The 72,089-nt window shown below is 32.5% G+C and overlaps 7 protein-coding genes across 13 annotated transcripts; 6 read left to right on the forward strand and 1 right to left on the reverse strand.

Annotated features, from left to right (window-relative positions):
• The first annotated feature begins 7,833 nt into the window (after nucleotides 1-7,833).
• Nucleotides 7,834-10,862, forward strand: LOC100791994 (glucan endo-1,3-beta-glucosidase 14). Of its 2 annotated transcripts, none has more exons than XM_006605436.4 (3): nucleotides 7,834-8,260; nucleotides 8,489-9,543; nucleotides 10,082-10,862. In XM_006605436.4, exons 1-3 carry the CDS (start codon nucleotides 8,197-8,199, stop codon nucleotides 10,163-10,165), a joined length of 1,203 nt encoding a protein of 400 aa, XP_006605499.1. In that variant the 5' UTR covers nucleotides 7,834-8,196; the 3' UTR covers nucleotides 10,166-10,862. The 2 variants fall into 2 exon arrangements, with proteins under 2 accessions (XP_006605499.1, XP_006605500.1); XM_006605437.4 differs by having other exon boundaries at nucleotides 10,304-10,862.
• Nucleotides 10,863-14,880: 4,018 nt separating this feature from the next.
• Nucleotides 14,881-18,924, reverse strand: LOC100777981 (uncharacterized). 5 transcript variants are annotated; one of them, XM_006605265.2, is made up of 4 exons: nucleotides 18,722-18,924; nucleotides 18,074-18,316; nucleotides 15,457-15,559; nucleotides 14,881-15,209 (listed from the first exon to the last, which is right to left on the reverse strand). In XM_006605265.2, the coding sequence occupies exons 2-4, from the start codon at nucleotides 18,242-18,244 to the stop codon at nucleotides 15,058-15,060; spliced, it is 426 nt and encodes a 141-aa protein (XP_006605328.1). In that variant the 5' UTR covers nucleotides 18,245-18,316; nucleotides 18,722-18,924; the 3' UTR covers nucleotides 14,881-15,057. The 5 variants fall into 5 exon arrangements, with proteins under 5 accessions (XP_006605328.1, XP_006605327.1, XP_006605329.1 ...); XM_006605264.2 differs by having other exon boundaries at nucleotides 18,074-18,273; nucleotides 18,722-18,887; XM_006605266.4 differs by having other exon boundaries at nucleotides 18,727-18,871.
• A 2,676-nt stretch (nucleotides 18,925-21,600) lies between these two features.
• LOC100782086 (uncharacterized) lies at nucleotides 21,601-23,220 on the forward strand. Its single transcript, XM_041013133.1, has 5 exons — nucleotides 21,601-21,736; nucleotides 21,869-22,056; nucleotides 22,149-22,311; nucleotides 22,403-22,659; nucleotides 22,801-23,220. The coding sequence occupies exons 1-4, from the start codon at nucleotides 21,659-21,661 to the stop codon at nucleotides 22,475-22,477; spliced, it is 504 nt and encodes a 167-aa protein (XP_040869067.1). The 5' UTR covers nucleotides 21,601-21,658; the 3' UTR covers nucleotides 22,478-22,659; nucleotides 22,801-23,220.
• Nucleotides 23,221-25,970: 2,750 nt separating this feature from the next.
• On the forward strand, nucleotides 25,971-28,165 carry LOC100527228 (uncharacterized). Its single transcript, NM_001249758.2, is given in 5 exon segments — nucleotides 25,971-26,120; nucleotides 26,228-26,359; nucleotides 27,403-27,642; nucleotides 27,740-27,799; nucleotides 27,916-28,165. Coding segments are annotated over 5 exon segments (648 nt in total). The 5' UTR covers nucleotides 25,971-26,009; the 3' UTR covers nucleotides 28,021-28,165.
• Nucleotides 28,166-43,988: 15,823 nt separating this feature from the next.
• On the forward strand, nucleotides 43,989-45,696 carry LOC100788826 (cytochrome P450 89A2). Its single transcript, XM_003556135.5, has one exon. It carries the CDS (start codon nucleotides 44,057-44,059, stop codon nucleotides 45,557-45,559), a length of 1,503 nt encoding a protein of 500 aa, XP_003556183.1. The 5' UTR covers nucleotides 43,989-44,056; the 3' UTR covers nucleotides 45,560-45,696.
• An 8,110-nt stretch (nucleotides 45,697-53,806) lies between these two features.
• On the forward strand, nucleotides 53,807-58,487 carry LOC102661642 (V-type proton ATPase 16 kDa proteolipid subunit). Of its 2 annotated transcripts, none has more exons than XM_041013130.1 (4): nucleotides 53,807-54,109; nucleotides 55,114-55,221; nucleotides 55,318-55,403; nucleotides 58,059-58,487. In XM_041013130.1, the coding sequence occupies exons 1-4, from the start codon at nucleotides 53,876-53,878 to the stop codon at nucleotides 58,117-58,119; spliced, it is 489 nt and encodes a 162-aa protein (XP_040869064.1). In that variant the 5' UTR covers nucleotides 53,807-53,875; the 3' UTR covers nucleotides 58,120-58,487. The 2 variants fall into 2 exon arrangements, with proteins under 2 accessions (XP_040869064.1, XP_040869063.1); XM_041013129.1 differs by having other exon boundaries at nucleotides 58,063-58,487.
• Nucleotides 58,488-58,620: 133 nt separating this feature from the next.
• LOC100795683 (cytochrome P450 89A2) lies at nucleotides 58,621-60,769 on the forward strand. Its single transcript, XM_003556148.5, has one exon. The coding sequence runs from the start codon at nucleotides 58,915-58,917 to the stop codon at nucleotides 60,451-60,453; it is 1,539 nt and encodes a 512-aa protein (XP_003556196.1). The 5' UTR covers nucleotides 58,621-58,914; the 3' UTR covers nucleotides 60,454-60,769.
• The last annotated feature ends 11,320 nt before the right edge of the window (nucleotides 60,770-72,089 follow it).

Below are 72,089 nucleotides of genomic sequence, written 5' to 3' on the forward strand. Positions count from 1 at the left end.
TATAATTGAAAAAATAAGTTAGACTAATCTTTTGTAAGAATTGATAAATAACATTTTAAAAAAATAATATGATCGTAATTTGTATATAATGGACTAAAATTTTCACATCATAAAAAAATAATATAGTCAAAATTTGAAAAAACTAAATATAAGAGCTTTCTGCAAGATGATAATATATAGTAGTACGTTTTACACGTATATATGAGTTAGCGCTGCGAAGAAAAGCCCCCATTACACATCACGGCTGAAAATTTTCTTAAGAAAAAGATCGCCAAAGTCAAAAAGGGTCAGTTCCGAGGGCCCTACACAAAAGCTCTATGTCTGCACACGGCTCTTCAGTGTATTTATTGTTGTAATTTTAATATTTATTTTAATTTTTTTTTTAAAAAAGATATAATTAAATGAAATAGAAAAGTTATGACATTTAAGAATTTAAAATTTAAGTCTCCCACCCTCAAGCAATCAGTTACATTTCCTAATAATTTCCTAATAATGTCAATAAAAATGGGAATCAAAAGAAGAAGAAGGATAATTATAGACTCATAATTAGTGATAAAAAAAGATTCTATTAAGCTTATGGTATTTGAACATGATTTTAAAAGGTAATGAGTCAATTGTTTTGTTCATTCTTTTTGCTTCTATTAAACTTTCTCTCTTTTTATTTTTGGGTCAATTATTTTTTTTTATGAGTTTTATAACCTTAACTCTGCTACGATGTTCCTATTGTATCCTGGGAGGTTTGTGTGGGACAACACGGATAAACCTTTTAGGTCAGTGACTTTCACACCTCAGAAAGTTTAATCGCATTCGTGATTTTCGATATCAACAACAACAATCTAAAATGTTTGTATCATGGTTAAAGTTGAAAAACCAGTCAACAATGTCGACGCTTCCAACCCCACGCCGCCGACTGCAACCTTTGCCAAGCTGCTATCTAATATCTCATAAATTGAGGTCTTCATTGGCCAAAATTTCTATCGTTGGCAAGAACGCGTTCATACTTTACTAGACATGCATGGAGTTGTCTTCGCTCTTTCCACTCCCAAACCTGATGTTGTTGATAATGGCAGTCAACTTTAACAATGAGTTCAAGCCAATAAGGTATGTCATCACACTTTGTTAAGTGTCTTGTCTAATGATCTTTTCGATGTCTACTGCTCCTACAAGGAATTCAAAGAGATATGATACTCTCTCATACTCAAATACACTGTTGAGGACGTGGTCAGATAGAGATTCATCATCACCAACTACTACTGTTTGACCATGAACGAAGAAAAAGACATCAAGGTACAAATCAATGAATACCACAAGCTGTTGGAAGACCTAAAGATTGAAAACATCTCTCTACTTGATGAGTTCATTTCTAAACTCCTAATTGAGAAGCTACCAGAGTCCTGGACAGACTATAAACAACAGTTAAAGCACAGACACAAACAGATGTCACTTCCAGATCTTATCACTCACATTATCATTGAAGATACGAATATGAAGGAAAGTGTTGCAGCAAGGACCAAAGCAATGTCTGCCAAGGAAAACACAGTACAAGACAAACCATTTCATAAGAGGTATGCCAACAAAACTGATCACAATAACAAAAATAAGTACAAATATAATAACCCACGTGTTGCTTCTTCTAATTCCATCCCACGTACTCCTGCTTCTAATCCTTCTTTCAAGAAAAAGGGAGCATGTTTTATTTGTGAGAAGCCAAGACATTTTGTTCCCCGGTGCAGGTACAAAGTTGTGAGAAATGACAATCCTCCTAAGCCTAAGGCTAACCTAGTTGAAGGAGATGACATTATTGATGCAGTCATTTCTCAAGTGAATGTTGTCACCAACGTGAATAAATGAGTGGTAGACTCTAGGGCTACCAGGCACATCTGTGCTAATAAGAGTATGTTTACCTCCTACGCTGCTGGGGGGATAGAGAAGAACAAGGTTGGGCTAACATTGTTGGGAAAGGTTGGGGTAAAGATATCCTTTGAGTTCGATAAGATAGTTATGACTAAGAATAATGTATTTGTGGGGAAGGGTTATTATGATCAGGGTTTCTTTGTACTTAATGTTTCTAAAGTGATTAATGAGAATGTATCTTCTTCTGCTTACTTGATTAATTCTTATGGTATATGGCATGCTAGATTAGGACATGTTAATCCAACGTATGTTATGAAATTGCAACGACTAGGTTTAATTAATATGCATGATAAACAAAGTAAGAAATATGAAATATGTGTTGAATCAAAAATTAACTAAGAAATCATGTCCTTTTGTACAACGTGAAACTGAACTGCTAGGCTTAATTTATTCTGATCTTATTGATTTTAAACAAACTGTGACAAGAGGAGGTAAAAGTTACTTTGTAACCTTTATAGATGATTACTCTAGATATACTAAAGTTTATCTAATTAGACACAAAGATGAAGCATTTGATATGCTCTTATCTTATAAAGCCAAAGTTTAAAATCAATTGAATTGAAAAATCAAGAGGCTAAGATCTGATAGAGGTAGTGAGTACACTTTGTTTAATGACCTTTGTGAAAAAGAAGGTATAATTCATGAAGTAACCCCACCATATTCACCCGAGTCAAATGGAGTAGCTGAAAGGAAAAATAGAACCCTTAAGGAAATGATGAATGCTTTACTTGTTAGTTCCTTTGCTCCTAACAACCTTTGGGGAGAAGCCCTCTTGACTGCTTGTTTTTTACAAAATAGAATTCCACATAAGAAAATAGGTTTGAGCCCTTATGAGTTATGGAAAGGATATAAATCAAACCTCAGATATATGAGAGTGTGGGGGTGCCTAGCCAAAGTGATGTTACTTGAACCAAAGAAAAGGAAAATAGGATCTAAGACTTCTAATTGCCTATTTATTGGTTATACTGAACATAGTGCTTCCTATAGATTTCTAGTTCTTAAGAGTGATATGATTGAGTGCGACACCATCATGGAGACTAAGAATGTCGAATTCTTTGAGGACGTTTTTCCTTTGAGGTCTAGGGCTAGTTCCAATACCATTTCTAGTCTTGAACAACTAGTTGAAACCTATAGCAAACCTATAAGCGAGGATTTGAGGAGAAGTAAAAGACATAGGACAGAGAAATGTTTTGGAGATGACTTGTATACATATCTTATTAATGATGATCCCTTAAGTTTTTCAGAAGTTGTTAGTTCTTCAAATGCAAACCTTTGGGAGCAAGCCATTAGGACTGAAATTGACTCTATTGAAAAGAATAATACATGGATTTTAGTAGATCTACCTGAGGGTGCAAATCCTATTGGATGTAAATGGATCTTTAAGAGGAAGTATAATCGTGATGGATCTATAGATAAGTACAAGGAAAGGTTGGTTGCTAAAGGGTTTACTCATAAACTTAATATAGATTTTTTTTATACCTTTGAACCTGTTACAAGGATTTTGATAGCCTTAGCTGCAATCCATAAATTAGTGATTCATCAAATAGATGTTAAGACAATTTTCTTGAATGGTGATTTAAAGGAAGAGATATATATGACTCAACCTGAGGGGTGTGTGGTGGATGGTCAAGAGAATAAAGTGTGCAAACTTTTAAAATCCCTATATGGTTTAAAACAAGTACCTAAACAATGGCATGAAAAATTTAATGAGACTTTACTTGTTGATGGTTTTTCTAATAGTGATGCTGATATATGCGTATATAGAAAGCCTGTGAATGATGATCATGTTATTATATGCTTTTATGTGGATGACATGTTTATTTTTGATACATGCAATGATATAGTTTTTAAAACTAAATCTTTCTTAGCATCTGAATTTGATATGAAAGACATGGGTGAAGCAAGTATTATTTTGGGAGTTAAAATTATAAGGAAAGAAGATACTTATGATGCTAACTCTCAATTAAAGAAGAATAAAGGATAACCAATTGCTCAAACTTAATATGCCCAAATCATTGGGAGCTTACTGTATTTGATGAACTTTTTTAGACCTGATATTGCATATGCAGTAGGCAGATTGAGTAGATATACCCATAGTCCTAATTAGGACCATCAGGATGCACTTGTTAGACTCATTAGATATCTGAGAGCTACTATGGATTATGGTATTGAATACAATGGATTTCCCGCAGCACTTGAAGGGTATAGTGATGCTAATTGGATCTTTGATTTAGATGAGACAAAATCCACTAGTGATTATGTGTTTACTCTTAGTGGTGGTGCGATAGCTTGGAGATCAACCAGACAAACTATTATTGCTAGATTAATAATAGAGTTAAAGTTTGTTGCTCTAGAAATGGTTGGTAGTGAGGCTGAGTGGTTGAAAAACTTCTTAGCTAACATTCCTTTGGGAATGAAATTGACCCCATCAATATATATGCATTGTGATTCCCAGTCAGCATAGTGGTGGCTTAGAATAAAACATTCAATGGGAAAAATAAACATATACAACTGAAACATAATGTGGTTAAGCAACTGCTAAAAGATGGAACAATTTCCATAGATTATGTGAAGTCGGAAGGAAACATCGAGGGGAATGGGACTTAAGCCACTTGAAAGCAAACAAGTGACGGTAACTCAACCTTTGTGATTGGAGATCCCATGAAAAAGGTTTATATGGATAAAAACAAGTCACTTGTCAGTTCTGCTAACACTCAACATGATTTCTATCAATTTGCTTTTAGTCCTTTCCTATGGTATGAGAAAGTGTTAGAGCTGCATTAATGAGAGGATAAACTTTATAGTAAACTTTACATGTTTGAGAAAGCTTTACATCTTATAAAGTTTTTAATGATTCTCATATCCCTTATGGGTGGTGTATGATTTGTAGCATGCACTTGATGAAATCAGCTATATGAGTGTAAAGTGGGGCCACTTGCATGAGATCTTGGGGAGATCTCTAGAGCACTCATGAATATCAGGCACGCGCCTGGCCTAGTAACGCAATGTTAGTCGTCATTTACGACTAACTTTGTTATTGAATAGTTTCATGAAATTAGCATCTTTCCTCCAATTTATGGTTCTTTTTGTAGGAATTGTACATATTTCATGTTTAGTTTGATTTTACCTAATAGATATTCCCATTTTGTGAATTAATGTTGATATCACTTCAGTTTCAGGTCAAACGAAGAGAAGGTCTAGCAGTTGGTGTCTCGCTAAGCGAGGCCTATGCACTTAACGAGTGACATCCGCTAAGCGAGGCACTCAGCTCGCTTAGCGCATTGGGAAACCCTAAAAGAGGATCAGTCACAGATGCCCGCGCCCAACGTGCCACCAGCTCGCCCAGCGAGTCATTTGTCCCTTCTCGCGCTTAGCGCGCCTAGCTCGCTAAGCCAAATTTCACTAACTCGCGCTTAGCAAGCCTTTAGAATCTGAAAGGTCAATGAGCCTTTAAAACACTAAAGTGGGTGTAAAATCAAAGGGAAGAGTCGAAAAACAGAGCAATAGAAGAAGCTAGAATGACAGAGCCTCAGCCTCCAAGAGAGTTTAGGTTAAAGGAGTGATTTTAGGATTCTAGAGGTTGGAGGAGACATCCTCAACCATTTGTAGCCTTAGTTTTTCCTTAAAATCTATCCTTTGTGCTGAAAGTTGCTAACTTGTAATGGAAAGCTAAATCTCTTGTTGGGGAGTTCTGTTGAACCTTTGATGTAATATTCTCTTACTATCTATTTAAAGTTGTTTTTATGTGTTCATTGCTTCTATTTATGCTTATTTCTGTATGCTTGTGGCTTGATCACCCATTTGTATGCATAGTTAGGATTTTTAGTACTGGGAAGTGCTTTAAAATCTTAGAACTTGATAGAGCAAGCTAGAAAACTGTATGTCTGGGGACAGAGTGCACCAATCTAGTCCTTATTATGTTGTAATCGTAATGCAATTCTTATAGACTAAGTTTGTTGAGGGATCAAGGACGAGCTTTAAATAAAGTTAGGCCCATTCACTCGAGGGATCTTGGTTTGGGTAGTTTTTTAGCATAAGAACACTAAAACAATGTTAAATAGAGAAAAACATTTAGCAACATCAAAGTAAGTTCAGTAGAATGACCCAACGCTTGTTACTTGACTGTTTTACTTCTCAACTTTTAGATATTTTAATTTGTAGTTATTTAGACTTTTAGATAAAACCATTTTCAACATTTACTTGCTTCATACAAATGTTTGCTCATTGAACATATATTTTCTTAATGAAACAAGTTCCATGTGATTCGATACTTGGTTCTTACCGTTTTATATTACTTGTGCGACTCAATACACTTGCTGATTAGCATTGCAGAATATTATCGAACAAGTTTTGCTGCGAAACACGTAACACAATGATAACAACAAAGACTGTGGGGGTGTCTTATGATTGATAGACCGCTATCACGCGCCAAGTGTTTTTGGTTCATATAACTTGCTACACCAACTACACATGTGTTAAGTCCTATTATTTTAGGTCTGGTTCATATAGCTTGCTATACCAAGTTCGATGCATTACACCTCATGTTGACCCAGGAATTTTCTTTTATTTATTAAATGTAGTTTATTATTTTGAAATATGTAGGGGATGGTTGTAATTTTAATGTTTATTTCAAAAGAATTTTTTTAAAAAAGATTTAATTAAATAGACAAGGAAAGTTATGACATTTAAATTCAAGAATTTGAAATTCAAATCTCCTACCATTAATCAATCAGTTACATTTCCTATTAATGTCAATAAAAGTGGGAATCAAGAGAGGAACAATGACAATTACATGCTCATAATTATTGGTGATAAAAAAGGTTGATTGATGGTATTTGAAAATGATTTTAAAAGGTGATGAACCAACTGTTTTGTTCCTCCTATTTGCTTCTATTAAGCTTTCTCCAATAAAAATATACTACGTACATAAATGAAGATATATTTGACTCCAATCAAAGAATAATCTATATGTAATTTTAGTTGTTTTTTTCTTGAAAAAATTAGTAATTGATAGTGTTTGAATATAACTTTGATATGTGAAGGGGTTATGTATGTGTACGTAATATTATTGATAGTTTTGCTCTCATTAATGATTGATTAAAGTAAATGTTTACCTGGATTTTGTTATCATATAGCTGGATACAGTAGTATTTATGATTTTGTAATATTATTGATAGTTTTGATCTCATTGATGGTTGATTAAAGTAAATGTTTACCTGTTTTTTGTTATCATATAGCAACATAGTATTTACGATTATGTGAATGACCGATTTTTTTGTAGAAAACTTAGCTGGACTATGTTAAGTGAGATCTCCTTTTTTAAGTATTTTTTTATATTCATAAAATTCAAACTCAAAATTTAGAGTGGTGAACCGATGATGCACATAGTTTGTCAGAAAATTTTGTTTCTAGGACAATAAGTCTACCAGGTAGGTACAGTTCTTAAGATAAATCTGCCCGTCTCTGAATGCCATATCAAACGAGAAAAAAATCATAAGTATTTTGTGTTTGAAACTGTGCGTCTAAATACAGAATGGATGAGAGTTTATATTGAGTTACTGAATTAATTAGGCATAAATAAAAGATATTCAATTTTCTCTGAATCAAATATTATATGAATAGTAAATTACATTTATTACAATAAATTCGGAATATCATATTTATATATTTATTTTTTTAAGAAATCTTAATTCAATTCTTTTCGGGTTAACATAAATATATTTTTAATGATTTGATTATAATTAGTTGACATGCACATAGACATCTATTTAACATTTATACTAATTCATTCAAGACAAGCATTCGTTAAATTTAAGGTGATGTATTTCAGGAAGATGCACGGAAGCATGATTAGTGATACGGAATCACAATAATGGTCAACTAACTTTCACCTAACCTCAATTTTTTTATCTTGTGGCGATGACTAGCTAGCTAGCTAGCCTCTAGTATTTTACCAAGTTGTGTGGAGTTCCTCTTTGCTTTTGAATGGTATTTTAGAGAATGCGCATCTTTGGAAGTTGGCGTGGGTTGGAAAGAGACAACCTGTCCAAAACAATATAAATATAAGGACAAACGGTGCCAATTAAAAAGCCCTTACCACTAAGGAACCATACATAAATCCTCTCTTTTTTTTTCCTTGTATTCTGCCTCCAAAATTTTTCAAACAAGGAAATACAGGAATTCCCTTGCTGAAGATAGCTCTATAAGACTATTATCTATATCATATCTGAGTAATTTTGAAACTCTTCAATCTCATTGTGTCACCCTCAGTCTCAAGTCACAATGGCAACATTTATCCGAAGAATAGCAATCAGCTATATTCTCGTGACATTGTTTTTCTCTTCAGGTGTCTTGCTTGTTTTGTTTTGTTTCTTTTTTTTTTCTGTTCATTATGCATGTTTTTGTTGTTGCATTTTTGCTTTACTTTTTCCCCTGGAGGCAATCCTGTTTGAGCTGACATTTTTGTTTTACTAACTTGATACCATTGATATGGAAAAAAAGTAGAATAATAAGTTTGGTTCCCTTGAAACTTTTTTAAGTACTAACGAATTTTCACTGATTTTGCAAACCACAGATATTGGATTTTTTGGACGTGTTGCATCATTTGGAATCAACTATGGCCAAGTAGCTAACAATTTGCCCCCTCCAGACAAAGTCCTTGAACTCTTCAGCAACTTAAAGGTCACAAAAACAAGAATTTATGACACCAACCCTCAGATTTTGACAGCTTTTGCTAAATCAAACGTTGAGGTCATTGTTACGGTTGAAAACAACATGCTAAGCCAGTTAAATGATCCACAACAAGCCCTTCAATGGGTGAGTGGCCATATCAAACCATACCTCCCAGACACAAAGATCACAGGAATTCAAGTAGGGAATGAGTTATACACAAATGGTGACAAAACTCTAATTCAGTATCTTGTTCCAGCAGTGGTGAACATCCACAATGCTCTAGTTCAGCTAGGCCTAGACTCCAACATCCACGTTTCGACGCCGAGTTCCTTAGAAGTGCTTCAGGAATCATACCCTCCTTCAGCTGGTAGTTTCAAGAGTGAGATCTCAGGGATCATGTCCCAGTTTTTGAACTTCTTGGCCACCACTAAGGCACCCTTTTGGATCAATGCATACCCTTACTTTGCATACAAGGATGACCCTAATAGGATTCCATTGGACTATGTTTTATTCAATCCTAATGAAGGAATGGTTGACCCTTACACCAACCTACACTATGATAACATGCTCTATGCTCAGGTGGATGCAGTCTCATTTGCCATTGCTAAATTGGGTTTTAGTGGGATTGAGGTTAGGGTATCTGAGACTGGTTGGCCATCCCAAGGAGACCCTAATGAGATTGGTGCGTCAGTGCAGAATGCTCAAACTTATAACAGGAATTTGCTGAGAAGGCAAATGGCTAATGAAGGGACACCTTTTAGTCCTAGAATGAGGTTGGAAGCATACATTTTTGCATTGTTCAATGAGGACATGAAGAGTGGAGCAACCTCGGAAAGGAACTATGGTCTCTTTCAACCTGATGAAACTATGGCTTACAATGTAGGGTTGGCTGCTTTTGCAGACTCATCCACTTCATCCACTTCAATTTCTCTTACCTCCTCTGCCACTAAAATAAAGGTAAAAATAAAAACCAGTCTTTTATTTCCCACCCCAACTCTACAAAAGTTATTTAGCTTATAGCAAAACTTATGACAGAACCAACATGATGTGGTAAATAACCTTGTCTTTTTTAAGCATATGGTCATGGGTTAGATCCATGTCTCGTGCATATGAAAAAATATCTGCTGGAAGATGTTAACCTCTTAAATGAATCTCAATATCTTGAGAGATTAGTCATTGGCTTTTGGTCGAGATACCTTGGTTCACACAAAAAATAAAATTGTATGACAAAAAAAAAATGTAATCTAAACAATTGGGAGAAGAAGTTTATCAATTTAAAAGGGGTTTGTATTTGTATGTAATGTAATTTACAGATAGTCAAATTCATAATTATATATTTTAGCAAAATACTTTCAAGTTTCAAGTATGCTATCTTGGTATTTTTAAGTAGGTAGTTAGTAGTTGGTGCATTCTCAGCAGTGTCAATCTAATTATCTTCTGTTATCTTTCTTTTTTTTTTCTTCTTATTTTTAAATCAAATTTTACTTTGAAGCAGGCAGCATCAAATGGATTTCAAAGCTTGTTCTTCTTCTGGATGTTTGTGTGTTTGCTGACTTCAGCCCTTTGTGGCTTTGTTTGAGAAGAATATTATTATATTCTTGTGGAGTGAATCATGTGTATATGTATCAAAATAACGAAAATTTGGGATAATACATCCTTCAAGTTGCAAAATGGAGTATCTCTAGTATGATCTATATTAAAGGTACCTATTTTGCAGAAATCAGGACCAACACACACTTTCTAAATGATGAGGGCAACAAACAAAATCTGCAATACGGCGAAGAGGCAAGGCAATTCAATTCAATTCAATTCATTTGGAAGATCAACTTTCACAGAGTGGCTACACTTTCATTCACTTACCCCGCCATTAGTCACATTCCAGCATCAACCATGTGGCAATGACGTTAGATTGAGCTTATTTTAGGAAGATAAGATCCAAAAAGCCACTTCATTCATTTATTAGCTGAATTGTCAAATAGGAAATATGTTTGTATATTGCTGATTTTTGTAGAATTGATTTCATTCATCAGAAGAAGAGAAAAATATATGTTTCTGATTGAGGAAAAGGTTTTAAGGCTAGGCTTGTCTTCCTTATGCCTCACCTTATTGGATGCTAAGAAAAGCCCCTTATTATGGGACGTGGAATCCACAACTGTTCTCTTTGTATATAAATAATTATAAAAGTACATTCTGGTATTAGTAATACCATTCTTTGATCTGTCATTTGCCCCTTTTATCAACTTGTGTATTTTTTTTTTACAATAACTTTAAAACTGTGGAGGGAAGCTTCACAGTCCTGAAGGATGGAGCGATATGGGTATTCTCCCTCTTGAAGGGGATATTTTTTGCAGGATTCAAGCTAGAGACCTCCTTGTGGAGTATTCCTGTACATATTTTCAAGCCTTAACGCGCTTCCATTGGGCCAAACTACTTTGGGTATCAACTTGTGTATTTTATCATAGTACAAAGTTCAAAAAAATATGATATTAATGAAAATCTAATTAAAGTGCTCAAAGTTAAGGCTTTGTTTGCCTCTTTTATTATCCTCAAGCAGACAATAGGACGGTTCTGCTTTATTCCCTGGCCAAATAACCGTCAGCATAGGGTCATTGCTGACCCCTTTAGCAAAGGTGCCTTTATCAAAAAAAAAAATCTATTTTATTTCTATTTTGAAGTGGACAATCAAATTTCAGCCTTATCAGAAGATGATGGGGATTGATCTAGCTCTTTGACATCAATGAAGGTGGTTGTGGTTGTGCACATGTACTCCTCAAATCCTCAAGCTGACCCACCCTGAAAAAATAGAAAGAAGAAGAAAACAATTCTTTTTCTTTAGGGGGCATAACATAATACAAAGGCAATTTGCAAACAAATCCCACTAAGTGTTTTTGCATCGTCATCATCTTGAGGAACTGAACATTCTGATTTAAAATTGCTTCCTGCATACAACTGTTAATATGACAACATTTTGGCCTTTTTAAAACTTTGATTACAAGTTTAACGTGACACATTCTCAAGTAGGGACCATCCCATAATAATCTCAACAAGTGCTTGACTAAGATAGAATTGGAAAGATTGTTGTCCTTGTATTCTAAGATGCCATTGCATATTCTTTTATAATGCGTTTGGATAGAGAATTTTAACTGATGGAAAAAATTTATCAGAGAATTTAATTTTTTTTTATCTAAAATTTATTGTTTGGATTTTTTTTATAAAGAATTTAAATTTTTGAAATTTTAAAACAGAATTTTAGTGAAATTTTAATTTCTTTTTAAAAGGTAAGAAATTGAAATTATCTTCTTGACAGAAGAATTTTCTAAAAGCGTTTGCGATTTCCCTTGATTTTCTCTTCCACTTGAAAGTTTCCAAAATCTCATTTTCAAACTCGCAACTCTTACGCCGATCTTCAAGAAACACTGTGTGAGCTCGCGAAGCATCGATCAGGTGTGGGCGTAGGGGGACACGTAGAACTGCACCCGCCAATCAGGAGAGCAGTCGTAGCTGCCCATCACGCGGCGGAGGTACTCGCCAACGCGGAGGGCCTGGGTCATGCCTTGCCTTGTTGACTAAATATTGTAGTCGAATGTGATGGTGTATACCGTCGTGTTCTGATTTCCTGCGACCCCCCATGCCCCATCAATATTCTTTTCTTTAAAAGCACACAATCATATCTTCTCTTCCCTTTGCATTCATTTTCTTTGATCTCATAATTTTAATTTTTTTATCCAAATATAAAATTTTGAAAATAAAAAAATTTCAATTGAAATATTTAAAATTCTTAAAATTTAAATTTTTTTATAATTTTAAATTCTCTCATCCAAACACGATCTTATGTCATTTACTACGTTGAATTATAATGTTGTATCCTAAGTAAAATTGTCAATTTCTTATTGTTTGTGTTGTCTCTCTTGAACTGTAGTAAGAGCATTAAGTCAGAATCTATCGCTCGGCACGAACTTCTACATGGCCCTGCTGAATTTTAGGGGGCAGTGGCGAAAAAAAATGCCCTGATAATTAAAAGGTTGCGTATAGAATTACTTTAAAACTAGTATGATTCAACTGCTGCATAAGTTGTGGCATTTTTCTTTCTTTTTCTTATCTTGGAATGCAAACATGTTTTCAATATTTCAATACGTTTCTCTTAGGTGGCTCAACAGGGGGTCTCCACGTGTCAAATTTGCCTTAACTTTGGCATTATCATCTGAAACCTTAGACAAACACCAAAAGCCTCGAATGTAGTTTGGAACCAGACAACCCCAAGTAACGGCTTATTGTTCCTACATCATATGTAGAGCTCAATAGCTACTCCACTTCTTTTATTCCTTCATCATAATCATACTTTTTATATGCTATACTATTGTTCACATTCCCTAGAACCATAATAATACATTAAAATACTATAAGAAAATCACGTAACGGCTGATTGTCTCCTCTTTTTGGTTGGTAATGAAGCAGTAGCCACCAAAAAGAATACATGAAAATGAAAATCTCGCAATCACTCAATATATTCCAAATAATGCTTAAAACAATAGTGACAAATAGTTGAGCAGCACTACAACCATCGATATTAGGAGAGCACAATCTCAATTGTTTCTCCTATATTAAAAAAATGTTCACCGGCTCTGGCTAATCACAGTGCAATTCTACCTGTCGAAATGGCAATTAAAATAGTCAAAAGAAACACTAGTCTGAATAATTTATCGAATTAACTTTTGAAACAAATTACAATCCCATAATGACCTCCTGAAGATTTAAAGAGAAATGAAGCTTGAAGAGAATGTCAAAACTTTAGCCCTGACCTCCATGATCTTCTCAATTAAAATCTGAATTGCAGCAAAAAGATTGAGGAAACAATTACCTTACAGATTACTTACACATAGAATCGCTTGATGAATATATATTCATATTTTGGAGATAAGCAAAGAGCAGATGGGAGTACATATTTTGACTTCAGTAGCCTCACCCATGAACATAAAAAGAAAAAACAGAAATGAGGCACCGATTTAAGGTGACACTGTTATGGGAAACCTCTTTTGGAGGACGTGCTTTACTTCGAATGTGTACATAGATTGCTCTAGACTTGGTTATATATACTTGAATTTAATTCCCATAATGTGAAAACCAAGGTTATCAAACTCAGAGTTTATGCAGATTCGTGAGAGTTTCATAGACTCGACTCGTAGACTCAACTTGTAGACTCAACTTGTAGACTGTAAGAGTCTACTTCATATAAAAATAATAATAAAATATCTATAAATAACATACTAATTAAACATTTCAACAATAAGATAAAGCAAAACAAAACAATAAATAATAAAGTTCAGGATATTTAAATAACAAGTCTAGTAATAATACATCACTAGTAGATAGAGATAATAGGGTTTGATGTTATTAAAGAACAAAAATTTGATATTATTAAAGGTGAGAATTTTATATTTAAAAATAACATGCTAAATGAAGATATGTTGAATATTAAACACATAAAACAATAAAAAATGACTTACATTTTGATCTAATTTTTTTAACTTACTTGTTGACTCGGTGGTAAACTCGAGAGTCTATCGAGTTTACTTAAAAATTACCCGGAGTCTCTAAAAAAAGAGTTTACTCAAGAGTCAACTACTCGTAAACTCATAAGAGTTAGCGAGTTAACTCAAGAGTTTGATAATAGTGAAAATCACATTTTTATATATACTTGAATTTAATTCCCATAATGTGAAAACCACATTTTTTGTTCATTCTAAATTTAATAAAATCTCATTTTTATGTATATACAAAAAGATTATTTTTATTTGACAAAATATTCCTATTATATCTTCCCTAAAATTGTATATCCCAAAGCATTTTGCATCAACACTATCTAAACATTTACCATGCAAAAAATCACTTCCCTCCAATAATTTCCAAACATAAACCAATTCACTCAAATTCATTTTTGCTAAAATCAAAATTTTACTCCGACTAGCGTGTATGAAGACTCTAATCCAAAGTGACGCTTAACAAACACGTACTTCTGAATAAGTCGTGATAGGAAATGAGAAGATAACGAAAAAACCAATGAGGAAACAGTACGAATCTTATGTGAAACTTGGTTTTTACTCTGACTAGCGTGCATAATTTTTAGTGTCCTGATTAGTCATAAAAAAATTACTCGTATTTTTACTTATGACTAATGCAAGCAGAAAAAGTATGTTGTCTCGATTGTATTAGCGGTGGAACAATATGAAAATGCCAGCACTTATGACCTCTCTCAACCATTGGTCCCAGACTAATAAACAACAGCACAACAATACAGAGAAAAAATGGCACAAGTCACCATTTGTTTTGCGATGATGCATTAGTTTTAAAACATAACCTAATTCACAACATACTTATTCAGTGAGCATAAATCGCACTGCCAACACCAAAAATTATTCTTCATTTTTCAGAAACGATAACAAATGTAGCATTAATTCCCATAAGCCAACAGTTTTAATACCCTCCAGTCTTCTTATTCCACCAGTCCAGAAACTTGGCCTCAGCAGCCAATGTGTCTACCCTGTAAAGTTGAAGTGTGTGATTTGCGATTTCATGCCCAAAAGTCCACCCAAATATACCTCCAGCTAAAAATGACAGTCCAGCGCCTGTTTAATACGGTAGGGAAAAGTAAAAGATTAACAATGTATATTAATCAGTTTTTCATACTACTTTTATGACAACACTATATACAAAATATTATAAAACCAATTTAGAGTCTAAAACATCTTCAAGAGTCAAAAGGAGCAAGAATGATGTCTGTTTTTGCTTACTATATGATAATCAACTTGAGAGCTATCAAAAAGCACAGTGCTGTAGAAAAAGATTTCAGTAGTATGAGAAGTGGTAGATTACCATGTAAACTCTTTGAATATTTCCAGGCATAGCCTGCAGTAAATAATGCTCCCAAAGCACTTCCTGTGAGGCCAAATTGCACTGCTTCTCTAGCACTTTTCAGCTGAAATGGGAAAAGGGAAATTACCCACACAGCACTTCAGATCATAGTATTTTGATGGAAAACTTCAATATAAATTTAATATTCCAGCAGGTGAAATACAGAAAATGATAACAGCCACAAACAGTTAGTGATATAGGATGTAGTTGGCAACATAGATTTTCTGTCATTTGCCACTTATTAAGAGAATGAGCTAAAACATAAACAATACCATATGAAACAGAAAAACATAATTTGTCCATTATATTTTTGTTTCATACAACATCTATTTTTCCTCTTTTGGAGGCAGTCACGGGATGATTCAAGGTAATCACCTTTGAGTCCTTTGGATTATAAACATCACAACCACCAAATTGTAGATAAAATGCTGTCATGTCTAGTGAGTGATGACATTATGACAACAATGCATATTGGCAAAATCATGAATGATGAGAAGTGATAAGCACCATAATGATGTTGAAAGGGCATTCACTTGATGGACAAACTCTATTATGATGAAAGGACAAAACTTTTGAAAAAGACATAGTTAATACCCAGCTCAAGATTGAATACACTAGAATGGAGCATCCTAATAACTTCAAGGGAAATAAGATTTCCTTAACTTTGCTCCATACAATAGAAACTATTAAATCTGTGTATGCCTAAAAGTGCCACTGCCATTGATTGTAAGTGATTCCACTTAACAAGTCATCAAAGATTATTTGTCTAAGCTGGTGACTTTAAGCAATTAGACAGTTGTGCAAAAAACTACTGAAGATTGCAAAGTGAATTATGCAGTGGCGGCACAGCCAACCTGACATAACATGGCTGAGAATGCAAAATAGACAGGTATTGGTGCAATAGCACCTTGTTGTAGTTTGTTTCAAGGAGATCACCTCACCAGAGGTGTTGGAAACATAAAAAACTTCGTACCCCATTGCCCAGAGGCTCTTCGCTATGCGAAGGTATGAGGGACATTATAGAGACAAATGTTATGTCTAGTGTGTAATGACATTATAAAAATAATGCATATTAGCAAAACCAATGAATGATGGAAAGAGTTCAAAGAGATAAGAACCATAGTTCAAAGAAAAAGAGTCCCAAGGATGTTCTATTTACGGAAGAGCTCTATTATGTTGAAAGGACAAAACTTTTGAAAACACATGGTTAATGCCTAACTCAAGATTGAGTATATTACAAATGGAGTATCCTAATAACTTAAAGGAAATGAAAAAAAAATATTTTTTTCAGTTTCCAAATAAGTGATTATTTCCTCAAAGTAAGCCAAACCAAACAGGCAAACACACACTAACTTAGCTTCATACAGTATAACAGTATTAAATCTGTCAACGCCTAATAGTCAGTGCTACTATCATTGATTGTGAGCTGGGTTTTGAATTCCTCCAAAACGGCAATTGCAGCCACATTATAACTGTATGGGAAGCATCTGCAACCACATCACAAACACAATTTTAATATCCACAGATGCAATTTAAAACCATGACTGTGAGGGATTCCACGTAATAAGTCATCTAACGTTATTTGTCTAAATCAGTGACTTTAAATGCTTAAAATTCACAAAAAAGTACTAGAGATTACAGAGTGATTAATGCAAGACCAACAGAAGAGGTATGCAGACATGCAGTGAGGTCAACCTGGCATAACAGGGCCAGGAATTGAAAATATACAGATATATGGTTGGTTCCACATTTGAGTTACTGGCACAATAGCACCTTGTTTTAGGTGAGTCCAATGGTCTATTCCATCTGGATCAGGTGGAACACTGCCCGAGAAACAACGCTTTCCATTTCTTAATGTGGCTGCAATCTTAGTGTAAACAAACTAAAAAAATGCACCAACATTTGGAATGAACCAGGAATAATGAATGGAAAACAATGCAGAAATTTCCAACTAATTGTGCAAAGTGCAAACATGTATCATAAACTACTTAATGCTTTAGTGCCTTAACAAGTCTCACTAATTTTTTTGTCAAAGTCTTATGCCATGTTTATACTAGATAAATAGATTAAAAGCTTTTACATTTTTACATTTAACAAGTTTTCTTTATCAATGAAAGGCCTAGTACTGCAAAATCTACACCACCTTCTCATGGACTTTCATATACAAGTAAAGGACAACCTGTGTCTTCTACTTCTGTCTTGGTGAGCAAAGAAGGAGTCCATTGGCAGATGTAATCTCCACAAACAGTTTGTAAAATAACAGTCTTCGAAGTCCAAATAAATTTCCGTAGAGGAAATACCAACTACCATTTTACGGAAACAGACAATACCCAACCGAACATCAAGAAATATAACATAAGGAACCAGATTTAAACATGCAGAGCACCGGATAGTAAAATTCCAAAATAAAACTAACGAAGCACACTTGAGAGAAAACACGCAAACAACAATAATAATAGCAATAGCAAGCTCAGGATACAATGTAATCATTCAAAAAAACAAGGCAAAGAGCATCAATAAATAAGCTTAAACAACATCATCAAAGGCATAAATGTAGATAAAGTGAGAGAATTATTACGACGGGTCCATGAACAGGATCAGAAGCAATGAACTCCTCGACATCAGAGCTTGACCAGGAAGGGATGGGTTTATCACGGTTGATGAACCTCGAATAGTTGCTCAAAAAGGAAAACCTCTCTGACCAAAACGCTTTGTAGCCTTCCCAGTAAGACTGTGTGTTGTCTGCCATCAGTCCCTTTCCCTCTCAATTGAATCCCTCTGCAGTAACCAGCCAAATTCAATCACCCACAAAGATTAATCACTGAATCAAGTAAAATTTCAGTGCATGTTAGAATTAAAGCAGGGAAAGCCTAAAAACTAAAGCAACAATTTCTTCCTTCTTCATTTGGTGCATTAGAATTCATTATTATGCATTGAAATCCGTAAAAGTACTCTCCAAACTTTAATCATTAATCATTCGCGTGAAAGTCAAAATCCTGATCGAAATCGAAATTAATATATCCATTTTCATATTTGTCAAAAAAAATGGAATCTGAATCATCCAGCTAACATATAGAAAAATATCTTCCTTCAAATTAAAGAAACAAATGGTAATGATTTGGATGAAATCGTTCAGATTCATGGATCAGAGGTTCAATTAAGCAAACACAGAATCCAAGTACCAATTTGAAGAAGAAGAAGAAGAAGAAGAAGAAGCGTGTGTTACCGTACGAGGTGGAAAAGTAACGTTGACGAAGATTAAAGGGTGGCTAGAAGCTAGGCGCAGTCGTTTTCTGAAGGCAGTGATGTATTTATTTAGGTTTTACGATTTGAAAACTCTCGAGTCTCGACACTCAGACAACAATGCCCATTTAAGACTTCCGAAAAACAAAAAACAAAGCCCATTTAATTTATGCTTTCAGATCCATCATTTGGGTCATGGATTTTCTTTTTGGCATATATGCTATGAATTAACCAGCTATTTTCTAGTTTTACTTTTACTATTTAATTATTTTTAAAAAAAGATATTTAATTATAAATTTAATTCTACTGTAATATTTCAAGCAGTGCTTTAGCCACCGCTAAGTACATGTCCAAATTTTCTTTGAAAAAAAAATATCTGAAGTTTGATGAGTTATATATGTTACTAAGATTTTATTTGGATATCTAGGAGTAATGAAGCGGAGCAAAATAATATAAAGTGAAACAGAATATATTAATATGAAATATAATAAAAATATCATTTTCTTACTTAGATATTTTAGTTAATAGCAATAAATGTTTTTTTAAACTGTCATTATATTTAATATTTTATTTCTTTCTTCTGATCATTTGCGATTATAATTTCTTATTTAATTAGAAATATTTTAGCCTAAAAATAAAAAAAAATGCATTTGAATCATATAAAGGATGAAGCATCACTTTTAATTTCAACCTTATAAACAAGGAGTATTTTACCCATTACGTGGGGTAAGTAATACTCATTAAATTAAGCTTTTTAACATATGTATACCTTTTCTTAAAATAAAATATATACACCTGGCAAGAGTTGGTGGAACTCAGCTGCATGAAATAGCAAGAGTTCTACAGTGCTTGTTAGACAACTTAATTCTAATGTACATATATCTCAATTGTTTATGGAGAGTATATAAGTCATTATAATTTTTTTAGTATTTATTTTTAATTTTTTGGATAAAAAAAAGATAAACTAATTATATTGCTCCTTCAATTCCAAAATTATTGGTTTTTATTTTTTTTATTTAAAAAACATTGATGTTTCATCTTAAGTATTAATAATATTTTTTTGCACATATATTCTTATTTAAAATAATTATAATTAACTTTCATATGAACACTATATTTGTAGCCTATTTAAAAATACTTTAATCAACAACAAATCACATTTATAACTTATATTAAATAAAGATATTTTAGACTAAATACGTTACTATATAATACTTATTAAAAGTTCATGGGTATACTCTAATCTTAAATATCTACAATTTTGAAACTGTTAATCCATCTCATTTCAGATAATCAGTTCAAACAAAGCCTAATAATAATGTATTTAGTTTGAAGAATGTTAGGAAATTGGTAATGGGACAGAAGAGAGGAAATTAAAAAAAAAAAAAAAAAGTCACCTTATTTAGTTCACAGAAGCATGATAGAGACAATATGAATAATATATTATTATATCCTTATAAATAGTAATAGAAGAGATGACAAATAAAATAAAATTAAATTTGAAGACAATTTAATATTTGTAATTAAAAAAACATAACTTTTTTCTTTCCCTTCCAAATTTTCCTATTATTGAAAAAGAGGTAAATGTAGAAGAGGAATTTTTTTCCCTTCATTTCTCTTCTACTTCTCTCTAATTCTTTTAAAGAATCTAAGGTAAAACTAAAAAAAATCCCTCCCTTTCACCTTTTTTCAAACTAAACACACCATAAAATATACTCCTACAATATTATATATTTCTAATTCAAATAAATACATAAATTTAATTACAATTTATGTGTCCAAAGTTTGACTTTGTTATAAATTTTACACCCACTTATTTTTTTACATTGCTTCCAAATTTAAAAATGTGGCGAATTTGACCTTTTTTCAATTTTCTACTAAATTTGTTTATTTTGTTCTCATATTTTAATGATGTTGCATATTTTGTCCCATATTTTTAGGGTCAACTAACAAAATTAATAGACAATTGAAGGAAAATACAAATTTATCACTTTTCAAAATTTTGGGGCAAAATTTGTGGGAAAAAAATATGTGAGAGCAAAATTCGTAACAAAATCAAACTTTAGGGTGAGAAATGTGACTAAGCCAAATATATAATCTTAGACAAAATGACATTCAACGAATAGAAGGGTGATGATTTTTTTTTTTGAGAGGGTAGAAGGGTGATAATTTACTAGTTAGGAAAATAATATTTCGCTACATTTCTAGTATTGTATTGTAAATGTTTATGTTTTTAGTTTTAAGTATCTTTATTTAGTTTGGATTTCTACCTTATTAAATAATATGTAATTATTCCTCATGATTAAGAAAAAGATGAGAAATGTCACAAAATAGTAGAAGGGTGTTAGACTATTTTTTTTTGTTGGTAATTCCACTGCGAGCTTATCAGACGTAAGGATCATCATGTTTCTTTAAAATTGGTTTCACCAAAAAAAAGAAAAAAGTAAAAGCACATTTTCTAATGATAATAGTATTATGTTGTTCCATTACATTTTGTTGAAGAAATTTAAATCCCTTCAATTGGGTCACATATAACATCAAACTAGTCCATTTATTTCTTTAAAAATAAGAGCACATATCATACTTCCTCCATTCCTTTTATCACATCCTTTATTTATCTATAATCACCTCTTATTTTCAATTAATTTCTCTCTTTTTTGTTCATGTAATACTCCTTCCACTATTACAATCAATGTTATACCAAGATTGAAAAAAATCATTTCAAAGTTCTAAAATAACATATAAGCATTCTTTTTTTTTTTAATCTAAAACGATAAATTAAAAGAAATGAAAAGAGTAATTATTTTTTTCTTTAAATTTGCCATTACTCGTTTTCCTCTAATAATAATAATAATAATTCCCCCTAAATAAGCAAATAAGATTTCGTTGTATTCATTTCTTCGTCACCAGTGCAGCAGCAATGGCGCTTTCCTCCGCATTCCACGAACGGCTCCACCACATGGACCGCACGCGAATTCAACGTCTCTCTCTTCTCCAGGTTCAATTCAAATTCAATTAACCTACCAAACAATTCAACATTTCAATTTTTCCAAACGACATTAAATTCCGAGCTTGCAAGATCAAGATCCGTATTCCGAACCCTAATTTTCTCTATGTCACAACTTTGCAGGCAGAGAAAGAGTTGCAAGGGAACAAGTACCGCGTTTTGGCTTCAATGCTCGCAAACATCAGAGCCACGGAACAGAGGTGCTCGTGGCTCGATCAGAAAATCGCGTCGCAGCATTTCAAGCTTCTTGCTCTCAAGTCTCAAATCGAGAACCTCGAAGCCAATCACGAATCGCTTTCACTAGAACTGAGGTATAAGTATAGCCACGTGCGTGCGTGTTGAACTTGAATTGAATTTCTCTGTTATTCAGTGAAATTAGTTGATTAATTTGGCTCAAATTTAGGTCGATGCAGAACGAGGTGGAGGAGCTTGAGGAATTGCGCGTGAAAAGAGATTGCTTTTACGATGCAAAATGGATCGAAATGAAGGAGTTCAAGGAAATCGCGGATAGGTTTGTGGTGAAATGTAAAGTGGAAGTTCAGAGTTTGAGGAATAGAGTCAACGAGGTAACAATGTCATAATTGAAAGTAAAACAGTTTCACTTGCTATCAATGGTTGAACAGAATACCTGAAGTTGTTGTAAATCACTCGTTCAAGGTTTTAAATATCGGTCACGGACAGATGCGGTCCCACTTCCGGTTGTTGGTAGCATTGCGGTTTGCGGGCAGTTAAAATAGCTTGATATTGCGGATCTACGAAGCACCGACATGGACACCGGACACAACATGAACGCAGACACGTGAACACCTAAAATGTTCAAAATATAGAATGTAGTACAGGTGTCGTATCGGTGTCAGATACTGACACGCTAAGTGTTGGATACTGACACGGACGCGTGTCGGACATCGGACACGGTAAGGGACTGGGGTGTCCGTCCTTCTTAGTTGCGGATCCCTTATTAAAACCTTGCACTTGTTATGTGTTTTCAATTCTGACATAAAATGTAATTTTGGTGTTGTTAAGGTTTTGAATTGAAATGTGGTTTTGGTTTTCAGCTGAGGTCCTCTTTTGTGGAACTTAGAAGCAGCAGTGGTGACTCTTGCAATTTGGAGATAGCTGCTGCTGAAATGAGAAGGTTGGAACTCCTGGCTGAAAAGGAGAGTGTGTGTAGAAACATTGATTATAACCAACAAGTAAAAGCACAGTTGCAAAAGCAGCTTCGGAGTATTCTGATTACGCAAACGCAAGATAAGGGATTGGAGGTGAAGAGTAATGGCTAACTATTCTTGAACTTGAATTTGTTCCTTAGAGGCTTAGCCCTTTGTTTATATTGACCAAAAAGAAAAGGACTATTCTGATGACACATGATCAAAACTCAAGAGAGAAGCAATAAGTCGAGTAACTAAACTTTGATCAAGGATTGCTAAGATTGTTAATTGTACCAAAATATTTAGAAATAGATAATTCCTTCTTAACCCGTGAGAGGTACATAATATAGTTTGTTAGAGATCTATGTCAGACTTAGGCATACCTCTTAATGATTTGCAATTAACAAGAACAAATTAATCACTCCTTTTCAAATCATATGGATAACATATGACAATGAAGTTTTTGCAGACCTTATTTTTAAGAGGAAGGATTAAGTTACACCAAGAGTAATTTTTAGAAAGTTATTCTTCATTCTCATGATCCTAGACATTACATAAAAAAAACAAAAACTTATAGGAAACTAATTATAGACAAATATGCTCTCGAGGCATTACAAACAAAATTCAGAACTATATAAAAAATGTGGAAAAAAAATTCATTAATTTGCAACTCATACTAGTGTTTGGTCCAACTTTTATAGAAGCTCTTAAAAAATCATTGAGGAGAAGCTAAGCCAAATATCTTCTTATTAAGGCTCTTAAAAAAAAATAAAAGAGCTTATTTTAAAGAAAGAAAACAACAAAAACGAGTTTAAAGAAAAGCTTCCTTGGATAGCTTTTCTCCAGCTATTTGGTGACTTATTAACATAGACACCTCTTCAAGTCTCACATTGTGCAATGATTACCTTAAGCTATAACTTTTTTTTTTCTTTACCTTATGCTTTTAGTCGTGCCTGAAATATATAAAAGAGGTTAGATAACGCTTCATAGTATTTTTAATCAAGCTACTAAAACCTTTACTTGTACCATGACAATTTCAAACGATTACATTCATATGAACTTTCAGAAAATATTGGAAACTTACTGCGACTTGAGTCCTTGGCCAAAAATGCCTCCATACCTCCACTAGTTGATTTTATATGAATTTGCTATAATGCACATGTCACTAGTTTTCCTAACTATCTCATATTACTAACCTAAAGAAATCTCCTTATTTTTAACAACTAGACCTACCTCAATCATACCAGAATTATCCTCTTTAAGTGGAATCTTTTCAAAGATTACTCTTCCTGAAATTGGCTCCAATGAATGAGTCGAATTAGTTTCTTGATTTAAAATCACAAATCATGTCCTTTAATTTTATTACCATTTGTTACCATAATCTTTGAAACCTTCTTTCCAGCATCCAATACAACATCTTCTATAATATTTTCGTTATTACCTTTTTTCTTCCTGACATTATGATGTGCTATCATGCATGGATCATAACAACTATCATCGCCTTTTGCAGTTTGATTGGTTTTCTAAATTGAATCATGGTTTTTGATTTGTAGGACTTACGTAAGCCCTAACTACATTCATCGAAGTTTCAATTCAATCATCATCTTTTCACTATTGCCAACTTGCTTCACCTCCTGCACATTCCCTACGCCACCTAAAAACTCCATTCATTGTTCCTTATGTTCAAATTGATCATATCTAGAGCAAATAGCATGTAAACCTTCATATTCAAGGTTAAGCAAAAAACCTCGAACCATAATGAGTTTGCAAAGGTTTCTCTAAATCCAATTTACCACAGATACGTACAAATTTTTCTCGAGAGTGAATAGATGATAAGTGATCAACTTTAAGGAATGTGCCGAACTAGTATCATACACACGTCCTCGATCATAAACATAAAAATCAATAGGAAGAAACTTAATTTAGATCCGTAGTGCAACTTTGTGTGACTCTTTAGCATGCATCAAGAAAAAAAAACTTCCAATGTTGCACTATAAGATAGTGATCAATCACCATCGATGGCCCTTCAAACAATAATGCAAACTTGTTGTAATCCTCTTCCCTACTAAACACCACTTGGTAATAGTTGTCTTGCAAATTAATGATTTGAATCTTGCCATTCAGTCCAACTTCTTTGGAGTTTCGCCTTCAAGATTATAAAATCAACCTTCTTCATTCCCTAATACATTTAACACATTTTTTAGGAACCACTGGCCATCAAGATTCTTTAAACCTCAATTAAAGACATTTTTTAGGAATGTCATCAAGCAGACCATCATCCACATCCATCATCAAATCTCTAGACACAACCCTACTGCCCCAACAGGTTTCAAAAGCTTCTCCTTATACACACTCGTGACACCCACTTAAATATCTCTAAACTTATTTTTTGGGCTACGAAGAAGCATATCTTTTTCTTGAATAGAAAAGTTCCTACTTGCCTCCTTCCTCTTCTCTAAAACCCTACTTGCCAACCTATTTTTATTACAATTTTTATGTTAGTCTTATCAAATTGTAGGATAACACACTTTAAAGAATAACTCGTAAGGATAGTAGCTATCAGTCAAAGGAATTACTAAACATTGTTACACAAGTAACAAATTATGTAATAATTAGTATTTCTCTAATTTCCTGGATTTAAATTTTCTAAAATTACGGTTCATATATTGAGAATCAACTATTCGACTCCTTTAAAACAAAAAATCTATGCAAAAGTTAGAATCTGTCATTCAAGTAGTCCTAAATACTTTATTCTTAATGGATACAGAAATGTAAGTAGGTAAATATTTTTCTTACCTTCTGGAAAGTACAAAAAGAGAGTGCAGGAAGCAATAACCATTTTTCAATATACGAAACAAGCCCAATGTAAAATGAGGCCCAGCGTAGATCTCTCGAAAACTAAAGCCAGGTCTGCAGGATCCTAGTTTTCTCTAGAATCTTCCTTGCTAAGTGGGAAAGTAATAACCCTAATGAAAACAATTTAGGACAACCCCAAATTGCCCCTAATACAATGTTTTTCTTAGTATTCTAGCATTTTCCAAACCTCAATATAAAACAACAAACTTGTAAGAAACTAAGAATAGTTATTTATTATCTGAAGTTGCGAGAGTGAAGAAATGGCGCAAGACTTGGCATTGGATTTGGAGGAGCTTCGCCGCCTCCACAGCATCGCCAAAAGACCTCGAACCCTCTCTCTTCTCTCCTCCGAAATTCGTAACCTCGAAAAGGTTCTCATTTATAGCAAACTTACAAATTTCTTCGCATTTTTGTTAATTATTTCCGTTTATCGCTCCCTGATTCCTTCGTGTGAAAAAATTGTGAGACGATTTTGCAGTTATCGTCAGAGGAAGCTTCTGCGCAGATTCCGGCGCCGATTTCGACCGGAACTAAAGTGGCGCCTTCACCTGCGCTGAAGTATGCGGCACTCGCGTCGTTCAGTTGGGACCAGGATAGTGACAAAGTTAAGGTAAAGAGTCTTATAATTTGTGGATATAATTGGCATCATGATTTGAAAGTATACATCTGAATGTTAATCAATTGAATGAGAAATTATTACATGGTCTGAGACCACCATGTGTTTAAGAATGTTGTTAAATAACCTGTTATAGCGCCGCAATAAGGCAATTTGTGAAGGTAGGCCTGCTATGGCAGTGCCATAGGCCACAATGGCGTGTTTATATGGCGGAATTTTGGCCTTCTGCCATCCGTCATTGATAAACTCGTCTTAGTTAATCCTACATGACACCTAGTAGAGGTGTGCTAATTCTTTTTCATAAAGTGAAAATCTTGATTGCATAAGGATCATGGATACATGGTGGCCTGAGATTGCCTAATAATTTCTTGTTAATGGATAGGGATGCATTTTCCGTTGAATAATTATCTAACTGAATTGCTTGTTTATTTACTTACAAATGATCATAAGTTTAACTTTTCTTTTGTCAATATGATGTAATGATGTAATTAATCACCTGTAGAATGAACTAATTTCGCATATTACATCATTTGGGGGTGTTCTGTGATGGTATGGTAGAGTTTCCCTTGTGTTTGAGACAAATGGAATGCAGTAGAATTGAGTAGTTGAATGAAATAAAATTAACATACAATTCGGAATTTTGCCATGGACAAGATTTTATTTTTATTGTTTGAGAAGTGAAAGGAATGGAAAATATATTAGGAGATAAGTAAATTATAAGTTCATTTTATTTTGTAATTCCAAAAATTAGAGGAAGAATAATACAGGTGTTGAACAAAATTGGATGAAGTGTATTTATCAAGTTCCATTTTAGTCTAAAAGAATAGCTTAATAGCATGTCTGGATACACATTTTCTCCCCTTGTGCATGTGTAAGATAGAGGCAAGAACCCACAGCTTCTGCGTCTTTTTATGAAACTGATGTAGTTTACACATTAATAGTATGCCCAAACACACTGTAAGTTAACAGTAACATTATTGGTCAACAGTATCAAATTCCTCCCGATGATTATGCTTCTTGTATTCGTTCTTTGACAGATATATGTGTTAATGGAGGGAATCGATGAGAATAAGGTTGAATCCGAGTTTAAGTCGATGTCATTCGATGTTAAGTTCCATGATGTTCAAGGGAAGAACTACCGATGTGCAATATCAAAATTGCACAATGAGATAGTACCGGAGAAATGCAAGGTTGTGGTCAAGCCTAAAAGGGCAATCATCACATTGGTGAAGGCTTCCAAAGGAAACTGGCTAGATTTGCACTTCAAAGAAGACAAGGTAGTACTATGCGAAGATTAAAATGACATCTCCCCCCCCCCCCCCAACCCTTGTTAATCAGCGTGATAAAGTAGTAACTTTTGTGTTGGTGTTACAGCTTAAGCCAAATCTGGACAAAGAGAAAGACCCAATGGCGGGAATTATGGACATGATGAAGGTCAGATTCTTTTTTTTCTTTAGTTGGCTGAAGCTACTTTGTTTTAATTTTATGCATGTAACTATGTACCCTTGGGAACATTCAACTTGACTTTTACTATGCATGTAATATTGCAGAATATGTATGAGGATGGGGACGATGAGATGAAGAAAACCATTGCAAAAGCATGGACTGATGCTAGAACTGGGAAAACTGCTGACCCTTTAAGTAGCTACCGTTGAGCGACCAAAAGAGGTTCAGATGCTTAGTTCCTGTTTCTAGAGAATGATTTGCTCTATTTAATTACATTATCTTGTTTTAAAATGAATGTTTGGCCTGTGTTCATGGTACTTGTAGAAGATTAGATGTGCAGTTATTGTTACCAAAGTTATACTTTGATATAATGATGCGATTTTCGTCTGTGGTTGCTCGAATATTTGCCTTGTGTGACTCGCCCTTGTTGCATGGTTTTTCATTGTTGCTTTGAATTGAATTTATGTAGCAGATCCGCACTAGGCTAAATAAGTCAGGACATTACAAATAATTATTAAACAGAAATATGGGGTCGATGCTAACATTCCCCATGATGTGAACCGACTAATTTGTTAAGTTTCTTGTATAATGTTTTGGTAAGAAATCTAATACCAAAAAAGTGAATGTCTCTGTTCTGATGCTCCAAGGATTTGGACTCATCTTACATCTTAGATAGACTTTAAATTCATGAAGATTTATTTCTCTCACTCGTGTTAGAGATCTGTAAATTATCTCTAAACAGTCGACAAACAAAAAATAACCCTCTCGCCTTTTAGACCTTCTCTGTCTTAGGAGAAGTCTCCATCAGACTACAATCATCCAAAAAGCCTTTATTGTAATTTGTAAATCATGAACCAAGAAAGAAGCATTAAGTGCGTATCATTTAAGTGATTCACAAAAGATAATCATATGCTGGTGTGTTTGGATTTTTGGTGGAAAGATTTAAAAGTATGTTTAAGAGTAAAATTAGTTCAAGATCATGTTTGGAAAGTTTTCAAAAGAATGTTTGAGTGTAAAATTTTGTTCGAAAATTAAGTTTTAGAGAATGAAGACTTGAGATATTTTTGTAAATTTTAATTCAAACATGTCTTAAATGAGATGTAAGCGTGTTGAGTTCAGCAGATGATTAAGTTTAGGTTTGGCTTGTAAAAATATTGAAGTTTAGTTCATTTATGTGAGCGAAAGTTTGAGATTGAGTGTGTTTGGTTTATTGATTTCATGACTTTTAAAGCATGTTTTCAATAATTGAACTCAACCGACGTTTGAAGTGTCAAAACAAACACATCCTAATTTGTTAAAAAAAAATTGAGTATGGTTTATGGAGTTTATTACTCCAGGTTGTCAAAAAAAAATTATCAACTTTTTTTTTTACAATTTAGTATGTAAAAAATGTCTTTGCTTTTATAAATTTGGAAAAGGGATAAATTTGGCATATTACATTATTTGGAACTTAGGGATTAAAAAGGATAAATTTGAAAATGATAAGAATTAAATGGATAATTAAATCTATAAATTTTTATTAAAATTTCTTTTTATCAATTCAGTATCTAATAATTATTTTAACTATTCAGATAGGCATATACACTTAAATTGTAATACGTAGAACTAAAACTATATAATTTTAGTTGATAAAAAAATCATCACAGTTTTTTATTAATATAGATTATGACTGAAAGACCATATAGGCAAGTATTTTCTTGAATTGTGAGTTTATGTAATTTTAATTATTTTGTATTTAACGTATTAAATAATTGAGCTTAATGTACCTGAATTCATTTATTTGAGTATGTAATAAATCGGATTTTGTTTGATTTATTATAATATTAATGTGAAATATTGATGTTGATAATTAATTTTTGCTAAGAAATTTAATCGATCATTTTTAATAGAATTTTTTCTTTCAATTATATTTTCATTTAAAATGTTCGAACCCTTTATCTTACTTAAAATGGTGGAGCTCAATTCATACTAACAACTTATTTGTTGAGTATATAACAAATTAGATTTGAACAAATTTACATATGGCTCAATTTATTTAAGCTGTAGTTAAAGTTAGTAAACCTCACATACAAACTAGCCTTTTAATATGGTACTTAATTAGTTATCTTAATGGTTATTTAGACTTGATCAAATTAACATAATCAATCGTATTGGCACTTTACAATCTGATTCAAATTCCAGATATTTCAAACCACACAATCCATTAACCACTTAAGAGCTCCCCTTCTAACACTACCAGACAAGGCTGATCCCAATCTCACGTAGCCAACGCTCGTCTCTGAAGCCCCAACTCGTGACATTTGCCGGGCTATGAAACACAATTGGATTAGTCACGGTCGTGAATGAGGTTTCAAATAAATTTTATGAGATTTTTTTTATTTTAAATAAAAATTTATATATTAATTGTTTTTTGTTAATACATGTGATATTTTTTATATAAAAATAAATAAAAAATATTATTTTTTTTGTGAACTTAAAACTTAAGTTTTACTTGTTTTATTTTTGGTTTAGTTTTGACGCAACATCTAAGTAGAGATGCACATACAAGTCACAAGATAAATTTTTATACTTAAATATGTTTAATAATTATGTACTGAACATTAGTGTCGCCTCCATAAAATAATTTTTTAAAATGAACTATGTAAAAAGTTCTAACAGATAAAATAAAAAATAAATTAATTCTAATATTATCACTTATGTTTTTAATTTTTTTTATAGTATTAAAAATGAAAAATCATACAACATTTTTAAAATAGAAACATACAGAGAAGTCAATTGCAACAAGTAGAAGGTTAAATATTATTAGTTTTTTAATTATAACATTATGTATTTTGTAAAAATTTATGATATTTGTTATAAATATATTATATCTTTTTTGTCCCATTAAAAAAAAAATTCTGGTTGCGTGGCTCCATGTAATTTACATTTCACACAGGCCTTCCACACAAAATATTGATAAAAAAAAACTTCGTACCCCATTGTCCGGAGGCTCTTCGCTATGCGAAGGTATGGGGGAGGGATGTTGTACGGAGCCTTACCCTTGCATATGCAAAGAGACTGTTTCCGGATTCGAACCCACACAAAATATTGATCATGCTTAATAAATTGTAGAGAGGAGTTTTCAGAATCTCATTGGCTAATTGGTCCTCCATAAGCATTTGAATCAGATTTCTGTTCCACGCCTTTTCTCCTGCGTTTATAAGATCTTTCATGGTGAGATGGTTGCTGCCAGTAATTATATTAGTTAAGGTGTGAGGCTCATTATCCAACTGCAAGCATATATCTTTATTAGACAGTTCATAAAATTATTCTTGGTTGAGTTGGTCCGATTGGTCGAACCAATTAGTCCAGTCCAATTTTTAAAACTGTGGTTTTAAAACAACTATATTATAATAAATAAGTTGAAGTTTCAATAATATACATTAATATTTACTAATGATATAAAGTCTAGATTTATAATAAAGGAAGACAACATTGTTGGATAAAAAATGTAATTTATTACTTGTGACTTCAAATAAAATAATTGTTTTAAAGGAATAAAAGTTAGGCAGATTACATCATTAAAAAGGAGGATAAAAACTCAAATATTACAATGGATAATTTTGTCTTCTTCATAAAATAAACTTACATTGATAAAGGCACTATGCTTTGATAATATAGTTGTTCATTCTCTCTCTCAATATGTATATAGGGAGATATCAACTTACTCTACCTCATAATTCATTTTGTTTTTGTTGTAGATGATAAGTGGGATAATAATTGACGTTAATTCTAGAAAGAGTTGAACGAAGGCTATTGATTTGAACGAATGCTAATAAGACATTTCTTTCATTGAATATGAGAAACTATCGTTTAATCATAAATCACTATAACCTTAATATGAATTTTAAGATATTTATTATAGAAGTCAATAAAATTATCATATATAATATATTGTGATTAAATAATAATATAAAATTATTTTATATTAATGCATAATTCTTTTTCTCATTAAAAAATGACCATTACTACTTGTAGCTTCAAATGGGGGAATTGGTTTAGTGGAATAAAAGTTAGGAATATTACATTAATAACAATTATCAACAAGATAGAAAGTCAAACATTATATGTAATGGATAATTTTTTAATTTAAATAAACTAAAATTAAATTAATAACAAGTTATCAACTCTTTCTGGAATTTGTTGAATGTTCCTCACGGTTTTTTTTTTTTATCAAAATTGAGTTTTTAGTCTAATTCAATCCTTTAAAATTAACTTATAAAGTAAAAAATATTTTTTATTTATATAATTTATTTTGACATTATCTTTTAGTCAATGTAAGACATAAATATGTCTTTCTTTTATCTATGACTATCCATTATGTGAACTTTCAACACATCCCTATGTCAAGGGATAATTATAATTTAGGTGATTTTTTCTAACAATATAATTTTGATAGACATTTAATTAGATATATTTGTATGATTTTTAAGATATTATGGTAAAAGTCATCCAATTTGTTATATATAGTGATTTATAATTGAATAACGACATAACATTATTTTATTTTTAGGTTGTGTTTGACAAAACTAGCTGAAAACTAGTAAGTTAAATGAAAGTTAGAAAGCTATCTAGAAGTTGAAAGATTAGTTGAAAGTTGAAAACTGATAACTGATTGATAAAAAATTAACTTATTAAATTATAAACATTTGATAAAACTAGTTGTTGAATTAACTTAAAAGTATAAAATAACGGAAAAAAATAAAATAATTATTTATTTAAAAAAAGATAAACAAAAAAATTGATAAAGATATTAAGGATAAAAAAATACATAAAAGTTAGAAGTTAAAAATTAAAGTTTTTTTAACGTTATTTTATATAGTGTTTAAAAAAAATACTAGAAATTATTAAAAAAATTATTTACAAAATACTGAATGATTTCATTTAATTGAAATGTCTTGTCGAAGATAGTCTTAATTTTTCTTTATATATTCCAATCCAAGATCATTCTCAACTTTCTTCTTTTCTAACTCTGATATGAATTACTGATCCACAAAACAAAGCAAGTTGAGGGTGCATCAGAAATACTGAGCCATTACTGAACCAACCAAAAGAAACAAATATCACCAAAAAAGGAAAACAAGAGTTCAATATACAAGAGAACAAAGAGAATAGTATCAATTGAATTAAAGCTCTTTGTAGATACCTGAATTTCAAGTTCAAGTGATGTTATTGTTTCTACAAGCAGAGTACTCGCAATAGTACACTTCATGGCGGGATCAATGTCATTACAGCTACGTGAAAACTAGGTGATTTTACTCCTATCAAACGGAGCATGGAACTGAAATAGATGAAGTTGATACCTTAGATCAGTTTTTTTATGTCTACCCAGCATTGGGTCGTAGAGGTTCCTCTTAGCAGAGTCCCTCCAAAAGGAAGCATCAAAACTGAATAAAGTGAATGATAATATGACAATCTTAATATTAACAAAATAATTAAATGTTTTAGATAGTCCAACTTGAAATAATAAAAAGATTGTGCTCAAAGATGATTTTGTCAAGTAGTGGTAACATGATTCAATCCTTTAAATTTAATTAAATATGACTACTTGACGGTTTTAATATTGTATAGTAGTCACTCTTATAATTAGTTTCTTGTTGAATTATCAAATTATTACAAGGAATGCATGCCAACAAAGTGGCGGACATTTTTATTTCTTTTGAAAACAAGAGACTTAGAGAATTTCATTCAAGATAATGGGAGCAATATATGAAGGAATCAAATCAAAAGTGTGGAAACTAGCATAAGATCTTGACGCTCTAGCTAAAGTGTTAACAATAAGATTTGCTTGTCTCCGAGTGAAACTGATCCTATAGTTGTTGTGTGTTTGAGGTAATCTCTACATTTTGTGATGATGTTTCCAAACTCAGTCTGCTGACTAGAGTCACTGTGAATGGAATCTAAAACCTATTGACTGTCTAGTTCAATAATCACATACCAATCCCAAAACAACCTTGCTGGTTGAAAAGAGTAGCGTCAATATTACATTAATTCAGAAGGGTTTGCTTTGGCTGACATGTTGTTGGTTGCCACTTTTTTGTACAGTATATTTGATGTTGATGTATAGAGGGGGTTGGCAGGGGCCCAAGGAATCCAAAATTGAATCTGCAGTATGGAAGGACACCTCCAAATGAGGTCCTTGTTGAGGAGTTGTGCAGGAATTATATTGCATGTCCTGGCCTAGCCTTTAGCTTTTTAGTTCTTTTTGTTTTGCTTTTCATTTCACTCATGTTAATGTACCAAAATAATCAAATTATCTTTCAATAGTCTTCGAACTTATTGATTGCAAAGCAATAATTGAATCCTCTGCAAGTCCGCAAAACCATCATTATTTTTTTTATCAATAAATATTAATTTTTTTAAGTAAACAAAACCATCACCACCTTAGCCTAAACAGAGAAAGTAAACTCCAATTTTGCATGCGATGAAGTCAAAACGCACATCATGATCAACCATTGTCTTGCCCCACTCCTTCATCCCAAACATTTGTATAAATATCTAGGAGTAGAACTGAAAAGACTAAACTGGTGAGCTGACTGGACACCTATCTTAGCCAAAAAATCAGCTTATTAATTTAGGTTTATATGAGTGATCATATCAAAGAAAGGAGCTTAAGTTTCAGATTTTAATTTTCATGAATTTTACTACCGGTATAAAAGATTCTATAAATGTAAATCAATCGATTTATATAAAAAAAAATGCAAATTAATGAGAGAAGTGCTCCCTTTAATGCATAAATATGCTTCTATGTATCATTCAAGCAACAAAGGACAAACTGCAGCTCAATTGGAACTTGTTTCTGACTCATACTCAGAGGGGAAGGAAATCAATGTGTTAACTTCGCTAAGTTACATGCAGGTGTCCTTTTTAAGGACGTGATTTTCCCTTTACACTTCACGTGCCAAAAAAAGAAATGTAAATTAATCAGACATTACTTTTGAGATATATTAATTACTATTATAGATTGGGCTTTATGGCTGAGATGCATGCATGACCCACCATTCTTTCTTCCTTATTATTAGGTTGCATGTCAAATCATATTACCTATAAATTATCATTCTCTTATTTTTATCTTTTTTTCATCAAAATATCTTTTCAACGTGTATCACCAGTTTGTATGTTAGTTTTTTATTTTCTATTAATTATTTAACCAAGTTTTTTGGATTAGTTGTTTTATCTTATGTTATGCTAGTGGTTTGTTATTATTTAGGAAGTGAATTATTATTGTTTCTTTCTATTACAATAAATTTGTATTTAAATAGATGATCATTCAATAAAAAGTGTGTATTCATCTCCCTTAATTTTGTGAGTTACGCTTATTTTACACTAGATTGGTATCTAGAGCCTTTTTCTTAAGAAGGACATGTGAGTGAATTGAGTGAAACTCATCACAAAAAAAGCCAAAACACCTTGCTTCAATTCATCCGATAAAAAAGAATTTGAGACTACTATTATATCCTTGGAGAATACTAAAGATCTGTCAAAGCTTACCTTGGTAGAACTTGTAAATGCTTTACAAGCCCAAGAGCAAAGAAGAAAAATAAGGGCTGAGGGTTTTGTGGAAGGAACATTGCAAGCTAAATTGAAAACTAACCAAGGAGAAAAAAACAAGTGGAAGAAATACAAGAAGAATAATTTCAGCACCCAAGAAGCAACGACTAACACTAGAACAATAATGGAGATAACAAAGAATTTCCTCCTTGCAAGCACTATGGCAGAATGGGTCATCCTCTTCACAAATGTTGGAAAAGAACTGATGTTAAGTGTGAAAAGTGCAACAAGTTGGGGCATCATGTGAGAATTTGCATAAGCAATTTTTAACAAAAGAATGTGGCTCAAGTTGCAGATCAACAAGAAAAAAAGCAATTGTTTATAGCAACATGTTTTACAAGCAGCAGCTCAAGTGAATGTTGGCTAGTGGATAGTGGTTGTACCAACCACATGCCCCACGATTAAAAGTTTTCAGATAATTGGACAAATCACAGGTATCAAAAGTTAGAATTAGCAATGGTGATCTTATCGTTGTTGAAGGAAAGGGAACTGTAGCCATTGAAAGTTGTGCAAGAACAAAATTAATTTATGATGTTTTTTATGTATCTGAGATTCATCAAAACTTGCTAAGTGTGGCACAATTGATTGAGAAGGGGTTTAAAGTCATCTTTAAATATAAGCATTGTTTGATTAAAGATGTCAATAACAAGAAAATTTTCAATATCAAAAGGAGAGGCAAAAGTTTCTCATTTGATCCATTGAAGGAGGAGCAAGCAGCTTATTCAGTTACTGTAAACAATGCAGAAGTCTGGCACAAAAGATTAGGTCATTTTCATCATGCAGCTGTTGAGGAACAATGCGCGATCTCACTCAACCATTATGCATTTAAATAATGTAGATTCTACCATGAAGAGAGCATCGTCAGTGTATTCAAAAGAAATGGACCAATGACTTTCATCCTTTGAAGCCTTGGAGGTTAAAAAGATGGAGTTGGAGATTGAATCACAATTTATGAATGAATCTCGTTTAGAATTAAATAATACCATTGAGCATTCAATCTAGAATGACAAAAAAGAAAAAGAGATCCTTTGTAAAAGAAAGGATGTATTAATGGGTGAATTGAAACAACTTCTTGCTTTAGTTAAACAGAAAGAAATGGAGATAGCAGACAATGACTCTAATTTTGAAGCTGTAGAAAATAAGATAAATAAAGTTGCCTTTAGATTTAAAGAGATGCAATCAAGCATTCAACAAGGTATAGCATCCTTCAAGCAAATGATTATTTTCATAGATAAAAGAGTCTCAAAACTAGACAAAGAAGCTACATGAATAGCTATTGAAGCAAAGTCACGGTGTGTTGAAAAAGAGAGCATTCAGATAGACAAGGATACAACTACATTAAATCTTGAGCTACTGAGAGAGAAACTTGAACTTGTCAACCACTGATACAAGGAAGAGTGTTGAACGTGTATCAGCAGTTACATGTTAATTTGTTATTTTCTATTAATTGTTTAACCAAGTTTTTAGGATTAGTTGTTTTATTTTTTGTTATGTTAGTGGTTTTTTATTATTTAGGGAGTTGGTTATTAGTGCTTCTTTCTGTTACAATAAATCTGTATTTAAACAAATGATCCTTCAATAAAAAAAGTGTGCATTCATCTCCCTTAATTTTGTGAGTTACGCTTATTTTACAATAATATCATATCCTTATGGCTGAGATTGTGCATGGTTAATTTCATCGTGGTAGGTTCTCATTTGACACTCACACCTTAATTATCATCAACGGCACTGTGCCTCACTCTCACTCTTTGTATTGGCACTCAATGCATCATATTCATCACCGGTCACTACCTTGCCCCTTGCCCACCAAGCCCTAATCCAACACGCTCCCTTCTTCTCTGATCGCCCCAAGACCGCGTCTCCCTCAAAATCCTAAGCAGCAACCAACACAACATCAAATCCTCTTCCTACGGTGCCATGTGGCACACCCTCCGCTGCAACATCGCCTCTATTGGAAAGGAGAAAGTTATAGGAAGTATTTGAGAAAAATGTAGGAGGAGAGAATATTTGAAAGAAGACTAGTTTTTATGACTTGAAAAATGCTTTAGTTTTGGTTTCTTGGCTTTGTTTGGTTCTTTGCAAATGGCAATCTCTCCCCTTTTTATAGACTTTAAGAGAGAGTTCCAGATATATTAAGAAAGATTTCACATACTTTAAGGAGAGTTCTACACACTTCTCTCAATTACTTAGTTCTACACATTTCTTTCAATTAAATATTACTTTTATTTATTTCTACACTTTTTTAGGATTTTCTTTGGAGTATCAACACAAACTTAATGGGTCTAACACTTGATTTTAATGGGCTAAATCAAGTTTATATTATTCAAATGCCTCTAAGATGCTCCACTCCTCCTGCGTATAGTTCTTCTCAGGAACCCGTAAGTGGGTCCTCAACACCCTACTCATGAGTCTAAAATCAAATTTTGAATACGCCATGTTCTGCTTACTCGTGTTCATGTGCTTCACTGAAAGACTCGACGACGAGAAAGTTAGAGACATCGAGCGCGTGCTGCTCTAGCGTTCCACAAAAACAAACATTAGTCTTTGATCGCCCGTATCTAGGGAACATGCAATCAAAAGACTTAGTCTACTGGCAGCCACAAGGCCTTCAATCTCTAGAGCAAGCCTCTCGAACTTAGTCATCTTCCTTCCATGGGAAGATAGCTTCAGCTTAGGACGTTCCTGCAAACAATGACATCGATCATGTAACAAAAAAATAATAAGTTGTAAACTACGTGCTTTATTTTTTTTAAGAATTACATACCTCTCCATTCCAGACTCTCAAAGCAATGTGATTTTTAAAATATCTCAAAACTGATGTGTCATGGGGTTCGCCTGGAAAACCCTCAATATCAGTAACACCTTCAACAGGTGGTTGTTGTTGCTCTTCGTTCAATTCCTTCGTGGCTGTCGGAGGATCCTCAACAACACACACTTGTTGTCGTTGCCTACAGGCAAATGCGGTAGGCCTTTGCTGTTGGGGGTATCATTATCATCGTCACTAGCCTCTTTCCTCCTAGGACTTTTCCTATTGCTCGGCCTAAAGTCTGACCAAGACCTCTAGTTTTAACCATTATTTGCATAATATTTTTTAAAACATTTTGAATTTTTGTTTCAATTTTAAAACTAACTAACAATGTTAACCTATTTTGAATTTTTGTTTCAATCATTTTTTAAAACTAACAATAAAATATTTTAAAACTAAGTAATAATTTTAACATATTTTCAATTTTGGTTTCAATCATTTAAAAAAACAATTTTAACATATTTTCAATTTCGGTTTCAATCATTTTTTAAAGCTAACTAATAATTTTAATATAATTTAAATTTTGATTTTAATCATTTTTTAATCCATATGGATCATACGGATTGTTAATTCGTATGACTTTTTTCACAAAAAACGGCCTCAGATTACCAACAATGCATAGGCAATACAATACCATCACAAACATCACGAACAACATCACGAACGAAGGAGCAATGAAAGTAATACCAATTTCACATGTCATGATGTCAACTCGATTGGGCCAGCACATCATGACCAATCCATTCTCATCCCACACCTTCATCATAAACATTTGGATAAATATTGTTGGATACCCAAATGTTCTGCTGCATCAAGTGATTGAGAGAAAAAAAAAAAGATACGGTGATATAATAAAAAAAAATAGAAAGAGCAAATAAATAAAAGATGGTCGTGAAATGCATAAAAATAGTGAAGTATTGAAATATCATCTCTCTAAACATTTTTATAAACTGCTTGGGGCATCCAACATTTTTGCTAGGACATTCAACAATGTTTGAAAATGGCAAAAATACTCTTAGTAAAATCTCAGTCATTTTTGGTTATAAATAGTAGGTTTCATTTTTTATTTTTACAACACTTTTTTCGTAAAATCTCAGTCCCTTAGTATAAGTTGCTTCTATTAGCCTCCTTTTCCGACCGTTTTTTTGTCTCTAGTGGTGTGCGTGCGTTGTTCATGAATATACGATGAAATTGGATGGTTATTCATTACTGGAGAAGAAGAGGTACGTAATTTTTTTTAAAAAAACATACGTATGGTTCGTACAATCCGTATGAACATATGGATCAACAATCCGTATGAGCCATACGGATTGCCAATCCATATGGATCATACGGATTGTTGATCCATATGAACCATACGGTATGACTCAAACAGATTGCTAATTCGTAGGCTATTTTTTTAAATTGTAAATAATTTTTTTTCTGATTTATTTATTTAATTTGTTTTGTAGTGTAATTTTTTTTGTAATAGTTTTAGCAATTTTAGAAATATTAATTTGGTGATATTAATTTATAGTGGTATAAAAACAATAAAAAAATGTTGTTAGTAATTAGATTGGTAAAAAAATCATAATATATATAAACTTTTAAAAATTTCTAAAACTAACATTAGATTGCTTAAAAATTAATTTAGTAATTAATTGAAAATAATTTAGTAATTAGATTGGTAAAAGTAACATTAGATTGTTAAAACAATTTTTTGTATACATTTAAAATATTTACTAAAGTTGATAATTAAACAATTTTGATATTTAACTGAATTATGTATTCATATGTTTATTACAGTGATTGAAAATCAAACAAATATGATATTTAAGTGAATGATGTATTTACATGTTTATTACAGCAATTGATAATTAAATAAATTTGATATTTTATTGAATTATGTATTTATTAGAATTTATATAATATTTATTGAATGATGTATTTGTTAGAATTTATATGATATTTTAATGAAGATATGTAGTGAAAATGTAGTTTGTGGTTATATGATGTACAATACATTTTTTTAAAAATTTTGTATAGAACTATATTTTTGTAGACAACAAATGAGGTGATTGTATAATTTTTTTAAGTTGTATTTTGTTTATCATTGAATTTATTAAATGTTTTTAGTATGATGGACGAAGAACAGTGAATGTATGATAGTATTATGTCTTATGAATGTTGAAAATGAGGAAGATGTTGACATGAAAGTAGAACACGTTGATTGAGAGAAAAAAAATATTTGACTACAAAGATAGTTATTAAATCGTTAGCGCCGCATAAAAACATTCCTCCTAGAGTAGTTGTTATTAATATGATGCCTTTAATACTTCTCACATATTTGACTACACATGTATTTAGTATTTTATTTAATAAAAAATTTAGTTTATAAAAAATATTAAATTGTAAAGAATAACAAACAAATCTATTTTTTTTACTCATTAACCCAATCCAAATCGTTAACAAATGGGTTGGTTAGGGTTAGATTTTATTTTATTTTATAAAAAAGACCAAAATTAACTCTTGAAATTTGATTATGTTCGAGAGAAAAAAAATAGATATGGTGATATAATAAAAAAAATAGAGAGAGAGAGAGAAAATAAAAGATGTTAGTGAAATGTAGAAAATAGTGAAGTATTGAAATATCATTTCTCTAAACATTTTTATAAATATTTTTTTAAGGGTGTATAAATATCTATTAATTTAGGATTATATAGGCAAGGTGATCATATGAAAGAAAGGAGCTTAAGTGTTTCATGAATTACTACCGTATAAAAAAAAAGTTTGCCTAATTGATCCAAGGTAAAAAAAAATAAGATTAAATATATAATCTCATCTTTAATTACTAATAAAATTTAGATAATATTAAGGGAGTCTAACTCAATTGGTTGAACATAAGTGTGTGCGTGTTATAAATTTCTTACTATTGTGTTCAATTTCTATTGATAAAAAAATAAAATTTAAATAATTATTTATTTTAAATTATACCATTAGTGTAATTACTACCATATTTAAGCTTCAATATTCTTTCACTCTCATGAAACAAAAATTTCATATATACATATAACATATCATACATTTTTCTTTTCATACACTCTTTTGTTATTTTTATTTTATTCATTTGTAACATACAAGTATAATATTTTCAAAAAAATTATAGCATTTTGATTATTATTTTTAATTAAAAATTTAATAATTAGAATTATACTAAATTTCATAAATATATGTAATAAAATATAAAAATATTAAATATCAAAAATTAGTTTTTAATTAATTATAAAAATCTTTACTCTTTATTCACTTTAGATAAATAGTTTTCATTTATTTTAAAATTAGAAAAATTAATTTAATTTGTTACTCTAAATTAAATATGTAAAATTAACTTAAAAAAATATAATGTCTCACAATTTCGAGGACCAAACTAATAGTTTACTCACAAATAATTCTTAAAGATACTCACAATTTCAAAGTCTCACATCATTTAGAATATGCATTTAGATATAAAAAAATTATACATAATTCATAATAAAGTTATACACATTAAATATAAATATGTAATGGTCTCTTAACATAAAAAAAACTAATAATTATAAAAAAAATCATCCCAATTAATTTGTTCTAGTATAAATTACCTATGTGATAAATGAATATAAATATGGGTTGAGGAAAAATATAAAATATTAAAAAATAATTTTGTAGACTTTTAATTTAAAAAAAAATGAAGGATATTTTGATATAAATTGAAATTTAAACATCATTCATATTATAAAAGGTGTATATGCTAAAATTAAATATAAATATCTAAGAGTCTTTTGATATAAAAAAATGAATAATGGTAAAAAAGTTTATCTAAATATATTTACCTTAGTATGGATACTAAGTGTGAAATAAATATGAACATGAATTAGAACAACACAAATATAATATGACATTTTGATTTCAAAATAAATTTAAATGTTATTCATATAAAATTTATATAAATTAAATTTAAATAAAATATTAAGAGTCTCTTGAAATAAAATAAAAAAATGATTATATAAAAAAATTACCCAAATAAATTTTCACTATCATAGAGACCCTTGCTACAAATTGACATAAATATGGATTAGTTCATCTTAAATAGAATCTATAAGTGCTTAAAAAAATATAACTTTTGATACTTTCAAATTAAAAAAATAAAGGATGTTTTGATATAAAAAAGAAATTCAAACACCATTTATATAATAATTGAATAAATTAAATTTAAATATAGACGAGTAAGAGTCTCTTGACATCCAAAAATAATGATTATAAAAAAATACCAAAATGAATCTTTCCTAGTATACATACTTGTGCAACGGATGAAAATAAGTATGGATTAGCACAACATAAATAAAATATATAATTGTTTAAAAAAATATAATTTTAATACTTTCAAATTAAAAAAGAAGGATATTTTGAACATCATTCATGTAAAAGTTGTATACATTAAATTTAAATATAAATATTTAAGAATCTTTTAACATAAAAAATCCTATGTTTATAAAAAAATCATCCAAATGTATTTTCTCTAGCATAATTACATGTGTGACAGATAAATATAAATATAGATTAGCGCAACATAAATAGAATATATATTAGTTTTAAAAAATACAATTTATATACTTTAAAAAAAGAAACATAAACAATATTCGTATATAAGTTGTATATAATTTTAATATTTTCAATAAAAAATTATAGTTACCCTTTTATCCTTAAAAAATAGGAAAAGTTAAAATTACTATTTTAGCGTTAAAATTATGAAAGAGAAAATACTTTCGTTTTAGGATGAAATAAAAAAAATGATTATATAAAAAAATTACCCAAATAAATTTTCACTATCATAGAGACCCTTGCTACAAATTGACATAAATATGGATTAGTTCATCTTAAATAGAATCTATAAGTGCTTAAAAAAATATAACTTTTGATATTTTCAAATTAAAAAAATAAAGGATGTTTTGATATAAAAAAAGAAATTCAAACACCATTTATATAATAATTGCATACATTAAATTTAAATATAGAAAAGTAAGAGTCTCTTGACATCAAAAAACAATGATTATAAAAAAAACACCAAATGAATATTTCCTAGTATACATACTTGTGCAACGGATGAAAATAAGTAAGGACTAACACAACATAAATAAAATATATAATTGTTTTAAAAAAATATAATTTTCATACTTTCAAATTAAAAAAGAAGGATATTTTAAACATCATTCATTTAAAAATTGTATACATTAAATTTAAATATAAATATTTAAGAATCTTTTAACATAAAAATTCTATGTTCATAAAAAATCATCCAAATGTATTTTTCCTAGTATAATTACGTATATGTATTTTTCCTAGTATAATTACATATATGACAGATAGATATAAATATAGATTAATGCAAAATAAATAGAATATATATTAGTTTTAAAAAAATATAATTTATATACTTTCCAATAAGAAATGAAGAATGTATTGATAAAAAAAAGAAACATAATCAATATTCATATATAATTTGTATATAATTTTAATATTTTCAATAAAAAAAATTAAATTTACACTTTTATCCTTAAAAATGGAAAAGGTTAAAATTACTGTTTTAGGTTAAAATTATGAATGAGAAAATACTTTCATTTTAGGATGAAAACTACATAAAAATATAATTTAGCCTTAAATTGAATGGAAAAAAATGACATAATTTTTGCAATCCATATCCTTTTAGCCAATAGGGCATGGTGTATCAGCTGGCTATTTGATTCTGACATCGCACACTACATATACAAGACTACAACACTCACTCTCTCTCTCTCTGGAGGAAAGGTGAAGTGAACAATCCAGCACAACACATAATGGAAGCCTGGTTCATCGTCATCGTCTCTCTCTGTGTCTGCGTTCTCATCAGAGCCATCTTCTCCCTTTTTCACAACAAAACCATAACCACCCCACCAGGCCCTCCCAACATCCCTGTCATCACAAGCTTCCTATGGCTCCGAAAAACCTTCTCCGAACTCGAGCCAATCCTCCGAAACCTCCACACCAAATACGGCCCCATCGTAACTCTCCCAATCGGTTCCCACCGCGTCATCTTCATTGCCGACAGAACCCTGGCCCACCAAGCCCTAATCCAAAACGGTTCCCTCTTCTCCGACCGCCCCAAGGCCCTCGCCATCGGCAAAATCTTATCTTGCAACCAGCACAACATCAACTCCGCCTCCTACGGCCCCACGTGGCGCACCCTCCGCCGCAACCTCGCCTCCGAGATGCTCCACCCCTCACGCGCCAAGTCCTTCTCCGAAATCCGCAAGTGGGTCCTACACACCCTCCTCACGCGCCTCAAATCAGATTCACAGTCCAACGACTCAATAAAAATCATTGACCACTTCCAATACGCCATGTTTTGCTTGCTCGTGTTCATGTGCTTCGGTGAAAGACTCGACGATGGGAAAGTCAGAGACATCGAGCGAGTGCTGCGCCAACTGCTTCTGGGCATGAACAGGTTCAACATCCTCAATTTCTGGAACCCAGTCATGCGGGTTTTGTTCCGCAATCGTTGGGAGGAGTTGATGAGGTTTCGCAAGGAGAAAGATGACGTGTTTGTTCCGCTTATAAGAGCCAGGAAGCAAAAGCGAGCCAAGGACGATGTCGTAGTCTCATACGTTGACACGTTGTTGGATTTGGAACTACCTGAGGAGAAACGCAAGCTCAGCGAAATGGAAATGGTGACGCTTTGTAGCGAGTTTATGAACGCGGGTACGGACACTACTTCGACGGCATTGCAGTGGATAATGGCGAATTTGGTGAAGTACCCTCACGTGCAAGAAAAGGTAGTGGATGAGATTAGAAGCGTGTTGGGTGAAAGAGTGAGAGAAGAGAATGAAGTGAAAGAAGAAGATTTGCAGAAACTGCCTTATCTGAAAGCTGTGATTTTGGAAGGGTTGAGGCGTCACCCACCTGGCCACTTTGTTTTGCCGCATGCTGTCACCGAGGACGTGGTTTTTAATGATTATTTGGTGCCTAAGAATGGGACGGTTAATTTCATGGTGGCGGAGATGGGGTGGGACCCTAAGGTGTGGGAGGATCCAATGGCGTTTAAGCCAGAGAGATTTATGAACGAAGAAGGGTTTGATATAACTGGGAGTAAAGAGATTAAGATGATGCCGTTTGGTGCTGGGAGAAGGATATGCCCTGGATATAACTTGGCTTTGCTTCATTTGGAGTACTTTGCGGCTAATTTGGTTTGGAATTTTGAGTGGAAGGTTCCTGAGGGAGGGAATGTGGATTTGTCGGAGAAACAAGAATTCACTGTTGTGATGAAAAATGCATTGCTGGTTCATATTTCTCCTAGGATCTAGACTTTGTACCCATCTCATTGTATAATAATAATAATAATAATAATAATAATAATAATAATAATAATAATAAAGTGTTTATCTATGAGAGGTTGGGAATGGTATATAATTGGAATGGATAGATACTTTTTTCCCGTTAATGTAAGTGTGGTTTATTGGTTTTTTTTTGTGTCTTGAGTTTTACATGAACCATCCAAGAAGATTCTCTCCTGCCATTGGCATATCACAACAGGGGAACATTGTGGCATAGCACAACGTGAGATTTATGTTTTGTATTTACTTATGAGAAGATCTATTTTGCACTTAGTAAGTTGATGAGTAGTTTCTTATAAGATTTTCAATGTGGAATCCATCATCCATGACTTTGATTCCAAGTGTAGGTATATAGTTCGTAAAGTTAGAAGTATATATAATATGTACGTAGTTACTGGTTAGCCAAATGAAATGAAAAATAGTTTGAAAGAGGAATTTTGTTTGTCCAAATCAAACGAATGGAACATAAAAAAATGGTTGCAAAAATTTATGATTTTGATTTATGATGGTCCTGCAAAATATTTTCTAGAAAAGTTACACCCTTGAACAAAAAAGAATGAATACAGTTAGCTGGTTATTTCTCTTATTCCTTCGTATATCATTCAAAAATCAAGGTCAAATATTAATTTAATCCAACAAGAACGCGAAACATCACAACTATTTCCACTTAAGTGTTTCACTCATTACTCAATGCTTAAGGTATTGAGTAAGGACAATTTGAGGCACAGAAATATTCAGGTTAATGGTGATAATAGCATAATCTGCCCTTTCTGCAAGCTTAGTGTGGAAACATTGGAACACGTTTTGTTTACATGCATTAAGGCCTACCATATATCTTTGGAATTTGACTTACTCTTTGGTTGGGGATGTCTACTGTTTCAGTGTTTTGCCTAAGGAACCTGTCAACCATTTTCTGCCGCATCCATTTAATAGAAGGAAAAAAAAAACTGATGTAGGGAAATGGGAAGTAGTATGGTGCGGTGTGTTGTGGTGATTAAGTTTTTTTTTTTTGGACCATAATCGAAAACAGATTTAAAAATTTACAATAACTCAAGTGTTGTGTTCATTACGGAGGAAGAAAAACAATTGCATTTTTATGCGTAGCTTTTTCCTTCGTTCACGTATTATTTTGTTAAGTGGCAAGTAGATCCTGGCAGTTGCTTAGATCAAATTTAGCAACATGGAAACATTTTTTTTTATCTATAAAAATTGAACGCAATACTAATGTTTACTGCAACACTCACACACGGGGGCATATTGGTTGAAGTAAAAATTTATGACATCTTTTGGGCAAAGTAGACGCAGGACAATTGTTAGGGCATCTCCACCATCGCAATATTACTATTTGGTTTTTTAATTGGATCTCACAATTACATATTAGTATATTACTCAATTTTACTCTTTCTAATACAAAAGCTTCAACCGTACTTATTCTCTCCAATCTAATATCTCTAAGAGTTTTTAATTGGGTCCACAAAAAACTCATATCTTTACATTCTAATTTTTTAAAACTATAAAGATTAACATGGCCCCATCATTTTTAATTTGAGAACCGGTAACTTGAGAAACTCCAAACACAACCAATACCTCTGCATTTAATGGGTATACTTTTCTGGTCTGATTTTTGGAGGTATGCATCAAAGTTCGGATATGCTTATTTGGAGGCGCACGAAACATGCTGGGATGGTCCAGGGAACGTGAGGGATGATATGGTTTTAGCATTTAGTGCTATGCTTTTGTGGGCTGATTTTTCATTTAGCTTTTCAGGAGGGAATGATGCCATATTGGGGGTAGAGGACTAATATAATTTACTAGGTAGTTACAGGTGATGTTGTTTTATAAGGGTGGGTACCTTGTATCTTGATCCTCAATTTTTAATGAATTTTTTTCCTGATAAAATAAATAAGATATATATGGATCACTCAAAAGTTAGATAGTTACTTATAATTAATTGTTGGACAAGTAGCCTCAATAGCTTAAGAGGAGGAATGAATTAAGTTTCAAAATTTTTCACTAACAAATTTTAAACTTTTAAATGATAGGCTCAGAATACAGAAGAAAAAGCAAAAATCAATTTAATAATGTTCTTTAAACAAGTAAGACAAAATTGATTGCAATAATATAAATCAGATAAGGAAAGAGACAAATGCAAACTCGATTTATATTGATTTGACCACTTTCTGTACCTACGTCCAGTCCTCAAGCAACTCACTTGAGATTTTCCACTATCTCTCTAAATTCTTTACAGACTTTGAACACACCTTGAGATCTCTCACCCTTGTGTTCAAAGATTCTCCAAGAGACAATCCCGTCTCTTGATTACAATTCTCACAATTAAAAAGACAACTAGTCTCTTGATTACAACTGACTTTCTGAGATGAACAGAAAGATTTCTCTCCTTTAGAGTAGATGATACAAATTGAAGTTCCTAGAGGAATTTCTCTCTTTTTGAGATGATAATACAATTTGAAGTTCCTGGATTAATTCTCAATAAATTTGTAAGTGTTTGCCCAAGAGTTGTTGAGAGAGCATTTGACAATTAAGTTATCTTAGAATATGTCTCTCTTGCTTTTCAAAATCAAACACACATATATATAGGCCCTTCGTGCCTTTTCTAAATGGTTTGAAGATGTGTCTTTTCAAAAAGTTTTTTCCAAAATTCTCACTGACAATTAATTACAGATTTCTAGTAATTGATTACACAGTTATATTTTGAAGGGTCATGACTTTTCAAAGTGTTTTCTGAAGTGTCGTGGCTGGTAATCGATTACAAACATCTGATAATCGATTACATGATTAAAAATTCAAATTTAAAACCTTTTTTAAAAGCTGTTTTTCAAAATTGTCTTTTGGTAATTGATTACACTGCCTCGTAATCAATTACCAGAGCCTTAATCTCTTGGAAACACTTGTTTTGTGGCAAAAGTTTGATCTTGAATTAATCTTGAAAGCAACCTTGTTTGATTATTCTTTGGCATCATCAAAATCATGTATTCATACATTCACATTCTCCCCCTTTTTTATGATGACAATCATTATCAAGTGAATTCTTTTCAGCATCATCAAAACCTGCATGATTCACATTCTCTTCCTTTTTTGATGATGACAATCATCTATAGGTTAGGAGTAAAAGCAAAAGAATATATATCTGTATAGTTTATTCCCCCTTGATTTTGCAATAATTGCTTATATGAAACAGTTAAAGATTGCATATATTTCATATATAAAAAGCTGTCTCATAAACCCTTACTATCTTATCTTTTATCTATCTTTCCCCCTTTATCAACATCAAAAACAAATCATGAAGAGAGAGGAGAAAAGCATTCAGTAATTTATAATGAATTAAAATAGTAGAGAATGTTACCACTTGTTGAAATATATGAGAATCAAATGATATCAAAATGTCTTTTTCACATAATTGATAAATACTTAATAAATTATGCTTAAGACCATCAATAAGTAAAACATTTTCTGTGGAGGTAGAGGGATTCGTACCAATTTTTTCAACTCCAACAATTTTACCTTTGTTGTTGTCTCCATAGATCACATGTTCACTATTTTTGGAAGAAATATGAATAACTTTGATGCATCTCCCGTCATGTGTTTGGAGCAGCTCTTCTCCATTTTCATAGTCTTTGGCCATGAGACCCAGATTTATGATTTCATTTTCTGAATCACTTGAAGAATCCATGTCATTATCTTTCCAAGTGATGTATGCTTTCATTTCTTTCTTTTCTTTGAAATTTCTCTTGTCGGATTTTTCTATTCTTCTTTTAAGGGCAGGACAATCAAATCTTAAGTGCCCAGGTTGATTGCATTCATAGCATTTTGGGGCTAAGGAGGAATCTTCTCATTTCTTCTTTGGATTGATATCTTATTTGTTTCTTAGAAATTTATTGAATCTCTTCACAAAAAATCTGAAATCATCATCTTCTTCTATTTCATTCAAGTCCTCTTTGTCACTTTCTTCTTGAATAGAAGATGATGAGACTCTGAGTGCTATTCATTTCCTTTTTTTTATCATTCTCTTCATGTTGATGGAGTCTCAAAATTTCCATTTCAAGTTCTTGAAGTTTTCCAAAGAGAGTGACAATAGACATATTAATGAGATCTCTTGATTCTGTAATTGCTATTACTTTTTGTTGCCTGAGTGCTATTCCTTTCCTTTTTTTATCATTCTCTTCATGTTGATGGAGTCTCATAAGTTCCATTTCAAGTTCTTGAAGTTTTCCAAAGAGAGTGACAATAGACATATTAATGAGATCTCTTGATTCTATAATTGCTATTACTTTTTGTTGCCATTGCCTACTTAAACATCTCAGCACTTTGTTAATGAGATCTTCATTAGGAAGTATTTTTACCAATGATGTAGGATGAATAACTATATGAGTAAATCTTTTTTACATATATTGTATGGTCTCATATTGATTCATTCTAAACAGTTCATATTCATATGTGAGAGTGTTTATTCTAAATCTCTTGACATCAGTTGTGCCTTCATGGGTACTTGTAATGTATCCCACATTTCTTTTGCATTTTTATAATTTGAGACTCTAAAATATTCATTCATGCCTAATGCAGAAGTGATTATATTTTTTGCCTTTAAATTGTATTGAACCTTTCTTCTTTCATCATTATTTCATTCTTCTCTAGGTTTTTCTATACTTGCATTTCCCACTACCATTGTAGGAATGAAGGGACCAATTTCAGTGACTTCCTATATATTTAAATCTATGGCTTCTATAAAGATCTGCATTCAAGTTTTCTAATAGTGATAACCCTCGCCATTGAAAACAAGAGGCCTATTAATAAAAATTTTCTCAGAAAATGGAAAGTTAGATGAGACCATAATTATTCTTGAAGTTTTTAAACTTTAAACAAGAATCCTACTCCGATACCGCTTGTTGGACAAGTAACCTCAATAACTTAAGAGAAAGGGTGAATTAAGTTTCAAAATTTCTCATTAACAAACTTTTAACCCCCTTCTAAATGATAGACTCAGAATGCAAAAGAAGAAGCAGTAATCAATTTAATAATTTTCTTTAAACATGCAAGACAAAATTGATTACAATAACATAAATGAGATAAGGGAAGAGAGAAATGTAAACTTGATTTATATTGGTTTGGTCACTTCTCGTGCCTATGTCCAATCCTCAAGCAACCCACTTGGGATTTTTTACTATCTTTGTAAATCCTTTACAGACTTTGAATACAACTTGAGATCCCTCACCCTTGTGTTCAAAGATTCTCTAAGAGACAACTCGTCTCTTGATTACAATTCTCACAATCCAAGAGACAACCAGTCTCTTGATTACAACTGACTTTCTGAGATGAACAGAAAGATTTCTCTCCTTTAGAGTGAATGATACAAATTGAAGTTCCTAGAGAAATTTCTCTCTTTTAGAGATAATAATACAAATTGAAGTTTCTGTATGAATTCTTAATAGATTTGCAAGTGTTTGCCCAAAAGTTGTTGAAAGAACATTTGATAATTAAACTCTCTTAGAATATCTCTCTCTTGCTTTTCGAAGTCAAACACACATATATATAGACCCTTCGTACCTTTTCAAAATGGTTTAAACAAATATGTCTTTGCAAAATTTTTTTTTTGAAATTCTCACTGATAATCAATTTGTAATCGATTACACATTTAGATTTTCAAAGGTCATGATTTTTTAAAGTGTTTTCTTAAGTACCGTTGCTGATAATTGATTACAAACATCATGTAATCAATTACATGATTTAAAATAGGGGGCTTACAAAAATTAAAATACCAATAATAAACAATTTTTTTTAGAAAGGGGCCTAAAATAAAGGGCTCGCCCAACTTTTGTTTGGACCTGCAATTATGCATGTTGACTTAATTATGATTAACTGTTTACAAAAAATATGTTTGTTTTAACATCATTATTAGTTATAGTTATCAAATTAGGTATCACCCAAAGGTGAACTAAATCAATTAAACAATCTAAAGTTAGCCATTGCTTGTTTCGATTCATATTTATCCAAAGCAATATCAGATTGTGTAATGTTAACAACTTGCGCTAATTTATTCACTTTAGGGTATGGGTTGGTCTAATGGCAAATACTAATTTAATAAAATACTTTTATATAATTATATTTTTACTTTTTAATTATTTTTTATAATAATTAAATTTTATATGAACATGGACCCTTAATTTAATAAAAACATTAATTATTATAGATTAAGTAAATTTTTAATAATATATTTTTTTTATTTTTCAATGTAATAGTAATATTATAATAATTAATTTATATATAATATTACTATTCGGCAAATTGTTTCCTTTTTCCATACCAGAACTCATCCTAATTTACTAGTTTTAAAAAATTGTAAAATATAATTAATAATTGTAAACTTTTAAACTAGCTTATTAAATCATAATTTACTATGTTCGGTAAAACTAATTAAAAACTTGTACTTGTAAACTTTTAATTATAAGCTAACTTATTAAATCATAAACATTTCATAAAACTAATTATTGAAGTAATTGAAAAAAATGTAAAATAACATATTTTAAAAAAGTAATAAGAAAATTGAATAATATTTTAAGGTTAAAATGAAAAAAAATTTAAAAGTTAATGTTTAAAAAAACATCACTTCAAATAGAGTTTAAACAAAACTAAAAGCTATTAAAAAAATTTAGAAGCTACTTTAAAAAGTTTATTTATTGAACAAACAAATAACATTTTTAACACACACGCACACACACACACAACTCAACTGAGCCAACTCGATCTCGATCATCAGGTCAATCAAGGCCAAACCAAATCAAATGTATTTTGAATCATTTATCTTAACCGAACTATCCAAGACATTGGATCTGATCAACCGGTTCAGTTTGATTTTTATAACTAAGTTTGAATAGTAAAAAAAAATGCTTTGAATGGTAAAAAAAAACATTACACTTTAAAGATCAAAAACAAAAACATATTTTATAAAAACTAAAATATATATATATATTTTGCAAAGACATTTTTAAAAAAACTAAATTACTGATATCAAAATATATTTAACCTATTTCCTAGAGGATAGAAACGATTCCTTCCCATTCCAAGGCTTTGAGATGAAACTGAATGACTTGCAGTGAATAATTTATACTTACTAATAAAAAGAAATACCCTCGTTTGTTATACATATTTTACTAAATTATTATTTTTATTTTTAAATTTTTCTTACTTAATAATTACCTGCTACTCTCATTTTTAATTTTTTTAACTTTAATTTATTTTTATTTTTAATTAAAATAAATAGAAACACAAAATATCTTCACTGGTGAGAAATAGCAATGATAAAGTTAAAATAACTTGAAAAGATAAGGAAACATTCAATGCTATTAAACATTTACCCTTCGTTTGGTTCTGTCGAAATAGCCAAGAAAGAAATATAAGAGCGTGAAAGTGTGATGAAATATCGTGCATCCATGGTTTGGTACGCAAGAATTACCAGGTAATTAAAAAAAAATAAAGAGTAAATAAGTATTTTAGTCCATGACTTTTGATCCCTTTTATAAATTAGTCCCTATCAAAAAATAATCTTTATCTTTTCATAAGTTTTGTAAAATAGTCATTGACGTTAAATTTAGAAGTGTTAGTGAGGTAAATTGTTGATAATTTTAGTGTCACACAGACTATCCAATCCAACGTGACAAATTATCTCAAATTATGATACGTAGACTGGACTTTAATGCAAAATTTAAAAAGTTATCAAATATTTTCTTCTTCACTTACTTCTTCTTCCTCAAATTAGGGTTTCCAAAGCTTCACTAATCTGACGGTAACAGAGATCGGAACATGGAACTCTCTATGCGGAAACCGGAATATCTCACTTCTCAGATCAGATCTATCCGACGTCGTTGCAGTTATAATGGCTCCATTCAGCGGCGATGAGATGACACCGTTTTTTGGCTTCCTTGGAGCCGTAGCTGCCCTCGTCTTCTCCTGTAATTCAATCCCTAATTTCTCAATTAGATCTATCCTCGTATTTTCTTGATCTCTTAAATTTCACTTTATCAGGAAATTTTAATGTTTGATGCGCAATTTGATCGCTGCATGTAAAAGAAAGGTAAATTTACTGTAGGGGATCCCCTTTACAAATTATTTACGTAAAGGGGTCCCTTCTTTAACATTTTACGAAGGGGGTCTCTTCTTGGGGTGGTGCCGCCAGCGAAATTAGCGGCATAGGCGTGCCGCCACTAACAGAAGCGAAAGCTGCTCCTGAACCCGTCAACAGAAATGGCGAGATACTCCTCCACGTAGGCAGCAATGCCGCTAGTGGCGAGACAGGTTAGGAGGTATCGCCATTTCTTCCAGCGGGATACTCCTCTCCGTAAATATTCTCTTTTTTATTTTTTTCCTTTTCTTTCCCTGGTCTTCTATGAATACCACAGCCAACTCTTTCTTTCTTCCTCTCCCCCTCTCATTGCTCCCTTGATTCATTCACCCAGTTTTTTTTTTCTGTCCTCTTTTCCTCTCAGAGGAGCCTCTGAGTCTGCTCAGGTACTTTCTCTCTCTAAAATAACGCAAACTTTTGAAAGCTTATGTCTTTGCTGAGATTTGAAATCTGACCTTAGGGTGTTTGGGTTTATTCCTGTGTGTGCAAGGTCTCAAATTTAAAGGCTTTTAACAAAAGGGTCTCTGTATTTGGTTATAACTCCCTAAATTCTTAGCTTTTGTGGGTTTCTTCAAATTCAAGGGAAAAAAAGAAAACTTGGAATAAAGGGGTTTCTCTATTTGTATTGGTTAATGATTTTGTTATATTTGGTTTAATTTTGTTCAGATTTGCTAGCAACCTGGGGAAAAATAATGTATGAATATTGGATCTTTTGAGACAATTATAGATCCTGGGAGGCAATTCTAATTGGTCAATAAAAATGAATTTCAATGCTATTTCTTTTTTCTTTTTCCTTTGCTGAACCTATATCGCTGGAAGCAATGGCGGAATACTCCCTGCTAGCCTGTCTCGCAGGCACCACTGGCGGCATTGCTGCCTACGTGGAGGAGTATCCCGCCATTTCTGTTGGCGGGTTCAGGAGCTCTCGCTTTTGTTCATGGGGGCACGCCTATGTCGCTAATTCCACTGGTGGCACCACCCCAAGAAGAGACCCCCTCCGTAAAATGTTAAAGAAGAGACCCCTTTACGTAAATAATTTGTAAAGGGGACCCCTTAAATTAAATTTGCCTAAAAGAAACATATGTTATGATTGATGATTCAGTTGTGCTTTGGTGGTTTTTTTGGAGCAATGGTTTTGTTGGATTCAATTAAGCTACTGCAAATCGTAGACTTAGTTTTACATATAAACTCAGGTTTTGTCTCATAGATCAATAGTCATTTCTCCCAATTATTGTTAGAATCTTCGTTGTTTCAATTCTTGAAATTGATTGGTAGAAGAACTATTGAATAGTTATGTATATAAAGAAAGAAAATGAAATTCTGAGCTTCTTCGATAATTTTTCATTTTCTGTAGATTTATCTTTAATATGAATTGTTTGAACTGATGAAGGAAGGTATGGGAGCTACCTATGGCACAACGAAGAGTGGCGTGGGCGTGGCTTCAATAGGTGTGATGAGATCGGAGTTGGTGATGAAGTCTATTGTCCCTGTTGTTATGGTCGGAGTTTTGGGTATTTATGGCCTTATTATTGTTGTTATTATCACTATTGGCATTAATTCCAAGGCCAAATCTTATTACCTCTTTGATGGTTAGGCGCAACTCTCCTCTGGTCTTGCTTGTGGGCTGGTTGGTCTTTCTGCTGGCATGGCTATTGGTATTGTTGGTAATGCTGGTGTTAGGTATAATTCTTCTGCCTTAGTATCTTATCTATGATTAAACTCGGTACTGATTTGATCTTATTCTGAAGTCTATAGATTTCACGGTGATACTTAATGCGATTGCTATGCTTTCAATCAATGAACATGTGAATCCTTGATGGAGTGTGTATTTTGTTGATAGTCTATGTGGCATTAAAATGGTCAACAATACATCTCACTAACGACGTTACTGTTACTTTTAAATTTAATGGTAAAAATTATTTTGCAAAACTTATGTAAAGATAGGAACTATTTTTTACATTCCTAACACATAGAGACTAATTTGCAAAATGAGTCAAAAATAAGAACCAAAATACCTATTTACTCAAAAATAAAACATAGCTCCCTCTAAAAAACAATTTCATATTAGATGAGCTGATTTACTTGTTCTCTCTCCTCTGCTTCAAGTCATTTGCACCCTAATAATAAAAAAAAAATAAAAAAAATATTTTATTTTTATTTTTTACTTATCAAGTCACTTTAGTTTAAATATTTTTATTTTATTTTATTCTTCTTCAATCATATAATTTTATTTTTACTCTATTTTCACCTATTTTTCTTGTTTTTTTTATCTATTCACTTTCATTTTCTTTTTTTTTTCTTTGCTATCAAATACACATTTACGAGAGAGAAAAATATAAATAATATAAGATTTATGATATTATAAGAAAAAAGAAATAAAAACAAATAAAAAACTTGGTAGAGTGTCCAAATGAAAAGGTATTAATTTAAGTATAGACTGTAATTAGACATGAATCTACATTTAACCTTGTATAGTTCTCACTAACTTTTTTGTTTTTTTCTTATTTATGTAATACATATGTATAATTATTAATTATCTTTTTAATTTAAAATATAATAAAATAAGTCAATCTATTCATAATATATATATTTTCCCCACAAATTTATTTCTAGTCTCACTTTTTTTATTCCATCAATTAAACATTTATATTATTATTTCTGTCGTTTTTAGATGTAAATTTTACATACTATATTTGTAACTAATAAAAAAAATCTCTCATTCATTTTAAATTACCTTTCTTTTATCTTTTCACACATTTTAAATTTTATTAATTGTCTATTATTTTCACAACAACAACAACAACAACAACAACGCCTTATCCCACTAGGTGGGGTCGGCTACATGGATCAACTTCCGCCATAATGTTCTATCAAGTACCATACTTCTATCCAAATCATTAAGTTCTAGATCCTTTTTGATAACCTCTCTTATAGTCTTTTTGGGTCTTCCTCTACCTCGAATTGTTTGTCTTCTCTCCATCTGGTCTACTCTCCTCACTACAGAGTCTACCGGTCTTCTCTCTACATGCCCAAACCACCTAAGTCTATTTTCCACCATCTTCTCTACAATAGGCGCTACTCCAACCCTCTCTCTAATAGCTTCGTTTCTAATTTTACCCTGTCGAGTCTTACCACACATCCACCGCAACATCCTCATCTCCGCTACACCTACTTTATTCTCATGTTGGCTCTTGACCGCCCAACATTCTGTTCCGTACAAAATCGCCGGTCTTACCGCAGTCCGATAAAACTTTCCCTTTAGCTTGATCGGTACCTTTGCATCACATAACACCCCCGATGCTTTTCTCCATTTCATCCATCCTGCTTGAATGCGATGATTCACATCCCCTTCAATTTCCCCATCATCCTGTATTACAGACCCAAGATATTTAAACCGTGTGACTTGAGGGATAATATGGTCTCCTATTTTCACCTCTGAGTTAGAAACCCTCCTTCTTTTGTTGAACTTACATTCCATATACTCCGATTTGCTTCTACTTAGGCGAAAGCCATGTGTTTCTAGAGCTCGTCTCCAAGTTTCCAACCTCTCATTCAACTCCTCCCTCGACTCTCCAAGGATGACTATGTCATCTGCAAAAAGCATGCATCTCGGCGCTATCTCTTGGATTTGTTCCGTGAGGACATCCAGAATTAAGGTAAAAAGGTAGGGGCTAAGGGTTGACCCTTGATGCAAACCAATTGTGATGGGAAAATCGTCTGACTCTCCACCCTGTGTCCTAACACTAGTCGATACCCTATCATACATATCTTGGATAGCTCGAATATATGCAACCCTAACCCCTTTCTTCTCTAGAGCTTTCCACAAAATCTCTCTAGGCACTCTATCATACGCTTTCTCCAAGTCAATAAAAATCAAGTGCAAGTCTTGTTGGGCCATGCGATATTGCTCCATCACCCGCCGTAATAAATAAATCGCTTCCATGGTCGACCTTCCCGGCATGAAACCAAATTGTCTATTATTTTCAATCTACTTTTTTTCATCTTCATCTTCCAATTAAATTTTAAGAATTTTTTTCAATATAAATCATCAATAATTAAAAATAATTTTAAATCATAATTGAATTATATATTTTTTATTATCATATTGATATAAAATATTTATTTACATTGTCGATAATTATTAAGAAAAGAATTTAACTAATTAGCTTTGATGAGTTCTTTCATTTCAAAAAAAAAAAATTATCGGGAAGAGTCTCTACAGCTCTCTCTCCAATCTCTTTATTCTCTCTACTTTCTATTTCCTTTTCCATAATTTATTTTTCTCTCTACATTCTTTGTATGCTTCTGATTTTATTTTATTTTTGTGCTGGAGAGGCAGGATGGGCAGAAGAGAATCCAAACACGTCTATCATCACTCAAACTTGTGGTGTTGTGAGGACAAAGTACCAACCAACAAAGGATGGCCCAATCTAATTGTAACATACCTATGACATTTTGTTGGCATGTTTCATCATCAGTTTCCACCTCAGCATAAAAAAACAAAGAAAGTAAACCCCACCTTCGCATGCGATGACGTCATAAATTAATGGATTTATTTGGGCTAGTAATAATGACCAACCTATCTCTACATCCTAAACAACTGTAAGGCTATATAAGCTATTGCATGGTCTCAAATTACCATAACTCTAATCGATGCCCATATAACACATAAATAACAAATCATTTACTTTTTTCCATAAAATAATCGATTAGTCGAAATTATTAGCAAGTTGCAGACTTGCAGTGTCCCACTAATATGTTAACTTCTCAATCGTAAAGTCAGCTTGTGGCTTGTGGTCATGTGGTGTATTATTATCAAAGAGTGTAAAAAAGAGGGATATGTATGTCGGCCATAAATTAAACAACAACTAATTAAAAAAAAAAAAAGTTGCTCTGGCGACAATATATTCTTAAAAACGAAAAAGAAAAACATCCATTTACTCTCCATTTCATAGAGACATAAGAGAATAAATTAAAAATGAATAAAATAAATAGTAAAATTTTATAAAAAAAAAGTTATATTTTTACTATTTATTTTAATTTAAAAATTTTGTCTCGTCATTTTTTTTTCCTTTTTTCACTTTACCAAACATATTAGATATTTAGTTACATTATGGTTACTATATATTGGTTTGTTGTCTAGTGGTGGGTTTAACAAACTACAACACTCACTCATTGAGGCTCACACATAATGGAAGAAGCCTGGTTCATAATCCTAGTCTCTCTCTGTGTCTGCGTTCTCATAAGAGTCATATTATTATTCTTCCTTCACAAAAAAACCCTAGCCACCCCACCAGGCCCTCCTCACATCCCAATCATCACAAGCTTTCTATGGCTCAAAAAATCCTTCATAGAACTCGAGCCATTCCTCCGAACCCTCGCCGCCAAACACGGTCCTATCTTCACTCTCCGCATAGGATCACGCCCCGTCATATTCATCGCCAACAGAGCCCTGGCCCACCAAGCCCTAATCCAAAACGGTTCCATTTTCTCCGATCGCCCCAAGGCCCTCCCCGCCGCCAAAATCGTCAGCAGCAACCAACACAACATCAACTCCGCCCCCTACGGCGCCACCTGGCGCGCCCTACGCCGCAACCTCGCCTCCGAGATGCTCCACCCCTCACGCGTCATGTCCTTCTCCGGTACCCGCAAGTGGGTCCTACACACCCTCCTCACGCGCCTCAAATCAGATTCACAATCCAACGATTCAATAAAAGTCATTAACCACTTCCAATACTCCATGTTCTGCTTGCTTGTGTTTATGTGCTTCGGGGAAAGACTCGACGATGGGAAAGTCAGAGACATCGAGCGCGTGCAGCGACAAATGCTCCTGCGGTTTAGAAGGTTCAATGTCCTCAATTTCTGGCCCAGAGTCACGCGCGTTTTGTTCTTCAAACTATGGGAGGAGTTGCTGAGGGTTAGGAAGGAGCAAGAGGACGTGTTGGTTCCGCTTATCAGAGCCAGGAAGCAAAGGCGAGGCACTGAAGGTGGCGGATTAAGAGACGATGATGGCTTCGTTGTTTCCTATGTTGACACGTTGTTGGATTTGGAATTGCCTGAGGAGAAACGGAAGCTGAATGAAGAGGAACTCGTGACGTTGTGTAGCGAGTTTTTGAATGCGGGTACGGACACGACTTCGACGGCGTTGCAGTGGATAATGGCTAATTTGGTGAAGTACCCGCACGTGCAAGAGAGGGTGGTGGAGGAGATTAAGGAGGTGGTTGGTGAGAGAGTGAGAGAAGAGAGGGAGGTGAAAGAAGAAGATTTGCAGAAACTACCTTATCTGAAAGCTGTGATTTTGGAAGGGTTGAGGCGTCACCCACCTGGCCACTTTGTTTTGCCGCATGCTGTCACCGAGGACGTGGTTTTTAATGATTATTTGGTTCCTAAGAATGGGACAGTGAATTTCATGGTGGCGGAGATAGGGTGGGACCCTAAGGTTTGGGAAGATCCAATGGCGTTTAAGCCAGAGAGGTTTATGAATGATGAAGGGTTTGATTTTGATATAACTGGGAGTAAAGAGATTAAGATGATGCCCTTTGGTGCAGGGAGAAGAATTTGCCCTGGCTATAACTTGGCTTTGCTTCATTTGGAATACTTCGTGGCTAATTTGGTTTGGAATTTTGAGTGGAAGGTTCCTGAGGGAGGGGATGTGGATTTTTCGGAGAAACAGGAGTTTACTACTGTCATGAAAAATGCATTGCAGGTTCAGCTTTCTCCTAGGATATGATCTAGACTCTGTACCCCCATTTCATTTGTCTAATAACTTGCCTTCAATGATAGGTTGAAAAATCATTTTCTTTAAAATTATTATTATAAGATTTTCTTTAATGAGGACCTAGTAGGCTATATAGTACGTACACATCACGTGGTATTGAGAGAATTTGTGGCTCTTATCCAGTAAGACTTTACCACTGAGATATCACGACAGAGGAAGGTTGTGTATAGCAATAGCATAGTGTGAGATTTGTGCTTAGTGTTTACTGTTTGAGAAGTTATGTTTTGCATTGGTAAGTTGAGTTTCTTATAAGAATTTCACTGTGAAATCCATCTCAATCTCATTGCTTGCTTCCAAGCATGGGTAGATAGATCGTACAGTTAAAAAAGTATGACTCCACAGGATTAAAGAGTTGAACAAGGAGAACTCAAACGCTTAGCCCCTGTTGCAATGGTGTGTTTGATTTGGCATGATCATCCAAAATGAGGTTAAGTCTAAGGCTATTTTCTTCTTGCTTTTCTGTTGAAAGTAGAATGTTTCAAATATAAATCAAATTAAATATGCTTTTAACTAAACTTAAGTTTATAAAATTGACTTCAATGAAATTATACTTATAATTTTTAATGTAATCCAAACACATACAATATATTGTGAACGAGCGAATAAACTATTAAAAGAACGCACATGTTACACTCTTCGAACCATTGTTTTTAAATTTGGAGTGGTAAAACCATTAAAACACTAATTCCTGATTCAATGGTGGTTGTCAAACTGGGATTAATAAAAAATTAAATATTTTTTCAGATTCAAATGTAAACAACATTTACTTTGGCATTAATTAAAAGTTAGTTAATATCAGTGATTTTTCTAATCACATTTGAATTTTTTTTCTGTCTTTAGAGTGCCATTTGTTATTTTTAAGGAGAGAGTGTCATTTGTTAAACTTATTTTTTTATTATTATTATCGTTGAACTTTACGTTAAAAATAAAATAATATTTTTGGAATAATATCATTAAATAGAATAAAAATAGTTAAAATTGAAACTAAAAATGCTATTAATTGAAACAAAAGGGCTGGATTAGTAAGGAAAAAATAACATAGCAGATGCATTGTGAAACTCTATTAGACCAACGTATAAGAGGCAATATACAAATATATAGTTTGATTAAAAAAAATACAAGATGGGTTTTGAAGACAAGCAACGAAACACAACTCACAAGCTTTTAGAAATCTAGTTACAATATTTGCAATGTCTACAAAGCAAACATAATTTTTGGTGGCCTGGTTTAGACAGGTTTTCACCGATTTTTCATCAGTTCACTGGCTTTTGTACTGATTCTTTAACACACCAGTTCCCTGATTTAGATTGACCAAACATAAGATTGTTTCACCACTTTCCTGGTTGAACTTGTCTGTCTAGTCTGGGTTTTAGAACACAACTTCAAACAACAAAGAGTTCCTCCATTTTCTCAAAATAGCACTACACAAAACAACTTGGATTGATCTTTAAAATTTATTATACCCAATTCTAGAATACTCCACGCTATGCAAGGTATGAGGGAGCGTCATCCATTGAAATAGTACGCTTGCCTATGGAAACAAGTTGGTTTTGGATTTGAACCATGACCAACCTGTCACCAAGGCACAATAGTATCATTGTGCTGCTGTTAGGGCTCCCCCTCACAACTTGTACTGGACTTTCATTAATGAAAAATACATAAGTCAAATCGAGAAGCAATCACACCTTCCCAAATTCCACAATAAAGAATATGATGATTTCATCAGTTTTAATAAGGTTCAAACCCAAAAGGTTTCTTATACTGAAAAATCTAATATTTGTGCTACAATAAGATAATTGTTCAATTTTTCTCATAATTTTGATACTCAATTGTTATATTTGTTAAAACTTTAAATTAGTGGAATAACGTTGGAAAATATCTTCATAATTTAAAATTTGAAAAATTAAACCAAAAGCATGTTGTAACCAATCATATCTTCTGAATTTAATTTACTCTTTGTGCTTGCTTGCTTTTATTATATTTCTTCTCCTTTTTTCAAAAATACTTTTGTTGTCTTATGCTGGTGTTTTGTTGTATTTTGCATTTTTTTTTTCTAATACAACATGATGAGAGCATTCCATAAAAAAAAGTTAAATTACTCATTTGGCCCATATAGTTTCATGATTCTTATCTTTTTAGTTTCTATAATTTGAAAGTGATTTTTTTTGTCTCTATAGTTTACATTTTAATTCTCTTTTAGTCCCATGTAGTTTAAAAGTCACTACTAAAAAAAGGACCATCTATACATCGGTTAAAAACCATTTTCTACGCCGGGCCATATACCGTCTTTGAATAAGGTGTCGTTGAATGTCGACAACAACTACGACGGTCATAACAGACCCATCTTTGTATGTTGATGAGACAACGTCAGTGTTGTTACACTAACCGTCGTAATATAAAACCATTCAACAACGGAGTTTAGCGTTATACCCGTCGTTGTTTGACTTTATTTCAACGTCGGTGTCTATTTAACACCCATCGTTGTATGTGGGTCATTTGAAGTCGGTGAGTATATGTAGCTCGACCTAATAGAGCTACATACGACGACGGTGCATCAAAACAGCCGTCGTAGAATGCGACAATATAAAGACGGTGAACGTAATCACCGTCGTAGTATGGCTGACATTCAAAGACGGGTATTCATATTGACCGTTGTTGAATGATATTCCCTGTGACACAAAAATTGGGTTAAACCATTCAAGCAAAAATCATAAATAACGAAATTTTTACCACAATAGCATACGAATTCAAATGAACTACTTCCCAAATGCATGAACCACTATAAGCTTATAAAAAGAAATTAAAGAAATATAAATAACATGATTATATATATATATATATATATATATATATATATATATATATATATATATATATATATATATATATATATAGTAACCTTCCATTTTGAACAACAAGCTGCCACCGAAACCTAATCTGTATGATGAAGTGTTGAGCAATCTAAACCTGTATGACTCAGAGGTTAAAAACTGTGGCAGATGAGACTAACCAAAACATGCAAGTCTAAATGAAGCTAACACATAATATGAAGGTAAAATTACACTCAAAACATGCAAGTCTATTGTACCAAAAAAAGCTTTGTCCTTCACAGACACAAACACATATGTACATGTATTACACCGAAAAGGAACGCAAAAGATTGGTAGTTTATCCAAACAACACATAGAAAAAAACATGACATCTTTTTAAATCATAGGAATCACAGATGAAACGGCAAGAGAGGAAAAGGGAAAGGTCATGATGTAGCCATACCAAAACCAAAACCATATGTAGCCATCAATGCCTTATTGACAAGAATTATTCCCACACACACACATAGAGAGAGATACATAGACATACACAGACACACACAAAGAGATACACACACACACACACACACAGATACACAGACACACACACTCAGTGCAAACTCAAAAAAATCTATAATCTAAGCATAAGACAAGTTTTTCCCAGGGAATTTCCACACAAGTCAATTAGGTTATAAACAATATGAAAATAATCAAATAAAAGATGTAGTAGTAGTTAATGACCCATGCTATTTAGTACTGAATGACAATCTGCATTATCATTCCTTGAATTGGGTAAAGCACTAATGCTTGATGAAGTTATAAACTATGTTCAGTCATTGCAACGCCAAGTTGAGGTAAACCACTATTGGCCAATAACCATCTCAAATCATGGCCATAATGATAAGATTTTAGATTTGTTGCTCATTAAAAATTCCTTTTTGGTAGTTGCAGTTTCTGTGTATGAAGTTGGCTTTTGTTAACAACAGGCTGGATTTTAGTGTTGAGAGTCTAATGTCAAAAGATGTAAGCTTCAGGGCTCTAGACAATGGGTTTTCTTTTTGAACTAAAAAAGGAAACTAAAAATTATTGGTTTTTTTTCCTGAGTTGGATTTGATGGCTTTTTGGTGATTTCAGATATTGCAATCAATTAATTCTTTGGCACACCCAATATTCCCGATAGATTCCTCAGCACCACCCTTTAATGGGCAACACCCTCACCCAAACCCAACAGTCCACAATAACATTCCTAATGGAACTATGACCCACAACTCAGTGGACCCATTAGATAAAGGTTTGTGCCAAAACCTTGGCATGCATTTACCACACCTAAATGGTTTTAATGAAGGGGGTTCTCAGGTAATCAATTCCTCCTAGTCGTTTGTTTCTCTTATAAAAAACAGTGAAACAAAAAAAGGTGCCTTGTTTTTTTTTTAAAGTTTCATGCACTTTTTCTAATTCTTCGTTTATCAAATGATTTTCAGTATGCAATACCAACAACAACCTATAAGAAAATTTTATAATTTTAATAATTTCTAAACGCACAATCAAAATTCATAACCAAAAAGTATCTTGTGACAACAATAGATTCAGGAGGTGGTTCAGTCCTTATGGTCTTCGATTTAGCCTTGTTGAGTAACTCTTCCAATTGATCTAAGTTCCTCTAAAAAATGTAACAAAATTAATTCAAACCCAGAGATAACTTTGCTCACTGCAATTTCAAATTTCTCAGTTCTGGAACCATCTATATTCATCATTTATTACTCTTTTGATCATATCCCCAATCATATAACAATATTTAATCCTTTGTTGTTAAGCACATTACTATTTATTTTCTTTAAATTTTTGAAGCTACAAAGTATAACATTTTTATGATGATATGTTAAAAATAAATTATGAGTCACTATATCAAAACAAAAAGAATGGTATCAAGTGAATAATAACTACAATTAATGACTCTAATTTGTTAGGACAAAGCTCAGAGATATTTCTTTCTTCATGCTGGTCTTCAAGCTGGAACCAGATATTATTACAAATGTGGGAATAGTTCTATTCTAGCCTTGAGCCAAGAGCATTTGTTTTAGACTTTTCCAAAACCTAGTCCAAATAATTATCCAACTCAAATAGCAGCTCTTGGACTCTTATTTTCAGTTGAAGCTTAACCATAAGTCTCATACTATTCATCAAACCAAAAAAGTACACAACGCAAATAAAAAAATACATTATTGAACAGTGTCATTGATGTATCAAGAAATAGTTCAGATGGGGCAAGACCAAAATTGTATCCAACCACTTGTGCATTTTTATAATTATAAGAATAACCCTTAATCAGTGTGAAGAAGAAAACTAGTACAGTAACAGATTTCTTTAGTCATTTGAATCCAACAGGTTATGCATATCTAATAATGGAGGAAAATAATCCAAACCACAAATGCATATCTAATAAATCCAACAAGTTATGCTAATCCTACACCAATCCAGATACCAAAAAGGTGAAACCAAAACAACCAAGAACATAAACTTCCTTAGTACTCTGACTATGAGAAAACATCTAAGACACTTGCAAATAAACTGGTGGGTAGCGTACGGGATAGAAATAACTGGTATACAGATTCTTGTCAAATGACTAAAGAAATAGTTCAGATGGGGCAAGACCAAAATTGTATCCAACCACTTGTGCATTTTTATAATTATAAGAATAACCCTTAATCAGTGTGAAGAAGAAAACTAGTACAGTAACATAAACAATGTGTGGAAAGGGAGCTTCATGTTATTCATGTGCATTAGAGCATGTTTGGAAACTAATTGGGATACCAATTGGGAAAGAGGATTTTTAGTTTATGTAATATTTAAAGGTACAACCACAAGCAATTCAAATACTAACAATTAAAAACAAAAGGGCATGATTTTCACTTATTTTGCTTCAAATCCTTTTCGCATATTCAAAGATGACATTGTCAGGGCAACTCAACAAGTCGATAATCACATTTTAACACTCTTACTTAAGTAAACCCTTAATACTATAACATATTCAAGCATTACCAAAGAAGAACTCAAAAACATCGACATCCTTACCTTCACGAACACTCGCAAGGTGGCGACACCACTCAAAAGGGCAGGACTTTGGCTACGTGGCAGTGGTGGGAACAACAACTAGGGAGTCGACTTCGGCTTCCTTTTGCGGAGGTCAGGGAAACACAATGTGAGGGTGGTGGGACGGAGTCAACGGCGGGATGAGTTCAGACAACAACTAGGTTTTTGGAGGGTACGAGGGTGTTCAATTACCACACAACAGGAGTATATAAAGTACAACATTAACGATAGTGTATGAATAACACCGTCTTTGTAGCTGACTATTTCTACGACGGTGTTTATAAATGCACCATCTTAGATAAGTTCCACCAAAGCTACAAAGACGGGGTTACGACGAAATGCACCACATAAAAAACTTATATATTTATGTAAATGCCACCGCGTACACTACTACGTCGGGTTATATACGACCGACGTAGAATGTGCGTCGTAAAATACGATTTTTTTAGTAGAGTGTTCTTTTTAGTCCTGATAATTTGTATTTTAATTCTCTTTTAGTCCCTATAGTTTGAAAGTGATATTTTTAGTCTCTATAATTTGTATTTTAATTACCTTTTAATCCTTACTACAAAAAAATATATAAAAATAATTAGTTACAAATTAGTTATAAATTATCAATTATTTTTTATTACAAATTATCTTACTATAAAGTAGTTACGAATTACTTGTTAATATTTTTGTAGTTAATTGTAATTGATAATATTACTCATATTTTAATGATAAGGACTAAAATGAAATTAAAATATAAAGTATAGGGATTAAAAATATCACTTTCAAGCTATAGGGACTAAAAGAGAATTAAAATACAAATTATAAGGACTAAAAAAACCACTTTCAAAACTATAGGAACTAAAAGAGAATTAAAATATAAATTATAAGGACTAAAAATGACTTTCAAAATTATAAAGACTAAAAGAGAATTAAAATATAAATTATATGAACTAAAAAAATTACTTTCAAATTATAGGGATAAAAAAGATAAGAATCGTGAAACAAGATCAAATGAATAATTTAAAAATAATAAAAAGGGGAAAGAGTAACCTGAGAACAAGTCGTAAGGCATGCCCTGACTTGGTAAAGTCATCATGCCATGCATGCTCTGTTTCTCCCTATAGGCGTTTTCGCAAACTCAATGAAGAGGGTGCCTAGATGTTGTCAAGCTCGTGCCAACTGCTCTGGTGAACACAAACGTTACTGAATCATCGCACACGCACACACAACAAACAAAAGGATAAGTTTACATAATATTAGCACACAAAAATACATGCATAATGATGTACATCAAAACAGACAAAAATGATAATCACAACATATAATACGAAATAAAATAGCAACCAAAAAGTATTTTCAAACAAGATGCCATGTTACATCATAAAATCATCTGCAACAATATACACACATGATACGATGCAACATGTTTAACAATAATGCATCTGACAAACTCGATTGCTTGAAGATTTTTAGTCATCGAGTGATCAATTAGTAATGTTCCTTAACAGGGAGTAATATAAGACCGATCATTTGGTGAATAACCAGATATTATCACTAAGTGACTGTGACATTGTCTAAATATTCGTACGAGTGTGGTTACAACCATGACACGAACGTAGATTTGTGTGTTCATATATCATCAAGGTCCTATCTAAGTAGCCGCCAGTAGCCTTTTTGCACTTGTCCGAGACTAAGTACTTGCTCATTTACAGAATGCATATTCATCATGCCCAGAAGAATGCATTAAAACCAAAAATTACACACACAAGTGTGTATATATAAGAGATCAAATTATCTCGTGTAATTTTGATAATTATTATATTATTTTATAATTTTCAACGGGATAATATTTTCATAAAATTCATATTTGAATTAATTTCTTTTACATAATTTACATATGTAAAATTTAATATTAATCTAAAATTATTTGTTACCTCATTTATATAGATTAAATCGACATAATATAATTTCAAAATATATTAAAATATAAATCATTTGATCATCTTGTTGTTGTTCAATTTTAAAAAAAATTGATATAAATAATTTTGGTAATATATAAATATAATTTAATGGTTGAATTAACAAAAAAACACATTTTATATCGGTGTAAAAATGAATAATTATCAAAGTTACACCTATGTAATTTGATCCTCCTTTTATATATATATATATATATATATATATATATATATATATATATATATATATATATATATCACCACTTAGACCTTCACATGGAGAACAAACATCATCAATACACTTGAGTCTTTAAACATCAAGCTACAGCTAGAATTTGGTCACTAAGGGTCTTAACATCGTGGCTACATCATGTGTAGCTCTAAGTACAAATAAACCATAAATTGGGACTTGGTAAATCTTCAATCTCTTGTGATTTCTTTATTTTGCATTTTAAACTTACGCAATTGAATTGCCATGTTTAACTTGAAAGTCTTAAATGAGTTTTAACAAATCTAATTAACTCCAAATTTATATTAGTGTGTTACTATTCTAAAATTAATTATATTTAAAGTATAACATATTATATTAGAAGTAAATATTTTAAAATATTATTTTAATATTATAATTATATAATAAAATTATAATGATTAAATATTATATATAATAATAATTGTAATGAATATTATTAAGTAAAGAGAAAAAAGTGTATGAATGTAAACAAAATTATGAATCAATTACCAGATAAAACATAGGTTTTTTTAATATGTAAGAAGGAAAGAAAAGTACATACACAAGAATACAATAACTTACACATATATGTGGAAGCAATGTCTTCCAAGATTATTTTGATGATGCCAAAGAATCAAGATTTAAGCAAATTTCAAAGATTCAAGAATCAAGTTTTAAGAATCAAGATTCAAGAACCAAGTTTCAAGAATAATCAAGATCAAGATTCAAGACTCAAGATTCAAGAATCAAGAGAAGACTCAATCATGATAAGTACTAAAAAAGTTTTTCAAAACATTGAGTAGCACAAGAAGTTTTCACAAAATCATTACCAAAGAGCTTTTTTCTCTGGTAATCGATTACTAGAAGGTAGTAATCGATTACCAGTGTTTTAAAACGTTAAAATTTCAAATTTCAAGAGTCACAACTTGTGTTTAAACATTTTCAAATCATTTTAAACTTGTGTAATCGATCACACAATACTTGTAATCGATTACCAGAGCTTCTAAACGTTTTAATTTTCAAAATTTAAAATGAAAAGTCACATATGTTGATGTGTAATCGATTACCAGTGATTGATTTCGAAAAATACATTTCTGAAAGTCACAATTCTTTAAGTGACTTGTTTTTTAAGATTCTTTCAAAAGTCATAACTTTTTAAGTGACTAGTTTTAAAGAAATTGCCAAGAGTCACAAGCTTTGACTTGAGTCATCAAGAGATTATAAATATGTGGCCATGGCATGAGTTTCAATCGTCAATCATCAATCATCTTTGAATCATCTATCTTTCAATCTTTACAACATCATCTCTCAACATCTTTCAATATCTTTCTACAGAATTTTCTGATTCATTTCTCTTCATCTTTCTAAAAGTTTTTTATCAACACTTTCTCTTCCAAGAAAAGGTCTTTATTCAAAAACTTGTGTTATTCATCTTTTTCATTCTCTTCTCCCTTTGCCAAAAGAACGAAGGACTAATCGCTTGAATTCTTTTGTGTCTCTCTTCTCCCTTACAAAAGATTCAAAGGACTAACCGCCTGAGAATTCTTTTGATTATTCCCTTCCCCTTAAGCAAAAGATTTCAAAGGACTAACCGCCTGAGATATCTTTTGTTTCCCCTTAGAAAGATTCAAAGGACTAACCGCCTGAGAATTCTTTGTCCCAACACATTGGAGGGTACATCCTTTGTGGTACAAGTAGAGGGTACATCTACTTGGGGATTGTTATACTGAGAACAAGAGATGGTACATCTCTTGTGGATCAGTTCAAGTGGAGGATACATCCACTTGGTTTATCAAAAAGAACAAGGGAGGGTACATCCCTTGTGGATCTTTGGCTTGTAAAGGATTTTACAAGGTTGAAAGAAATCTCAAGAACTGCAGGTTGCTTGGGGACTGGATGTAGACACGGTTTGTGGCCGAACCAGTATAAATCTTGTGTTTGTCTTCTTCTTCCCTACACTCTTTAATTTCCGTTGTGTACTTTTAATTATCGCTTTTACTTTTGGTTAAGTTTCTATTTTTGTTCTTTACTTTCTTAACTTAGTAGTAAAAGCCTAATTGAATCTAGTAGCATTAAGAATGATATTTTTTAATTAGTCAAGACACGTTAATAATTAATTCAACCCCCTCTTCTTAATTATTCCGAGGCCACTTGATCCAACAATATCATGTTTAATCACCAATGAAGTTAAATCTCCTTAGTATATAAAACTTGGTTTATATATAATGCATAGATGGTGCAATCCGGTTACTTGTATTTTTCAAGTACAATCTATAGAATCAGTCAAAACTTGTTAAGAAAAGTGTCTACGCTACCAATAAAACTACAAGTAAGATTACTTAAATTTCCTCCTTCCTTTATTTCATTGAAATGGTGTATTTATAGTGATATACATTGATGATCTGACACTTATGGCCATAATAGAAAGGGACAATGATAACAGAAAGGAATAATAGAATAACAACTAGTATAATTGCTAGTAACAAAATGGATAATGTTTGTCGGTAAGGGTCTCTCCAAAAGGGTGCAATCAAATGTAATCCTGCAAGTATGTTGGTCTCTTGTGTGTTCGTGTGGGCCTGGTGTTATCTGGGTTATTGTTGCTATCAATACCCTCCTCTGGAAGAACAACCTTGTCCCCAAGGTTGTAGGAGGTGCAAAGAGAATTCCAATCCTCCCAAGAGGTGTCCTCAGGAGCTAGGCCTGCCCACTGAACCAAAGCCTTCCGAACTGGGGGGTCGTGGTTGTGGTCCCACTTCCAATCCAAAATGGAAAGTGGTTCAGCCACGGGATGATTGTTTGGCTGAAGTGGAGGTAGAGGATTTAGTGTTGTGGGCGTGGGTCCCTTGTAAGGTGTCAAGAGTGAGACATGAAATACCAGATGAATTTTGGAGTGCGTGGGAAGTTGGAGACGATAAGCTATAGCACCGATGTGTTCCTGAATGCAAAAAGGACCATAGAAACGCTTGGAGTAGTGGGGTTGGAGAGATGTCTGACGATAAGGGCGGAGTCGCACAAAAACCCAATCGCCGATGTTAAAATGCACGTCCCGGCGGTGGGAGTCAACGTTTTTCTTCATTGTAGCTTGTGCTTTGGCAAGGTGACGTTGAAGTAATGGATGAAGTTAGGTCTTGGTTGTCAAGAGGGAGTCCACGACCTCAATGTGTGAATCACCTTCTAAGTATCTGGGAATTGAAGGAGGGGCTTTACCATAAGTGGCTTCAAAAGGGGAGATGCCAATAGCCGAATGGATAGTGGTGTTATAACACCACTCTGTGAGGGAGAGGAACGACAACCACTGTGATGGTTTATCGTGAATGAAAGCCTAAAGGTACTGTTCGAGTAGCCTGTTGAGCACTTCGGTTTGGCCGTCTGTCTTGGGGTGGTAAGTGATGCTCAAGCGTAGCTTGGTGCCGGAGAGACAAAATAACTCGTTCCAAAATCTACTAATGAATATGGGATCGCGATTAGACATGATGCTTCTCGGAAAACCATGGAGTTTACAAACAA

Source organism: Glycine max, chromosome 20 (genome assembly GCF_000004515.6).
Source record: "Glycine max cultivar Williams 82 chromosome 20, Glycine_max_v4.0, whole genome shotgun sequence".
Classification (NCBI taxonomy): domain Eukaryota; kingdom Viridiplantae; phylum Streptophyta; class Magnoliopsida; order Fabales; family Fabaceae; genus Glycine; species Glycine max.

Coding starts and splice junctions, on each gene's coding strand:
- LOC100777981 (XM_006605265.2), bottom strand. CDS start 18,244: ATGGCAGACAACACACAGTCTTACTGGGAAGGCTACAAAGCGTTTTGG. Junction 15,560..18,073: donor ATCCTGTTCATGGACCCGTC/GTAATAATTCTC, acceptor TTCCCATTTCAG/CTGAAAAGTGCTAGAGAAGC. Junction 15,210..15,456: donor ATATTCAAAGAGTTTACATG/GTAATCTACCAC, acceptor CGTATTAAACAG/GCGCTGGACTGTCATTTTTA.
- LOC100788826 (XM_003556135.5), top strand. CDS start 44,057: ATGGAAGCCTGGTTCATCGTCATCGTCTCTCTCTGTGTCTGCGTTCTC.
- LOC102661642 (XM_041013129.1), top strand. CDS start 53,876: ATGCCGCTAGTGGCGAGACAGGTTAGGAGGTATCGCCATTTCTTCCAG. Junction 54,110..55,113: donor GAGCCTCTGAGTCTGCTCAG/GTACTTTCTCTC, acceptor GAACTGATGAAG/GAAGGTATGGGAGCTACCTA. Junction 55,222..55,317: donor CTATTGTCCCTGTTGTTATG/GTCGGAGTTTTG, acceptor TTTGATGGTTAG/GCGCAACTCTCCTCTGGTCT.
- LOC100795683 (XM_003556148.5), top strand. CDS start 58,915: ATGGAAGAAGCCTGGTTCATAATCCTAGTCTCTCTCTGTGTCTGCGTT.
- LOC100782086 (XM_041013133.1), top strand. CDS start 21,659: ATGGCGCTTTCCTCCGCATTCCACGAACGGCTCCACCACATGGACCGC. Junction 22,057..22,148: donor TCGCTTTCACTAGAACTGAG/GTATAAGTATAG, acceptor GCTCAAATTTAG/GTCGATGCAGAACGAGGTGG. Junction 22,312..22,402: donor TGAGGAATAGAGTCAACGAG/GTAACAATGTCA, acceptor CACTCGTTCAAG/GTTTTAAATATCGGTCACGG.
- LOC100791994 (XM_006605436.4), top strand. CDS start 8,197: ATGGCAACATTTATCCGAAGAATAGCAATCAGCTATATTCTCGTGACA. Junction 8,261..8,488: donor GACATTGTTTTTCTCTTCAG/GTGTCTTGCTTG, acceptor TGCAAACCACAG/ATATTGGATTTTTTGGACGT. Junction 9,544..10,081: donor CCTCTGCCACTAAAATAAAG/GTAAAAATAAAA, acceptor ACTTTGAAGCAG/GCAGCATCAAATGGATTTCA.